The following is a 68,786-nucleotide window of genomic DNA, read 5'->3' on the forward strand; positions in this document are numbered from 1 at the left end:
GCCAGACTTCAATTAGCCAGGTCTGGTTCCTTCCAGAGAGCCGACAGGCCAGGGCCTTGGTTAACATGCCCCCTTAGCCTCTCCCCGTCTTCTGATGGAAGTCCCACACTTTTCTGCCCAATCCTTCACACCTTTACTCAAGCCAGGCCTCCCTCCAGGAATGCGTTCCTCCTCCCCCACCCACAGGCTTACCTCCTCCCAAGGCCTTCCCTGGCAGTGTCAGCCCTTCCCCACCCCTTATACTTTGCCACATCTGTAATATGGGGAGAGTGACAGACCAAACTCAGAGGGTGTTTGAGGAATAAATGAGGTGACTCATGTCACCTTGTTACTGAGTCCAAGCTCACTCTGCTGGCCGCATGACAGGCCAATAAGTTGGGAGATGAGGTGTTGAGACAAGGAAGAGCTACTTTATTCAGAAAGCCGGGTGTCCAAGAAGATGGCAGACTAGCATCCTAGAGTACCATCTTATGGGGTCTGGATGCTAATTTCTTTTATAGAGCAGAGGGGGGAGGAGGTGAGGAAGTAAAGTAAAAAGGCCATAAGTCTTGCAAAATATCTTCTGGTTTTGGCCAGCCTCGGGGGAGGGGATGTGTTAAGTTCTTCTTTTCTTCCATTCACAGGTGGGCAGGGTCAGGGTGTTTCCCTGTGAGCTGAACAAAGGCACTTTAGTTTAACATTCAGGCAGAGGGGCAGGGTTCCCTGAGGCAGGCCATTATGTATGCCTATAGCTACAGACAGAACAAAAGTAATGGAAAGCAAAGGTCAAAGTAAAAGAAGCAGATCCAACATGGAGTCAGATTTTGTTCTTCCCTGTTACAACCTGCTTGGAGCAGTACCGGGCACACAGGAAGCGTTCAATGAACATAAGCTGTGACCATTAATACCTGCTCAGCATGGAATTCACATGCCGTCGTGTGCCTTTTCACATTTGCTACTCACATCTTTCCAGCTAAATGATGAAAGAAGCCTGGATGTGGACACTGGCAGACCTGGGTCTGAATTCCATCTCTCCCACATTTTACCCTGGTGAAGTCATACAACCTCTCTTGGCCTCTGTCTCTGCATCTGTGAAATGGAGCTAATGGTTCCTACTTCTCAGGGCTGTGACAAGGATCAAATGAAGCAATGTCTGCAAAAGCTCTAAGTAAACTGGGAAGAAATGTTGTAAGAATGACCAGTTTCTGGAGGAGGAAATTCCAGACCAGCCACCATACTGCTGGAGACAAGAGCGTGTGGTTCTGTCTTTGAGTAGACCTAGAACATTCTTTTGTTGAAAGTTCAACACATAGTTCTTGAGCAGCTACTCTGGGCCAGACACCATGCAGAGTTGCTGCAAAGATGAAGGCCCAACCCTCAGAGTAAAGGCAGTTAAGTCACCTTAGAGGTGGCCCCACCAGCCCTCTGCTCATTCCCCCTGTCCATGCAGACCCTCACCTGGGACCTGGTATTCCCCACACCTCCTGACTTCCCTTCCCAGACTCTTCCCACTCCTGTCAGTCCTCTCACTGCTGCCAGAATGACCTTCGTGCAACACATTCATTCACTCATTCATACATTACATAAATATTTATTCAGTAGTTACCAGCCTTCTGAAAATAAATCAGACCAGAATCCCTGTGCCTCATGCGTTTTACATTCTAGTAACTCTAGTAACTCATTACCTAATTTCTTTGCTTTAAAAGCTCCACTGGTCTGGGGGCTTCCCTGGTGGTGCAGTGGTTGAGAGCACTCCTGTCAGTCCTCTCACTGCTGCCAGAATGACCTTCGTGCAACACATTCATTCACTCATTCATACATTACATAAATATTTATTCAGTAGTTACCAGCCTTCTGAAAATAAATCAGACCAGAATCCCTGTGCCTCATGCGTTTTACATTCTAGTAACTCTAGTAACTCATTACCTAATTTCTTTGCTTTAAAAGCTCCACTGGTCTGGGGGCTTCCCTGGTGGCGCAGTGGTTGAGAGTCCGCCTGCCGATGCAGGGGACACGGGTTCATGCCCCCGTCTGGGAAGATCCCACATGCCGCGGAGCGGCTGTGCCCATGAGCCATGGCCGCTGAGCCTGCGCATCCAGAGCCTGTGCTCCGCAACGGGAGAGGCCACAACAGGGAGAGGCCCGCGTACCGCAAAAAAAACCAAAAACCAAAAAACAAAAGCTCCACTGGTCTTCAATTACTTATGCTAGAGTCAAGTCTTAAGCTTGGCTTTTGGGACTGCTCACATCCAGCTCCACTGCTTCCAGCACCTTCCCCCTTTCCCAGGAAGTTGCTCCCACTGGCTCCAGGTGGGCCACACCCCTTCAGGCTCAGTTTCCTGAGTTTCCTGGTTGTTTCCTCAGTCTGGGAAATTCTTCTTCCAAGTTAGAGGCAGCTGTATGTTTTCTCTGTAGGGGAACCTGCTCTCAGCCCTGCCCATGAGCTCTGCCATACTTACCTGGGAGTTCGCAAAGGTCATTTTCCTCTTGTATCCCCAGCATCTACAGAGTGGATGCTCAGCCATGGGGATCTATTTGTGTGTATGTGTGTTGAGAAAGAAGCTGGCAATGAACATAAATGGTTTTGTGGATGGCCAGAGAAGAGACGCAGAGAGCACCTTTCAGTGGGGAGGTAACAGAGGGTGTCTCAGGGAGGCTGTCCTTGTTGCCTGGGCCAGGATGTGACCACAGGAAGGAGGATCACCTGTTAGGCAGATGGGTCAGTAGGTGCAGGCACAGTGTGGCCAGGATGGGACAGGCTAAGGAGCCATCCAGCGTTCCATGGGCCAGGAGAAGAAGGTAAGAAAAGGAATGGAGGGAGAAAGAAGGTGGGAGAGAGGAGATGTCTTCTGAGTTGGAAAGGCCTTGAATGTCAAGCTTGGTAATCTGACTTTAGCAGATCAGGGGTCAAAAGCTCAGATGGAACAAGGGCAGGTTAAGGAAATGAATGTGGCCCACGACACCCAGGGGAAGTGCAGACTAGGGCCTTTCTGAAAGGGAGAGTCATTCTTGGCTCCCTGTGATAGAGGCAAAGGTGGAAATCTGGGCTCAGGGCTGCCATAGCTTCACATTTTAAAGAAAGAGAAGCCAGAAATCCACTCTTAATAGTGAAATGTTCTGATGGAAAACACCACCACCACCACCAAACATGTTTATGGGTCTTGAGTTTGCAGCCTCTGGGCAGGGTTTTAGGTGGCAAGATCAGAGATGTGTGTGGGCCCGGTAAACTGGTGACTGGTGTGGAAAATGGCCCAGGGAGGGCCAGAGTAGAAGCAGCTGCAGAGGATTCGAGGGGGCTGCAGTAGTTCAGATGGGCCTGAGTCAGGGGTGGGGATGGAAAGGAGGGGAGAACTGCGGGAAGAGTGTAAGGTTGCCAGACAAAACACTAAAACCCCCAGTTAAATTTCAATTTCAGACAGATTATTTTTTTAGTATTAAAAAGTGGTATAAAAAATAACTCATTGTTTACCTGAATTTCCAATTTGCCTAGGAGTTCTGTGTTTTCATTTGCTAAACCTGGCTGCCTTACAGACAGGTCCCAGGTGGCTCAGGGCAGGGCAGCAGCACCTGGCTGGGGGGCCTGGTGAGGGTGGCTCGGCCCTACGAACCCAGACCCGAGCCACCATTCTGGATCAAAGAGCTGGTAGAATCCCAGACACCTGCACCCCTGCTTCCTTGCTCCAGTCCAGTCTCTGCAGGGTGACCCTCAGGCTGGGCTCATGAACAGTGAGGAGATCTGGGGCCCCTGGAGTTGAGCAAGAACAGCAGGACTCTGTCCTTGCAGGGGCCTCTCCCTTCAGCACAGCAAAGCACGCCCACCACACATCTTACCATCAGGTCAGCTGAGTGGGGCTCCCCGTTACTCTACCTTCCCGACCGACTGCATGACGGGCAGGGCAGCGCGTGCACACCTGGGCCCAGCCAGACCCGGAAGGCAGGCGGGGGTCCGAGCCAGGTTTCCTCCTCCCTCTCTGAGGGTCTCGCTGGCTCCTCATCCTCCTTGACTTGCCTTCACATCTGATAGTCCCACCAGCCTTGACCTTGAGCCCTGTTCTCTCTCCAGAGGATCTGAACCTCACGGCTTCAGTGATATACAGAGGGCGACAGCAGGGCAATTTTTTACCCTGCCTGTTTAAACCCCAAGGGTATTCTGTCCTGCTGTACCCTGCATGCTCTCCCGTCTCCCCAGATCCTCCGTTTCTCCCTCCTCCTCTCTTTCTGCCCCCCTCTGCCCTTTCTCCTCTCTTCCTTCCCTCTCTCCCCATGTCCTGGTATTCCTCAACTATTCTGTTCTCTCACTCTCCATTTCTGTCTTGATCACAAAACTCCTCAAAAATTTCTCCTGGATTCCCTAAGAAACAGAGACAAACTATCACTCTTCCACCGAACACCACCAAATAAAACTGACAACAGCTGAAACTGCACCAGCAAAATGTATGATTGGCTTTAAAATGTTGGAAAAATTCAAATCTTCTTCACATAGCTTAGATCTGCAAAACCTGATCCAGGAGATTGGACTTGATAGACATAACAGTTGCAAAAGGAAATGCTAACTGACTGATGAAGAAATTGATTTTATTTTAAAATTAGATTGAATAAAAAATTGAAAAGCAGTGATACCATGAAAATAATTTTTTGCAAAATAAACTTTAAATGCAAAAAATAAGAAGTCGTTTGACTGTTCTGTATTTAAATTTATTTCATCAAAATAATTTGCCTTAATGCAATTTATTCAAAAAATGCCTTTTTTTTTTTTTTTTTTTTTTTTTTTGCGGTACATGGGCCTCTCACTGCTGTGGCCTCTCTCGTTGCAGAGCACAGGCTCCGGAAGTGCAGGCTCAGCGGCCATGGCTCATGGGCCCAGCCACTCCGCAGCATGTGGGATCTTCCCGGACCGGGGCACGAACCCGTGTCCCCTGCATCGGCAGGCGGACTCTCAACCACTGCGCCACCAGGGAAGCCCCATAAAATGCTTTATTGACCCAAGAAAATATCATCAGTGTTGGCAAAAATTCTAATTAAAATATTTCCATTCAAGAAAACCACAGGGTCAAAGTGCCCCCTTCCTACTGAAGACTCACAATGTTATATATCACTGCCTGAACTCCAGACCCAAATATGTAACTGTCCATGGAACATTCTCTCTTGGACATCCCAAAGCCTCATCAAATATACATACCCAAAGCCAAACTGTTGATCTTCTCTTCCCAAATTGTTCTTCCTCTCAGACACCTGTCTCTGAGACTGGGACTATTACATTCAGTTACTCATGCCAAACACAACCAAAAACCAAGCCCATCATCTCAACATCCAGAGTAGCTCTCAAAATCTGTCCTCTTTCCAGTTCTGCCTCCAATGCCCTCATCCAAGCTTACAGCATCTTCCACATGGATCAACATAACTTGTCTCCCCAAAACCACTCTTGTACTTTCTGATCCACCCTCCACACTGACAGTTTAATAGTTTAAAAGGCAAACCAGGAGGTCCAGTGGTTAGGAGTTGGTGCTTTCACTGCCGGGACCGGGTTCGATCCCTGGTCAGGGAACTAAGATCCTGCAAGCCCTGCAGTGCGGCCAAAAAAAAAAAAGGCAAACCAGGACCTTTCTTCCAGTAAAGGCAGTCTAGATATTTTGGACAAAACCTCCTGCTGAAGACAGCTAAAGGAGCTGGGCAAATGCTCATACAATTCTTACACACACACACTTTTTTTGGTGGGGGGGCCCACAGCACAGCTTGCAGGATCTTAGTTCCCTGACCAGGGATCGAACCTGGGCTCCGGGCAGTGAAAGCCTGGAATCCTAACCACTGGACAGCCAGGGAATTCTCACACACACACACACACACACACACACACACACACACACACACACTCACTTACTCACTCTTAAAAGCATCAAAGAGCTAACAAGATATTGAGGAACTGCTGTGCCGAGGTCCCAGGGAGGACAGGATTCCAAAGAGGTGACCCTGATACTTGATGCTGTGGTTGCCCCCAGAAACTTTTGCCAATTGGAAAGAAGTGGCTGAGAGGTCAAGCTCACCTCTAGTGGCCTTGCATGGCTAGAGACAAAAATCAGAGTCAAGGGCCTGCCAAGGCCGGGGGGTGGGGGGGACTGACAAACCAGCCTGACACTGGATTCTGCCCCAAAGGACTGTACCCCAGAAGGGTTAACTGAAAGCAAACCAGCCCTGCCCTGAATGGCAGTCAAGCACTGACTCATCCAGGTGCCCCAGAAAACATCATGCCCTAAGTATGAACTAACATGATCTCAGTTTGCTAATCCCTCCAGGCACCTGGCAAAAGCAATAGAAAATTCTCCTTGAATAACAAAATCACCCCATTTCAAATTATCTCTACAAATAATTTCACAAACACAATATTCAACATACAAAAATAACCAGACACAGGAGGAAGCAAGATTCCTTGAGCAAAAACCTTTGGAAATAGTAATCAACAGAAATAGAGCTGGAGGAACTCCACACTATAAAACAAATTATACTTACTATGTTTAAGAAATTAAATACTAAAATTAAAAATTTCAGCAGGGAACTGGGAACTCCATGAAATTATATATCATATGCAAAAACAGAATAAATAGAAACTCAAAACTCAAATTATAAACTGAACGGATGGGTTTAACAGCAGATTTGACACGGCTGAAGAATGAATTAGAGAACAGGAAAGCTGCTCAGAAGAAATGAACCAGAAAGAAGTATGGGAAGGCAAAAAGATGGAAAATACAGAAGCTACGGAAGTTACAAGATCTGACATATTTCTAATTGCAGTTCCAGAAGGAAGAAAAAAGAGAGACCAGAACAGAGGCAACATTCAAAAGGTGGGTTGAGGGGACTTCTCTGGCTGCTCAGTGGTTAAGAATCTGCCTGCCAATGCAGGGGACACGGGTTTGATCCTGGGTCTGGGAGGATCCTACATGCTGCAGAGCAACTCAGTCCGTATGCCACAACTACTGAGCCTGTGCTCTAGAGCCTGCGAGCCACAACTACTGAAGCCCACACGCCTAGAGCCCGTGCTCCGCAACAAGAGAAGCCACCTCAATGAGAAGCCCCTGCACCGCAACGAAGAATAGTCCCCACTCACCACAACTAGAGAAAGCCCGTGCACAGCAATGAAGACCCAATGCAGCCAAAAATAAAATAAATAATTTTTTTAAAAAAGATGGGTTGAGAATATTCCAGAACGGATGGAAGATATTAATCTACAGATCTGAGAACTCAAATGGATCCCAACCAGAATAAATAAAAAGAAATCCATGTCTTGACCCAACATAGTGAAAATGTAGAAAATCAAAGACAAATAGAAAAATGGTAAAAGCATTCAGAGGAAAACAGGTAATAATGCTGGTCATTTACCTCTCGTCTCTCAGGTCTCAGCCCACCCTTCCGTAACCTTTTCTGTGATGTTGGGGCGAGGGTCTGAAAACCATATTTCCCAGGCCCTCTTACCAGCTGACTTTCTGTTCCATTTGGCCAATGGGAGGCACTAAAGGGAGATTAACAGGTGGGAGAAGGGGATTCCTTCCTGTAGCTTCGCTTCAGCAGCCCCAGCTCCTTTCAACGCTCCCAGCATCAGCCACACCAAACCCCCTCCCAGGTAATAGCCCAAGCCAGCAGGGCCCTTCTTATGGTCAGAGTCCCAGCTGCAGGCCCTCCTCCAAGCCCGTAGGTCCTGCTAACCCTGCCTCTTCCCTTTTATCCTCCCAGGCCAAGGGGTGGCAGCTGCTTCCTGTAATTACTAATATCTGGGTAAACTCAGCATCCTCTTTTGCTCTTGCAGCCTTCAAAAATCTGTGTAAACAATCCATCTTATGTATTATATCCCCTTTGTTTGAATAAACAAACATAGTTTATATTTTCCTGGGTGTACCCTAAGTGCTACAGAACTCTTCAAAGAAGCCACAGTGTGGTAGATAGCATTACTGTCCCCAATTACAGTCATTTCTCAGTATCCACAGGGGATTGGTTCTAAGATGCTCAAGTCCCTTATATAAAATGGTGTAGAATTTGCATATAACCTACACACATCCTCCCATATACTTTAAATCATCTTTAGATTACTTATAGTACTTAATACAATGTAAATGCTAAGTAAATAGTAGGCAGGCACAGAGCAAATTCAAGTTTTACTTGTGGAAGTTCCTGGAGTTTTTTCCAAATATTTTTGATCTATGGTTGGTTGAATCCACAGATGCAAAACCCCTGGATATGGAAGGTCAACTGTATTTGCTACCAATCCCCATGGGAGGCTAGTATTTTTCCACCCTGCTGAAGTCAGGCATTGGCCAATAACATGTGTGGATAAACGACACCTGCCACCACTTCTCAGCAAAAGCTTTACAAACCATCACATGATTTTGCCATGGTTCTTTTCCCTCTGCTAGGAGACTAGCATGTCCCAGGTAGGAGCTGCAGCCAACACTTGCAGGACATGGAAATGAAGCTAGAAACAAACCTCTGTTGTTGCAAACCAAGGAGATTCAGGGGCTGTTTGTTACTGCATCATACTCTAGCAAAACCTGACTGATTGACAATATTCGACTATATCTGGCTCCTCAACAGCAAAAATGGAAGCCAGCAGATGGCTGAACAATAGCTTCAATTTACTAAAAAGAAAACTAGTGCCAACTTAGAATTCTATACACAGAGACACTATCCTTTAAGAAGAAACATTAAATAAACACATTGTCATAAAAACCTGAGAGAGTATGCCACCAGGAGACCATTATACATTGAAGGAATCCTAAAGGCTGTTCTGCAGAGAGAAGGAAAATTATCTGAGATGGCATATCATGGATGCAGGAAGGAATGAAGGACAAAGACCATGGTAAATACGTGGGTCAATCGAACTGAAGATTGGCTGAGTGAAAGAACAATAATAAAGTCTGTGGAGGGACTTCCCTGATGGTCCAGTGGGTAAGACTCAATGCTCCCAATGCAGGGGGCCCGGGTTTGATCCCTGATCGGGGAACTAGATCCCACATGCATGCTGCAACTAAGAAATCCATGTGCTGCACCTAAGACCCGGCGCAGCCAAAATAAATAAATAAATAAATATTAAAAAAAAAAAAAAAAAAGCCTGCAGAGTTATACAGAGAACAGTAGCTCGGAAATCAAAGGGTAGTAACTGGAATTTAAGTGTTCTAAGGTCTTCGCACAGTCACCAGTAAGGAGATACACTGATATTTTATAGCCCCTGATACGTGCTGAGAAGGCACACATCTCTGTGGTACCCTTCCCCATGCTGCTCAGCCTCAGATAAACACAAGCTGAGGATATTCTACAACACACCTGGCCAGTGCTCTTCAAAAAGTGAGGTCACAAAAGATGAGGAAGGATTAAGGAAACGTCAGAGCCTGGAGGAGACTAAGAAGACATGACAACTAAACGCCTTGTGGGGTGCTGGGCTGGATCCTGAACCAGAAAGGGGGCATTAGTAGAAAAACTGGTTGAATGCAAATGAAGTCCACAATTTACAGTACCAAACTGCTGTTAACTTCTCAGTTGTCAACACTGTACCTGGTTATGTTTGACATTAACATGAGTGGAGGCTGAGTCAAGGGTATAAGCAAACTCCACTATTTTTGTAACTTTTCTCTAAGACCAAAACTATTTCAAAATTAAATCTAAAAACAAATCACCCAGAAACACTGACTGTTAACATTTCTGGCGTATTTTCTGCCTGTCCCTTATCTTGCACGGGGTGATGTTCTATGCTCCACGTAAGTAAGATCATGTCAGACACGTGGTTTTATTCTAAAGCAGGCTTTCGGAGATGTTACCATGTTTAAATCTTACAACAGGCATCATCACCCTCATTTTACAAATAAGGAAATTAGGTCTAGAGCAGGTTAAAGGTCATACAGTTAATAAAGGCCCATACTCAAAGTGAGTGCAGGTCCCCTGATGCTAAATTCCAGAATCGCACTAACCCAATTTTTGAAGAGTAAGTTCATCCACTTGTTCACGTATGCACTCGACCATACCCCACACCTGCTGGGGTGAGACAGTCTAGGAGACCATGATCCCACCATTAACCTGCTTCCATGCTAACGGTTTTATACTGCAGCCCAGGGCCCCCAGCCACACAGCCTGCCTGGTGTGACTGGGTAGGACAAGGTGATGTGCCCCTGCAAGAAAGGACTCATTGCCCAGCTGCAAGGAGTGTGGCTGGATGACAGTGCCCAGCTAACTGCATATTCTGGGTCCATCTCAGCTTTCAGATGGAGGTCACACTCTTCTCTGGTCACACTTCACTCTTCTCTGGAAGTCAGCAAGGCAGTAGTATAAGGACCTTATACCTATTCGATGAGGGATCCTCCAACAGGCAGTTAGATCTGGAGCCCCTCGCTGGGCACAGTTGTTGGGGTCTGTATCTGCTGGTGGTGCCCTCTGCCCAATCCTGCTCCCTTCCCTTTTCTTTCATAGATGTTCCCCCAATAAACTCTCCCTTTCCTAACTCCATCTCAGCATCTGCTGCCCAGAGGATGGACCTGCAACAAACTGCTCAGTAGATTTGCGGACCTTCCCACTGGCTCCTGTGGGTAAACTAACCCAGGGACGATGGGTGGGGTGGTCTTTGTCCCTGTCAGCCTGGTAAGCCCCCTGAGGCTAAAAGCTGTGTTCAGAGTAAGAGACTGGTCCAGGGCCTGACCTCCCTGATGTCCACACCACACACACAATTCTGTGCCCATCCTGCCATCAGACCTACCAAAGCTATGGACCAACTCCTGCTTGGAGGACCTTGAGGACCACGTGAGGACCTGTGTGTGGCCAGGATGTCAGAGGAGGTGGAGCAGTGGGAGGGGGAACGGCTGCCCGAGGAGGTTTGGTCAGAGGGTGGGGTGGGGGCATGCCAGGCAGGTGAGGGTATGTGCCAGCCTGTCTGGCTCTCCTGGGTAGGGCCAAATGAATGTCTGCATACAGGCCGCAGCCGTCACGTCTCTTAGTCTGAGTTGAGCCTCTGTGGGTTGGGGATGGAAGCCAGATAGGCAGTCTGCGTCAGGCATATCTACTCAGTGGGCTAAGGAAGGGGAACAAAGCAGGGGCCTGGGGAAACCTCTGCCTGGGCAGAAGACACAGGGGAGAGGGCTGATTTGCAGACTTCCAAGGTCTGTGGTGTTTCATGTATTAGGGCCCAGGGCAGGGCATGGATAAATGGAAGGGCAGATGAGGTGCCTGCTGGGTGGACATGTGAGTAAGGGGGTGCATGGGTGGCCAAGTAGCTGAGATCCCCAAGACCACGACCTAACTGGTCAGGCCGTGGCTCCCACCCACCGTGGGAAGCATTCCTGTCTTGGCACTGAAGCCTGCACTTCAGCACATCAGCAATCTTTTCCACACATACAGGAGTCCTACAGGTGACCCCAAGGTCATTCCTCCTGGCCCTCCCTTGAAGGCAAGAGAGAGGAAGGAGCTTCCTTGTTCCCTCTCAGGAGAGCAGTGACCCTGGTGCACCAGGTGGAGGGCAAAGCAGAGACCACCAGGTGGCCCTACCTGGCAGACCCTGAGGAGTCTGAACCCTTCTTACCTATGAAATCACCTGGCCTAAAATAAATGCATATTACAATTTAAAATGCTTGTCTACACTGAAATATTGATGGATGAAATATCATAATGTCTGGTCTTTGCTTTAAAATAACCCGGAGTGGACTTCCCTGGCAGTCCAATGGTTAAGACCCCGTGCTTCCAATGTGGGGGGCGCAGGTTCAATCCCTGGTCAGGGAACTAAGATCCCACATGCTGAGCGGTGTGCCCAAAAATAAATAAAATAAAGTAACCTGGAGTGGCGGAGGGGCTGGGGGCATGGGGGAGGGTTTATATGGAGATGAATAAAATCAGATGATGGGGTGATGGATACCTGGAGGTATTTTATTCTCTTCTCTTTACCTTTGTGCATGTTTGGAAATGTCCATAATTGAGCTTTAAAAGTAATCTAGGTAAAGTCTTTGTTAAAAAAAATGCTCTAGGGCTTCCCTGGTGGCGTAGTGGTTGAGAGTCCACTTGCTGATGCAGGGGACACGGGTTCGTGCCCCGGTCCGGGAAGATCCCACATGCCGCGGAGCAGCTGGGCCCGTGAGCCATGGCCGCTGAGCCTGCGCGTCCGGAGCCTGTGCTCTGCAACGAGAGAGGCCACAGCAGTGAGAGGCCCGCGTATCAGAAAAAAAAAAATAAAAATAAAAAAAAAAGCAGCTCTACTAATAGCACCTTTCAGTGAACACTGGAATATGAAAATCTAAGTTCACTTCAGTGTAGTTTTTTTCTTTAAAAAAATTCTAATTGTGGTAAAATACATGTCACACAATTTACCATCTTAACTATCTTCAAGTGTGCAGTTCAGTATTAGATACGTTTATATTGGGCCACTGATCTCCACAACGCTTTCATCTTGCCATGGACTTCCCCAGACTTCTCTCAATTCTTCCCCCTCCCTCCCATACTTCTCCACTGCCTGCCACCCAAGGGTCTGGAGCCCAGGTGTCACAAGTTCCAGGGCAAGATTCCCTGCTACCACCCTGGGTGGCAGCTGGGCCTGGGCCTGGCTGTGGGGCCAGTGGGCTGGCCAGGCAGCCTGGACTTCCGGGCAGCTTTCACACTGCAGTCCTGCTGGCTCCTGCAGATCTGAACTCTCTGCCCCAGGGCAGGTACCTGAGCAAGTCCAGGCAGCTCTCAGCTTCCACCTCCACCTGTTGGCCTGAGGCTGCCCCAGGTCACCAGGGGAAGGTGGGCAGGGAGGGCAAGAGAGGTGAACTCAGGCTCCTCCCCAGCACGAGTGACTCAAGGAGGGGAGTCCAGGTCCCAGGAGTCCACTTTCAGCCCAGGGCATGGGGTGCAGGCAGGTGAGCAGGGTCCTACTCCCTCCACCCCTACAGCCACAATGCCCCGGTCATGACACAGCTCTCAGGTTTAGAACAATCTTGGACCTGGCAGAAGCTACAGCGGGCACCAGGAATTACCTGTTAGCCTGCTCTTGCCGTGGTCTGAAATCCTCAGTTGCTGCCTCTCCAGGAACAGCCAGCTCTCCTCCCTCCTTCCTCCTCCCTCGGGCTAGGGCCTGGCCCCAGGGGAAAAGAGAGGACAAAGGAGGGCAAGGAGTGAAGAGCGGGTGGGCAGGGGACACACAGCTGTGAAGCCTCTGTAAGTGCCAGTTCTTTCCCATGGGTTAAGCCATTTCATTTATGACCTGGTTCTGCCTGTTTACAAGTGAAGAAACTGAGGCTCAGAGAGGTCACCAGGAAGTTACAGACTCAGGATTAGAGCCAGGGCCGCCTTGCTTCATCCTCCTCCTCCTGGTTAGAAAGCAGTCATGAAGTGGCTTTTCTGCAGATGGTGGGTTGGAGCTGAGCATGGTCAACCGTCAGGTTTGAGGAGGCACTGGGGGACATGGACTGGAGGCCCAGAACTCACTGTCTCCTGGGGGTGACAGCCAGATGACCCACAAGTGCCGATGCACTGCATCAAGCACTGCCCCAATGACGGAGGATGGGGGAGTGGTTTTGCCTTGGCGGTGGGAGGAGGGGCCTTGGGCACAGTGGATGCCCTTAATGGATTTTCCCAACAACAAGCACTTACAGATGAGGACACTGAGGCAGTCCCCAGCACAGAGGTCCGTGAGGCAGGGGCCAGAGCTCGTCCTGAAGGAGCTGTGGGACCAGTCCTGAAGATGGGATGCCACCTCTCAAGCAGAGGAGAGTGGAGACATAGTGCATAGGCTGGAAAATGTCCTCCAGGGCAGAGTGGGGAAAGGCCAAGAGCAGGCAGTAGGGAGCCCAGGCAGGCTGCTGCAAAAATCAAGGAGAAAGGTGATGAGGCCAGAGGTGGCAGCCAGAGAGAAGGGGAAAATTCCAAGCCTCCATGGGTGGCTCCAGGGTTTTACAGTCTTGGCCACTCACAAGTAGCATGGATGCACATACTACCCAGCCCAGGGAAACTGACCCAACACAACGTAAGTGCATGCTGGGTGGGGGTTAACAGCCTTCCCAGCCACTTTAAGTCAGGCTCTGTGGCAACATTCTGAACTTCTGATCAACCTTCCCCATAAGGAGGAAAACGACAAACTGACATTTACAGATGCCTACTATCTGCCAAGATACTGTGCTGTGCATGTGCTTCACAGATGATACTTCATTTAATCCTCCCAGCCAAATTATGATCCCCTTTTTGAGATGAGAAAACCAAGGTGCAGAGAAAGAAATGAAGTTGTCCAAGCCCAGCCGATTCAGGAAGTGGGTGCACCCAGGGAGCTTCTTTCCCTTCCCCGGCCCCAGGTCTTGCCCCTTGACATCTGGGCAGTGTGGCTCCTGAGCCAACTCCACAGGGAGGTCAAGTCTGGGGGCAGGTGGCCCAAGCAGAGGTATCTGCCCTGTGAGCCCAGGAAGGTGAGCAAAGTTCACTGCATACAACCCCCACCCCCGCCCACTCTGGCCTCTCCCACGCTGTCCAGGCAAGCATGTAGAGGGGGACAGAGGCCTGGTTCCTGCCCAGCCCACCTTCTTTTTTGTTTTATGTTTCACTGAGGCTGCTGGCATTTATTTTTGCTGGCATTTATTATTTATTGTTGTAACCACATCAACTCTGTGGTTACCCATTAACCTTGGGTAAATGTCTCCACACCTCTGGGAGTACTGTTTTGCTCAGCCTTCAAAAGGGAATAATACTGCTTACCTAAGAGGAGGCGGCGAGAATCAAGGAGGTGATGGACGGAACGCGCCTCTTCCGAAGCTGTCGGGTTCTGGAAACCGAGACGGGCGGGCGAGGCAGGAGGAGAGGAGACGGCGGCGGAGGAGCGGGACGGGCTGGGCGCCCTCTGGGAGCATCGGCCACGCTTCGGGCTGCGGACTGGCCCGGGTCCGAGCTGGCGCACACCTGGCGGCTGCGGCGCAGAGCGCAACCTGCAGAGAGCTCAGGCGCCACCGCCGCGCGACATCTCGGCGGGCTGGGTTAGGCTGGAGCCGAGAGCCCGGGCGGGGCTCAGGTTGACACGCAGTGGGCGGGGGTGGCCCCTGTCCCCGCCCCCCACATCCGGGGGCCTGGGCCCGGCTGTGGGCCGGCCGCGCGCCAGTGAGTCAGGCCGGGTTTTCCCTCTGCCTCTGGGGCAGGCTAGGGAGCGCTGCCGAAAGAATTGGCGTCCCTCCCTCGCCAATCCGGCTTCGGCGCCCGCCCGCCCGCGTTTTTCCGGCGCCTGCCGCCTGGCCGCTCCAGCCTGGTTCGCACCGGCGCCCTGGAGGGAGGGTTCAAATCAGCGCAAGGGAGCTGCAGCGCGCGAGGGGTGCGGAGCGGAGCCGGCATGGTGAGTGGGGCGCGCAGCGGCCTGGGGCCGGACTCGGGGGGGTGGGGCCGACCGCCGAGGTCTAGCTTACCCGGCGACCTTGGCCAAGCCGGAGCCCTACGCCGGCCGAGGTTCACGTCTAAGAAGTGAGCGAGGGTGGCAAGGTGCGGTGTGCGCCCAGGTACCCCTTGCTTCCAGATACCGAAGCACCGAGGTGCGGGATCGGGGACCGTCCGCGAGCAGGGACGCTCTGCTGGGAGGGCGGGCGGCAGGTTACGCTGCAAACGCGCTTTCCTTGGGGCAGCTCTTGGGACCCCTGCACCACCGCTGGGGTGGGGCAGGTGCCCTTGGCGCTGGAGTCTGACCTCGGCTTCCGCGCCCCCAGCCTATCCGCTCGGGGCAAGCCTTAGAGAGGAGCCTGGAAGAGACATCCCCTTCTGCCCCTCAGGTAGCTGGAGGACCTCCCGCAGTTCTGGGGGAGCCCTCGCCTCGGCCACAGCCTTCCCCGGGGAAATTCCATGGAGATGCCAACCTCGTCTGCCCCTCCACCTTACCCACGAGACCCCTCTCCTGCCCTCTCCCGCCCCCTCCGGGATAACCCTTTCCTCCACTAACCCCTTACCCTGTACGAGCGGCAGCTGCCAGCCTGCTGCCAGGGGTCCCATGAATAAGGGACGCTCCCAGGTCTTGAGCACCATCCCAGCCTGGCCACAACCTTTGGCCAAAGTGAGGGCCCGCCTGGGGCCGGGCGGAAATCGGGGCCCTGACTGCGTCCAGAAAAAGGACTGGGACCTGTCATCTCCCACCCAGCAATCTCCCCGCCTCCACGAGCAGATCGGGGCTCTCCTCGCTTGCACCAGGAGCTCAGCCTGTCCCTCGGCCTCGGTGCTCCCTGCCCGGCCTAGGGAGGGAGAGAGGCAGGAGGCTATCCTGGGCCCGGTGATCGGCCTCCTCCCAGAGCCCTCTTAGGCAGGGCTTCTCTCTCTACTGGCTGGCTGTGTGTGGGTGTGTATGTGCGAGACTGAATGAATGCAGCCAGCCTGCTCCCGCCATCGCCTATAGAGCTAGCAGCTTCCAGGGCTCAGAGTCCAAATGCAGCCGTGCTTCCACTATTTCTTCCTGACCCAGGGGCAAGCAGGGGGGATTCCAGGCTGAGGAGACTGGGATCCAAACCAACTTGGCTGCAGGTGCCCTTGCAAGTGTGGGGAGCTGAGCAGATATAATACACAGCAATGTGTGCCCATGGAGGGCAGCTGGTAACCCCTGGCTGGGACAGCCTGGAGCAGAAGAGAGGGCCTTGCCTGGGGAGTTGGGATTGCTCGTCGTGTGGGATCTTAGGCAGCTCACCTCTTTCTGGGCCTCAGTTTCCCTAGCTGTAAGATGGGGTAAGGGTAACTACTGTCTTCCCCGCCTCCATGAAGCTGTCGTGGAGATGAGATGATGAAACGAAAGGGCTGATAAAAACTGTAGAGTGCCGTGCAACTGTAAGTGACCATATAGTGATACCAAGAATCACTCTTGCAGCATTTAGACACTGGATTCTGCCTTTTCACAGGTCAAAGTGGGACTAGGGAATGCCAGCCTCTCCCATTTCCTCCTTGGGCCCCTCTTACTGACTGCCCCCTCTTTTGGAGCTGGGACATTCCAGTCCCATTCCTCAGGGGCAGCTGCAGTCATGCCCCTCAGCAAAGCTGATCCTGCAGCAGGTGGTGGGACCCTCCCTTGGGGCCAGGGCTCAAGAGGGGCTAAAGGCAGCCAAGGCCAGACTGGGAGCTTCCTACCCGAGTACTCTGGGTGCACCCCAGAGGAGATGCACAGTGGGGTCAGGGCAGGCTTCGAAACGTGGGGAGCCTGTGTACTTTTTCCTATGCAGCTGAACATGACCTTAGGCATGTTTTACCTCCTGGGCCTCAGTTTTCTCTTCTGAAGTGGGGGATGACAATATTCCCTTCCCATGTGTGTTGTGAGCATGTGGTAGGTCCAGCATCAGGCTGACTCAACAAGGCACCCACCAAGGGACACTGGGATGCCTCCCTGAGTATCCTCTCTTTTTCTGCTTCATGGCCAGGGTGGTCCCCCAGCCCTGTTCTCCTGTCTCCACCAAGGGTTGGTCCAAAGGAGATGCTCCCAGTGTCCATGCTTTCCGTATTTCTGGCTAATCTTGGAGCGGGTGGAGGGGGAGGTGGAAGCAGGAGTAAAGGGGCCCTGTTGGGGCCAACCGGGACCTGTGCAGAATGGGACCTATGTGGCCCAGCCGAAACCTTGCTGGCAGGGCAGTGGGTTGGTAGTGGTGAGGTTCAGCTCTGTGCAGAGCTCTGGGCCCCAGGCACGTAATGAGTTCTGGGCGGGGAAGCCCAGGCACTTGGAGGAGGAGGCCCTGTTTTTCGCTCTGGCGGTCCCAGTGAGGCTGCAAGGCACTTGCTGTCTCTCCCTCCCTCCTCCCCCGCCACATCCTCTCCTGCACAGCTGCCCTGGCCTGAGTGGACCAGTCCCTGGGCTTCCAAGCAATGGGAAGGAATGTGTGTATTGGGGGTGTGGGGGAGGCAGGGGAGGTGGATGGACTCCTTTAGGAAAAAGGACTGTCCCCAGACTGAGACCTGGGCAGGGTGGAGCCTCCCAAAAGCCAGGGGCCTTGGCCCTACTGGAGGAGCTAATATTATAGCCAGAGAAGTTATTTAGGAGGGGTGGAGGGTGGAGGGTGGAGGGTGGGGGCCTTAGGGAAAGACAAAGGGAAAGGGCTGTTTTTGCCCCTCCATCTAGCTCCGTAGTTATTTCAAATTGCTCAACTCACTTGTGGAGAAAAGCCGGTCTGGAAGGTGATCAGTGGATGACCTTGAGCGTGACTGTGTCTGCTGTTGGATCCTCTCTGTGTCCTCTAACGGAGGAACTTCTGTGCCGCTGGTGGCACTGACTGGACTGCCGTATGTGTGTGGTGTATGTGCTGTTTTGGCCCATGGCTGCCTCTCTCCTGGACCTGATACTCTTCGTGGGGATTATGGAGTGTCGGTTACTGCTCCCTGAGATAGGAATTGAGGCTCTGGCCAGCAGAACGTGAGGCACTGTGTGTTTGGGATAAAGTGGGCGTATTTGGCACCACTGCCACCATCCCAGCCCCCATGCTCTCACCAGGCTTGCAGTTCACAAGCCCTTTCACCTCCTCATCTCTCTGACTGTCACAGCAACCCTATAAGGATGGCAGGGCAGGTAGAGTCTTTCCCACTTTGGAGAAAGGTGGGGAAACTGAGGCATGGCGAAGGGAGGTGCCCCGTGGAGAGATGATGTGAGAGTGCGCTGGAGACCAGATTCTCTGCTGTCTACCTCCCCAAGAAGCAGTGACAGGAGTTCAGTGGGCTCTCCGACACAGCGGTGTCTGTTGCTGGGTGGGCTTGTCATGGTGAGGGGGTGTCAGATTGGGGGGCAAGATGCTTCAATTCCAACTCTTGGGCTGTGGGTGACATCCTGGGTCCCCACTAGACATTTGGCAGTCGTGGTACTAGAATCACAGGCATCCTTACTCTGACCAGCTCTGTGACCTTGGGCAAGCCACTTCACCTTTCGGAGCCCCCAGTGCCCTTACCTAAAAAACCAGATAGTTAACCATGTGCCAGGACTCCGTGAGACCCCTACGCAGGGCCATGTCACTGTAGGTGCCCAGCACCTGTCATTCCTTATCTGGATGACTCCCTTAACCCTGTGTGGCTTGTGACACCCCCAGAGGGGTTGAGCTGTCTGGGGGCTGGTAGCGGAGTGTTGGGAAGGTTGCTTTTGCCCTGGGTGAGATTGAGGGCCACAGGGTGTGGGGGCAGGGCCGTGCCCTTCCACCGCCCTCCCTCCTTCCCACTCCCTGTGAGTTTTGTGTTCTACAAACACAAAACCTGGAAATGGTTGAGGAAGATGGAACCTCCTAACCATTGTTTGGAGCGGGAGTCAGTGTCCTGGAAGCATATTGGTTTGCGGTGCAGGGGTGGGGGGGTGGACTGGCAGCTGCATTGTGCCAGTGGGGGGATGTCTGTCTGTGAATGGGAACAGCTGGGTGGGAGGCAGAGAAGGTGGCATTCGTTCATTTGACAAGTCCTTTCTGAGCACCTACTGTGTGCCAGGTGCTGGGCTGGACACAGGGGATCCAGCGGGGCACTAGGGACAGGCCCTGCCCTCCACAGTGTGGTCCCAGCACAGGTGGGAGACCTGGTCGCTCGGGAACCTGTTGGTGGCGTTCACGTGTCTACCAGCTAAGCTCAGCTTCAGCCAGCCTCTGTTGATCCTGGCTGTAGGCCAGGCCCTGGACTGGGCGTTTTGTCCTCTAATCTTAGGCAGTCCTCCCAGCATCCCTGAGTGATAAGAGTTGTCATGGCCATTGTCCAGATGAGGAAGCCAGGGCCCACACACTGATTGGTTCCACACATTGGGTCAGGATTTGGGCTCTGCTGCCTGGTGGTGGGCTTCGGAGGGGCAGCATATACAGGGGCTGGCAGGGGCTCTGGCTGCCCCTTCCCCCTGCCTCGTGCCACTGCCCCAACATGGACACCTGTTCCGGAACTTGTGGCCATTGTTCCCACCATCCTTCTTCCCCTCGGGCCCTTCCTGTTTGTATCCCTCCTACGGTAGGCCCCAACCCCACCCATGCCAGGTGCTTCCCTTGAGAAAACTCTGACCCTTTGCAGGAAGAGGGGTTGCATGGGGTTTTCCCCCTCCCAAAGGAAGAAGGAATGGAAATTCTGAGGCCACCAGCCCTGGTTCCCTGGTGCCCTCTGCGTACCCACCACATTGGGTGCCTGGCAGGGGAATGAACAAAGTTAGAGTCAGACAGTGATGGAGTCCTCAGCTGGCCCAGTCCTGGGAGGGGCCCCTATCCTGCTGCTTCAGGTCCCGGTCCCCCATGACCCCAGTCACACACTGGCCCCTAGTCGGAGCTGGAGCACTAGACAGGTGGCCTTGGGACCTCTACTCCTTTCTCTAGGAATCCTGTCCTGGATTCTCTCTGGAACCCACATCTGCCACTCCTGGGTGGGCCAGGTGGGGAGCTGACACAGAGAGCAAGCACCTGGTTTTAGGGCATCAGGGGAGTTGGGCAGCAAGCACCTACCTGCTCTGATGGAGCCTCCCAACCCCCAGAAGCAGCCTCCTGTGCCCTGGTGAAACTTCATGGCCACGGCCCCAGGCCCTGCTGGCATTGCCATGGGCAACGTGGGCAGCCTGTTGGAACGGCAGGACTTTTCCCCTGAAGAGCTACGGGCAGCACTCGCAGGGTCTCGGGGCTCCCGCCAGCCTGATGGGCTGTTCCGGAAAGGTTTGGGCCAGCGTGAGCTCTTCAGCTACCTGCACCTCCCCAAGAAGGACAGCAAGACCACCAAGCGGGCCCCTCGGAACGAGCCTGCCGACTATGCCACCCTCTACTACCGGGAACATCCTCGGGCTAGTGACTTCAGCAAGACTTCGCTGCCTGAGCGGGGTCGTTTTGACAAGGTGTGCCTCTGTCGTGCCCCTCCCTACTGTGGTAGTGTGGGGATGGGGGCTTCCTTGGAGACCCTGATACTGGGATGGGATGTGAAAGTCTTTTTTTTTTTTTTTTTAATAACATGTGGAAATTTTTTTTTTTAATATTTAATTTATTTATTTGGTTGCACTGGGTCTTAGTTGTGGCAAGCGGGCTCCTTAGTTGCGGCACATGGGCTCCTTAGTTATGGCAGGTGGCCTCCTTAGTTGCAGCACGTGAACTCTTAGTTGCAGCATGCATGTGGGATCTAGTTCCCTGACCAGGGATTGAACTAGGGCCCCTTGCATCGGAGCGTGGAGTCTTAACCACTGCGCCACCAGGGAAGTCCCATGAAAGTGTTGCTATGGGCTGGCTTGAGACTTGGTCACAGCCTCCTGGCGACATGTCCCCCATGTTCTCAAAGAGGATTCCCAGGGGCTGTGGGAGGGAGCATCAGAGGGCAGAGCAGAGCAGTCAGCCCAGAGTCTCATTCCTGCCCTCTCTTCCTGGCAGTGCCACATTCGCCCATCAGTATTCAAGCCGGCAGTGGGCACCGGGAAAGGCTTCCTGTCCATGCAGAGCCTGGCGGCCCACAAGGGTCAGAAGCTGTGGCGCAGCAATGGCAGCCTGCACACGCTGGCCTGCCACCCGCCCCTGAGCCCAGGGCCCCGGGCCAGCCAGGCCGAGGCCCGTGCCCAGCTGTTGCATGCCCTCAGCCTGGATCAGGGTGGCCCCGAGCCTGAGCCCAGTCTGTCCGACTCCTCCAGCGGAGGCAGCTTTGGCCGCAGTCCCAGCACCGGCCCCGGCCCCTTTTGCTCCTCCCTGGGCCACATTAACCACCTCGGGGGCTCCCTGGACCGGGCCTCACGGGGTCCCAAGGAGGCTGTGCTGAGCTGCCTGCCCGAACCACCACCCCCCTACGAGTTCTCCTGCCCCACTGCCGAGGACATGGTGGCCATGCTGCCCGACACCTGCGAGGAGCTCAAGAGGGGCCTCAGTGATGAGGATGGCGCCAACCCCTTCACACAGGTGAGAGCAGCCCCTGCCTTGGTGTGCTGTTCTGTCCCTTGGCATTAGAGTACAGGGCAGACAGAGGATCACCAGCCAGCTCTCCCACATGGCTCTGGGCACAAGAGAATAAGGAAGAGAGAGGTGATTTGGCTCCTCTCCCCAAGCCCCACGTGCTGGGGATGTCATGGCATTGGTGGTCCTTGCTGGGAGTTGGGTGGGAGGGAGACTCCCTGGGAGGGCCATGTGTTGAGGACACTTCATCTCTGGAGGACATTGTGGTTTAGGGCACATGTGTGGCCAGAGCATTGGACCCTGGACCCTATGGTGATGAGGCACAGGACGTTAGAAGCAGCTGGAGTGTTGGATCTGTGGACCAGCCATGGGAGTGCAGGCAGTCGGTGTCTGGGGCGCAGGGCCGTGTGTGGATATCGGGGCATGGCAGATGCCTCTTCCTCTTGGCAGGTGCTGGAGGAGCGCCAGCGGCTGTGGCTGTCTGAGCTGAAGCGCCTGTACGTGGAGCAGTTGCACGAGGTGACCCAGAAGGCTGAGCGTAGTGAGCGCAACCTCCAGCTCCAGCTGTTCATGGCCCAGCAGGAGCAGCGGCGCCTACGCAGGGAGCTGCGGGCACAGCAGGGCCTGGGCCCAGAGGCCGACCCCAGTGCCCGACCAGAGGAAGAATCCCCATGGGAGGTGAGAGACTAGGCATTCAGAAACTCCTGCCCTCATTACTGTCATCCCATCCTCTAGCTGCCTTCCAACTGGTCTCCCCTTACTCTGCTTTGCTTGGCTCTTGCCCATCCCTGTCCCCCTTCAGGTGTGCCAGAAGACAGCAGAGATTAGCCTCCTGAAGCAGCAGCTGCGGGAGGCCCAGGCTGAGCTGGCACAGAAGCTTGCTGAGATCTTCAGCCTGAAGACACAACTTCGGGGCAGCCGGGTGCAAGCCCAGGCCCAGGACGCAGAGCTGGCCCAGCTGCGAGAGGCTGTGCAGAGCCTGCAGGAGCAGGCCCCTCGGGAGGAGGCCCCAGGCAGCTGTGAGACCGATGACTGCAAGAGCAGGGGGCTGCTGGGGGAGGCAGGAGGCAGCGAGGCCGGAGATGGTGCCGAGCAGCTGCGGGCTGAGCTGCTGAAGGAGCGGCTCCGGGGCCAGGAGCAGGCGCTGCGCTTTGAGCAGGAGCGGCGGATATGGCAGGAGGAGAAGGAGCGGGTGCTGCGCTACCAGCGGGAGATCCAGGGGGGCTACATGGACATGTACCGCCGCAACCAGGCGCTGGAACAGGAGCTGCGGGCACTGCAGGAGCCCCTCGCGCCCTGGAGCCCTCGGCTTGAGTCCTCCAAGATCTGAGGCCAGCTGAGTGAGCTGACAGCAGAAGCACTGTCAGAAGATGGCTTGGACAAGCCCACTCTGAGACAGCCAGCTCCTTCCTTAACATTGGTCTGGGGCAGAATCTGCTGTGACCAGCCAAAGATGGAGAGGCTCGCTGAGAGGAGGGATCCAGTGGGGCTGTGGGCTGGATGGGGTGCCAGCAGCAGGAGCCAGGGCAAGGCCCTAGTGGCTGAGGAATACCCAGGCAGAGCCCAGCCCTGCTCCCTGAAGTAGATGTGGCCCAGGAAAGGAGGTTTGGGAGTGAAGAGCCCTGTGATGCAAAAGGGCCAGTGTGAGGGAGGGAGGCTGGGGTGGGAACATTGGCCTCCCCAGAATAAAATCACATTTTCTACGAGGAGGCACCAGGTGATGATGTTGGGCCTGTCCCTGACCTGAGTCCAGAGGATCGTGGATGGTCAGGGTTAGGGCTGTTGTCCCGGGCTGTAGCTCCACCATGTTCATGGTCAGTGGGGAGGGTATGCCTTGTGCCTCTGTGTGCAGCTGCTGGACATGCCGTTGGGGACTGGAGGAATCCTTGTCCTGGCACCACAGAGTTCCTTAGCTGCCATGTGGGATGAAATTCCTTTCTTTAGCATCAGTGGGACTTTTCAGAAGGCAAGTCAGCCAAGGTATTGCTATAACATGAAACGACGTCCTCTTTTTGGAAAGTCTGGGCCCCAGGTTCCCAGACCCGGCTGGATGTGGGGCCGGCCTAAGACAGCTTTTGCTGGAGAACCTTAAGCCTCCAGGAGGGGCCCTGCCCCTCCCAGAACATACCTCCCACCTTACTCTCTGGCTTGTGCACCCCTCCCTCCATTGGGATGAGGGCCCTGGGAAGGTGCGGGAGATGAGGCAGAGAAAGCTTGGTAAAGGGCCAGAACCACAGCCCTTTACCATAGAACCACAGAACTACAGGGAATGTGGACATTTCCCTGTAGGCATGGGGGGCCATTGGGGTATTCTTGAGCAGGAGTGAGATATGATCTGATTTGTATTCTGGAAAATTCTTTCCTGGGAGGAAGCACCCCCATCCCTGGCCCTGCATTAGGCTCCCTGACCCTTGCTCTTAGCCAAGGCTGGTCCTTGGCCCCTAAAACCCACTCCCATCCTTGCCCTCTCAGACATCTGGCTTCCCCTCTGGCCCCTTGCTCCCTCCTGGGTGGGTGATCTGGAGCACAGAACCAGTCTGGCTGTGCAGGAGGCATCTCCCTAGCCCTTGCTCTGAAGTTTGGTATCCTTACAGATGCATCCGTGTAACTGCTGCCATGCATGGAGCGCTTCCTGCCTGCCTGGTGCTGTGTTAGGCTTTCAGGGCATGGGGGGTCAGGGTTGAATTAGATGTGCTTCCTGCCACAGGCGAGCCAGCACACAGACATCTCCCTCCCAGGCCCTGTCATGGTGGGGCAGTGGCCACCTCTGAGATCTCTGCAGAGACCCTCAGTTTGTTCCCTATGGCTGTGATTAGCTCCTTCCCTGGCCACGCCTGGCGGCCCCCTCAGGCCCCAACAGGTGGGTCCTGGTGGTGGAGTGGAGTCGCTGTGCAAGGGTTTGGATGCAGCTGTGGAGTGTGAGCCAGTGTACCCCACCTTTTTAGGGCAGAGAGCAGTGTGTGTGTTGTCTGCCATGGGGGTGGTGTGTTTATGTCTGTGTGAGTGTCAGGTGTGTATAGTAGAGATGTGCTGTGGGTGGTGGGTGTGTCTAAGGGGGTGTGTTTGGGATTCCTGGGTTGGAGGCCTGGAGGGCTGCTTCCTGGTCCCTCCCTCTGCTGCATTCTTTCCCACCAGTCTCAGCCTCTTTTAGCACTGGCCAGGCTTGGCTAGAGCCTGTGGCCAGGGCAGAACCCTGGGCCTAGCTGAGACCCATCTGGGCTCACGCCTGAGCCCAGGTCCTCTGCCTGGGGAGGGAAAGCAGGGACACGGGTTAGGCTGGCCTGTCCATGACAGGCCTTGATACCCATTTCACACACCCTAATTGAGGTTTGTGGGTCAATGCTTCCTCCAAAGGGCCCTCCAGAGCTCAGTGCTAGCCTGAAGCCTGGGTCACCCCCAGGGCCTGGAGCTGGTCAGGCTGGGTGCCCACGTGCCCCACAGTGGCTGGGTCCACCTTTTGGTGTCCCAGCTCTGCAGAACAGCTCCCCACCCAGCAATTAGGGAGCTGGGCTGGCCAGTATAGCCAGCGGGGAGTGGGTGGGCGGTACCAAAACTTGGCATCTGTGCCAGAAACCAAAGCCAGGCCCAGATGTAGGGGGAGGGCACGAGAGAGCCGAAGCTGGGGTGGCTCAGAGGGAGCCAGATCCCTGTGAGCTCATCCCTGCTGGGAAAACCAGTTCCCTGTCCCCAAGCCGGCTGGGCGGCTCTGGGGCCAGCCAATCACAGGTGCCACTGTAGTGGCTACTGCTTGGGGCAGCCCCTCTGTCCTGCCCCTGGTGGACCCCTCAGTGCCCCAGCTGTCCTCAGACCCCCTCCCCCAGCAGACTAGGCCCAAGAGCTAATTCTTTCCAGACTGAGACTAGCTCCCTACACTGGGCTCCCTGCCCTTGGTCCCTCTTGTTCTCAGCTCAGATAGCTTCACACCCTCCAGTGGCTCCCTGGGCCCCTTAACCTGTCACTTGAGGCCTCTGACAGTCTCCCTCCAGGGTCACTGATAGTGGTGCCTCTCCTGATGCCAGCAGCCCTCTGGGCCCTCATTCTCCAGATGCCCCCTCACGGTGCTCAGATCTTGCCTCCTTAGGAAAGACTTCCCTGCACTGACACCCTGCGTAGGCAATTCCTCACTCCCTATGTCCGCAGCCCCTCCGTCTCTCCATCAGCTTTTTCTGTGCTGTTGGAATTGTCAGTTTGCCTCGGTTTCCACTGGGCTGTGGGCATGGTTGGGGCAGGGCCGGCTCTTCTGTTTTCATCCCCAGAGCCTGCTCTGGTTCCAGCCCAGCAGGCACTGGGGGGCTTTGGAGTCAAGAGAGACCACACCTCTCCCCTGACTAGTATATGGGTTCAAGCTGGTGGGGTGGGGGGAGGATGGCAAAGGCTCCAGCTCCGAGCGTTCATTCACCTTTCGTGCCACCTGGTCTGAACCAGGTCTGTGCCAAGCACTGCCATTCACTGCACAGTGATGTACTGAGTGCCTCCCTCGGGGAGGAAGCCAAGGTGGTCAAAGCCTCTGCCCCCATGGTCCTTCCCGGAGGGTGGGGGAGAGAGACAACACACACACAGGTCCACAGTAGTGACTGGGCCAGAAGAGTGCAAACATACAGAGGTGGGGACAACAGAGGCACCTCCACAGTGGTGAGCAAGTCAGCAGGTTACGGAGAAGGCAGAGAGGGCCCGTCTGGGGGATTGAGAGTAAATTTCTTTGAGACTGGGGGAGCTGCAGGTATTAGGGAAACTTTTTCCAAAGAGGGTGCAGGTGACAATTCAGATTGCATAACCCACACCCTAGTAGGTGGGGGCTTTAGCCCTCTGCATTGGATTCAGGAAAGAAAAAGAATGTGCTCTTTCTTGAAACAAAAACAAAAGTGGAATAGGTCATGAGAGGTGAAGTTTGAGTGCCATGGGAGTTCAGAGGAGAGCTGGCTCACTTATCACTCCAGGTCATAGGGGGGCGGGGGGACGGATGTTGACCAAACTTTGGTCGGCCACTTCCGAGCTTTCTTTTTGACTGTGCCTTCCCGTGTCCTTCCTTGTGCAGTCCAGTTCTAGTGAGAATCCTCCTAAGTTAGGTTAGACAGAGTTCTCCCATCCTCCATATCTGATCACCTTCCATATCTAATCTGGTTCCTCACTCTCCACCATCTCCCAGGTTATGTCTGGTCACTCTGGCCTGCCTTCATTGAGAATCCTCTGAGGTCATTTAGCCAGTTCCCCCTGCACCTTGAGGTTTCCTCTTAGTAATTTTCCATCTGCTGATCTCCACCCTGCTCCTTGGCTATGAATTCAACGTTTCCTGGTTATATTTGGAGTTGAGGCTGCTCTCTGGCCCCTACCACAAAACCCCATTCCAGTAGCCCCCCTTGAATAAAGTCTTCCTTCCCATTCTTTAACACGTGTCATGAGTAATTTTTTTCTTTAACAGGGGTAATCTTCTTAGAGGAGGGGAAGTTGGGGGGTATTTCCTCTGGAGTAGGGTGAGATGAAGGCATTCCAGGATGGGCCTGGATTTGGTCACAGGGAAGCGTGGGGCGGGTCTATGGGAGGGTCTTGTCTGGAAAGGGGTGAAAGGAGGCAAGCTGGACAGCCTGGCAAGCTGGCACAGAAGGACTTCACCTCCTGTGACTGTGGGTGGGTCCCTCAGGCAGCCAAGGGGAAGGGCCAGAACCAGGACCGGCTTTGTGTGTGTGTGACCTGTGTAGTCACCAAGGGCCCCACACTCAGAAGGGCCTTAGATTTGGTGCAATGCTCTGCTGTCATCATCCGGAAGTTAATGATGTTTGAACAAGGGGCCTCGCATTTTCATTTTGCTCTGGGGCCTGCAAATGACCAAATGATGTAGCTGCTCCTGGCTTGAACCAAAGCTTTGCAAGGAGTGGCAGGGGTAGGGAGAAACAGGAGACTGGTTGGGAGCCACCTGGAGGGTAGAAGGAAGAGCAGAGCCTGCGCCAGCAACTTGAACTGATGTTGAGCCCTGATGCTCCCAGGTTCTGCAGAAGGCAGGTGGTGGCTGTATTACCCGCTGTTGCCCCCCATCCCCCCAGCTATCAGGGGAGGTTCATCTTTTCCTAGCCTGGCCTTCCTGGACACACTCTGGGAGGCAAGGAAGGCTGTTTTTCAGGAGAGCACTCCAGGGCTTGTCCTCTATCAAGAACCTTTCTTTCTTCCCTCCCTCCCTCCCTCCCTTCCTTCCTTCTTTGTTATCTAGTATGCTCTTTGTGTACTGGCCTTCCTGCCCCCTGCCATTTTAAAGGTATAATTTACATACAGGAAAATTCACTGCTTTGATAGTACAGAGAATTGTACAACCAGCCATACAGAATAGCCAAGATACAGAATAGTTCCATCATCCCCCCCAAATCCCCGTGTACCTCTGTAGTCAGCCATTCTACCCCACCCTCAGGCAACCAGTGATCTGCTTTCTCAATAACCTAGTGTTTGTTTTTCTTTTTTGCCTTTTTTGTGAGCAGTGTTTAATCCCACCACATATTAGAACATATTACAAAGTAGTGAGTAAAACAATATGACATTCGTATAAAAATAAAACTGTACCTCAGTGGGAAGAATGAAGAGAAAGAAATAGATTTCATTTTGTACAAAAATCTTAATATTATGGTAACAGGCTTCCAAATGAGAGGGTAACGAAGATTATTTTTTAAGCAGTTCTGGGATAACTGGACAAAAATATGGGAAAAAATAAGTCATATTTTGCACCACGCCCTGCAAAATAAAATGGACATGCATTGGGAATTAAATTTTAAAAATCAAATCCTAGGAAACTAGCAAAAGGTAAAAAGACTGTTACTGAGTTAGTGGAGAACAGCTAAGTTTTTCTGCTTTGAAGCAGCCACCCTCCAACAAAATAAAACGAAACCAAACCACACAATCCCAACAAGGAAAGATTGACAAAATCAGCCATGTAAGAAAACATGGTGCAACCTGAAAAGTAACTAAACCATGATGTAAGAAGAGCCACATACTGGGGAAAACAATGACAGACAGAGGTGAAGGAGCCTGACGTTATGAGTTGGGCATTCTAAGTTCTGGCAGAAGCTAGGCTTTGCTCACACCCAGTGTAGCTTCCCCAGAGGAAGTGGGGAAGCCTAGGGCGTTCGCGAAACCCTGTGAGGTCCTGCTGGCTTGGACGCAGCCTCAGCCTCGGACTGTGGCCCCAGGCAAGGTTCACTCAACCCTCCGACCCCCACAACTCCCGCCTGGGCCAGGACCACCCAGGCTCACGGCGCACGGACAGGCCTCTTCGCCCCCGCGGGCTGCTGGACTGGCTGTGGACCGCCCTCTTCCTTGCGTGTTTCATCAGGTTTGAAACCGGGGTTTCCCCATTCATAAACGGAGGATATCGGCTACTTCAGACTATTTCTGCGCAGCTCCTGTGTTCCAAGCACATAGTGTTGGGGACACAGCAGCGGTGAGTACAAACTCCTGGCCCCAATGGAGCTTTTATCCTAAAAGGTGGGGGGAGAGGGGGAGGTTAGGGGCAGGAAGACTGAATAAACAAATAAACGCTCAAGATAATTTAAAGTCAAATATTATAAGGAAAACAGGGCTGGATTGTGCAAGGGTGTTTTGGGGGGGTGGGGAGGAGGTATGGAGGGTTGGAGGGTAAGATGCCCTGGAATGAGACTGCCCCTAAAAGGAAGCTGAAGTCAGGGAAAAAGAGACCGTCTTTTTTCTTGGGCTGTTTCTAGTCCAAGTCCCTGAAGCCTGAGGAGGGGGCGGGAGGCTTCTCGGCCCCTTCCCTGCAGAGCAAGGGGGCCTTGGAGGGTCGTGAACTCAGCCCTGGCCTGGGCTTGGGGTCACCATCTCCTCTCACCTCCTTCCTAACTCTTACCCTTCCTCCTTAGGGCGGTTGCGCAACCCCTGTCTCCCCTCCATTCTGGAAGGAGAGCGACCAGTTTAGGGCAGCAGGGCAGGGCTGAGTCCCTCGCAGCAGAATTTAATTGTCCAGTGTGTTAAGTACGGGCTTAGGGGAGCAGCAGGGCTGGGGCAGAAAAAGGGGACTTCTCTTTTAAACATCATTTGATGTTTCAAAAAGAGCATCAAGGAGCCATCGCGGGAAAGCCTAACTGTTGGACCTTACATGCATTGTGTTGTGACTTTACTTTGAATGAGGGTGGGAGGGCGCGGACCGGGGGAGGCACAGTTATTTCTGGTCTAGGGTTTCTGAATGCGGACCGCCGCGCGCACCCCCGCTGGCCAGCGAGTGGGTCGCTCCGATTCCTTCCATCAGACGTGCAGAGTCGGGGCCGGGCCGGCGGCCTCGGGCTCCCGGGGGAGCCCCGGAGCAGCCCCCCGACGGTCGGGGGTGCGGTTTCCAGCTGCCGCTCTGACCCTGCGGGCGACTCCACTAGTGCGCGGGAGGGGGAGTCTCGGCCACCCCTCCGCGGAGCCGCGAGTGGGCGAATCCGGAGCCTCGGAGCAACTGTCGCAGGTTCCGGTTCCGTTGACAGCGGCGCCGGAAACTACGGCCCGGGCTGCGGGAACAGGTGAGAGCCGGCTGGCTTCCCTTCTGGGAGGTGCGGAGCGCGGTGGGCGGCTGCTCGGCTACGCAGGCTCCCAGGCCCCGGGTTTTCTGCAAAGCCTCGGGACTAAGCCCTCTCGCCAGTCCGCCCTTGGGTTTGTTTTCTCCTCAGACGTCGGCCAGGGCCGGGAGTTGGACCCCCACATTCTCAGAGGCCCTTCGGGGAGCCGCCCCTACCTGGGGAGTAGCTCGAACTCACACGTCCCATCCTATTGCGACCCTGCGGAGCCGGAGGTAACCCGTTGCGGACGTGGGAGCCAGGCAGGGCATTCGACTGAGGCCTTTTGAAGGATGAGTAGGAGTTTGCCAGTAATTTGCATGCTAATGCAGGTGAAACTTCCAGCAGGGGCTGTAGTCCAAGAAGACTGGTGGGCTTTTTCCTCCTTCCAGGTTTGATTAATGACAGAAGAAAATTTGAAACTTGAAATAAAGATGTGCAATGAAGAAAAGGAACAGGGTGGGGCAGAGGGGGCAGCATTAGATACTGTGGTCTAGGAGAGCATCTCTGAAGAAATGCGTTTGAAACCCTAATAAGGACCCAGTCATAGGGAGATCTGAAAGAGTGTTCCAGGCAGAGGGAAAAAGCCCTGAGGTAGAAATAAACTGATGTTCAAGAAATAGAAAGAAAACTAGTGTGGCTGGAACATGCCCATTGAGGAAGAGAGTGGTAGGAGACGAAGTTGGAGAGGTGGTTGGGAGTTGACTCACATAGAGCCTTGTAGACCCATCTCCCATACTTATTCTGAGTATGTGGAAATCTATTGGATTTTAAGCAGAGGAGTGATGTGTAAGGTGAAGACTGGATAGAGATGGGGGGTGAAAAGTGTTGGGTCGGTGGAGGCTGTCCAGTTCTGTGTCAGGCAAAGGGGACCTTTCTGTGATTTGCGCAAACTTCCCTTCTTCTCCCCTGGCCCCAGGAGGGGCCCTCTTGTGTTAGGATGCTGAAGACTGGGGACAAAACCCCTATGCATGTCTTGGTGGGGATTTCAGTATTTCATGCATGTCTCTTCCTGCCCAACCGTGACAAGTTTGAGCTCAAGGCCCCCTAGTTAGGAAATGGATGTACTCCCTGTGGACCAGGCCCTGGGCTGGGCACTGAGGGGACAGAGGATGAGATTGGACTCCAGCCCTGAGCAGCTCAGTCTAGTGCGGGGAGACAGACGTGTGAATAGGCAGTTTACTGTGCCGCAGTGCTGAGAACTCAGATGTGTGTGGTATAGGCACCCTTGACAGAGGTTTGGTTTGTGAAACAGAGGAGGAGGCAGGGAGATTTCATTGAGAGCTTCATGCGCTTCATGATTAAACGGCATCTTGTGTTCTCCGTGCAGAGAAGCATGGAGGGCACTCTAGACACAGGAATAGCTTGTGCAAAGGAAGTGAATGTACAATTGCAAAGGGCATGTATGTCAAACCATGGCAGTGATGCGTAAAGGGGTGACAGGATCTGATGTGTTGTATTGGGGTGATCACCCTGGTAGATAATTTCTGTCCATGTGAGACCTTGGGGAGGAGGGCTTAGGATAATGGAAATGAAATTCCCTGGATTAATCCTGAAGACAGGCTCACCCTCATCCATCCTTGTGCCTGGTAAAGATGACCGGCTGTGATTAAGGGAGAGTGGCTAACCCTGGACAGGCCGAATTGGCCTCTTGGGCTTTTCGGATGGAATACCTGCAAGCAGTTCTGTTTTCCCATCTCGTTTATTTTATAAAACAAAATTTTATTGAGGTAATCACATTTATCAGTTCAGTGTACATTTAACTGGTCCACACAGGCCCTTTTTCTCCTTTGCATTTATTTACATATTCCCTTTTATCCCCATTCTCCGCATTCCCTCCCCACCCCACCCAACCGCAGCAAACCACTCTGATGTGTTTGGTACATATCCTTTTATTTGTGTGTGTCCTTGGTTGTATGCATATATTTTTAAAAAACATAAGTGGTATTGTGCCTGGACTTCATTTTGTTTCTTTTTTTCCCCTTCAGTACCATGTTTTGGGATCTTACTGATGTTGCTGTGGGTATATCCGGAACGTGGTTTCTCAGTGCTACCCAGTTTTCCATAGATGCAATCTCCCACATTTTACTTGACTTATCACTTCCTGTAGGCCCCTGGGTTGTCTCAAACTCCCTGCCACAACACAGCACTGGGATGAAAATTCTTGTACCCATCTCCTCCCTCAGCTTTTTAATACAATTTCAAGATGCTGACTTGGGCTTCCCTTTGATAATCCTAGTATTAGTTGATGTCTGACAAGGCCATACTGTTTGACCTTGGTGAGGTTGTAACCTTTCTTGAGCTGTGTTTATTTTCAGTAAATTGTGATTCTGCTTCCTACTCTTGGCAAACATTCTTTTGTACTGCCATCTTTCCTAGTTGATCATCTCACAGGCTCTGTGGTTACTTTCCTGTTTCTTGTCATCATTAATCATTGCTGTACACTCATTCCAACAACAAATATTGGCTGCTTTCCTTTCCTGGTGAGATGGTGGTCTGTTAAGCTGGTCCAGAGAGGACTGTGCTTCAGAGAAGGGCTTTGGAGCCTGGAGCCAGACTGCCCAGCTTCGGTTCCAGGTCCTCTACTTCCGAGCTATGTGACCTTGAGCAATTTATTTAATCTGAGTTTCATTTTCTCATCCGTAAAGTAGGTCTAATAGTTGTACCTACCTTATAGTGCTTTTGTAGGAATTAGTGAATTAGTTAATGCCTGCCAAGTCATTAGAACAGCGCCTGTCACATAATAAGCCCCTATGAAATATTAACTATTCATAGCAATAATTATTATTATATTATTTCCAACAGGTGTCCCTGTTATATTTTGCCTGTAATGGTTCATATTCCAGTTATAGGGTATTTCCTCAGGGGGCATGAAGAGGGGGGCATGTCTTCTAGACACCATGATTAACAAATTCTAGAGTGATAGTGTCAGCCATAAGGAGGGAGGGCATAAATACATCTCAAGGCCCTGGGTACCATTTCTCCATCACTCATCCCCTGTCTGATAAGGAGATAGTGGCTACAGGTTGGGCCAAGATGATGGGGCCAGCGCTAACAGTACAGGTGGGAATGGGAAGAGAGTCTGGTGAGACTGGGAGAATCCCAATGGTCACTTTGGACACAATTCTCTTTGTGATGTTACTCTGTACCCTTCTTTGAGAGAATGAACAACTGGCTAGATTTGAACGTTTGAGAGGTGCATTTGACAGAGCTCTCTCACTTCAAATCCCATAGATGGAAAGATGGGGAGCGAAATCAACTCTATCACCAACATTTTAAGGATCGTTCCATGTGTTCAGTGTCAAAGGCTGCTCTGAAATGGAGGGGAGCAGTGGCCCACTGTTGAAGGGACTTAGGAGTGGGACTTAGTGGTAGGAAAGGTGGGACAAGAAAAGTCAACTTTCTTCAATGGTACCATGAGGAGGAAGAGTTTTACAAGAGATGTTCTAGTCTAGTGAGGGAGGCAAGCCCTGAAACAGATCGTTACCCAGTGATCAAAACTGAAATAGAAGGATGCCAAGTGAGAGTGGAGGGAGCCAGGTGAGAGCAGGCTAGGGACAGCTGCAGAAGGAGATGACCTCTGAGCTGCCTTGGAAAGGATGGGCCAGCTTCTCAAGTAGTCGAGGAACTGAGGGGTGATGGAGAGCATACCAAGATATGGAGCTGTGAGGGAACAAGGGAATATGAGCTGCCTGTCTGTGGGCAAGCGGCAGGGAGGCTGAGGTAGGAGTGGTGGGCAAGGCCTCTCAGGCCGTTGTGGTCAGCATTTGTTCCATAGGCTGTGCTTTCAAGCATCAGCCATTCAAGGACTGCCTTCATGGCTTCTATCACTATAGTACATGGAAAACCAAGTCCACTAAATGAAGAGGTGGCCATAATGAACATATGAAAATACATGAAACATTAGAATATGCGATGTATGTATGGATTTCTACTTAGATAGCATAGATAGTATGGCCTGCTGAGGGCTCTGCAAGGCCTGCTCTCTTTTCCGATTAAAAAAGAGATGAGGGGAATTTCCTGGTGGTCCAGTGGTTAAGACTCCGCAATCCCACTGCAGGGGTCACAGGTTCGATCCCTGGTCGGGGAACTAAGATCCCCGCATGCTGCAGCGCAGCCAAAAAAAAAAAATAAAAAAGAGATGAGCAAGGATTCTAATGAAAAGAGTTGAAAACAGAGTAATTTTCTCACCATGATTCAGAAAACCCGTCCTCACGCCTACCTGCACCTCCAGTGGGCACCCTGGCTGGGGGTGATGGAAGCTGTGTACAGATATGTTAAGCTGGGTATTTCTAAGCATTGATATATGATCTGGGAATGGTGAGGTGGGATCTGGGAGCCCTCCTCACTGTGCCCCTCTGGCCCAGGTGGGGCCTGACACAGTGGCTGCCATGGAGCAGTGTGCGAGTGTGGAGAGAGAGGTGGACAAGGTCCTGCAGAAGTTCCTGACCTATGGGCAGCACTGTGAGCAGAGCCTGGAGGAGCTGCTGCACTACGTGGGCCAGCTGCGGGCTGAGCTGGCCAGCGCAGGTGGGTGTCCCCCCACTAGAGCCCCACACCTGCCTCCCTTGGGGCCTAGGAGACCCCAAGGCTGCTTGATAATAGGGTTCTGGAAGGATGATGGTTAGGGCATTGATACATGGATCCCTAGACCTCTTCGAAGGGGAATAATGGAAGTCTCTGAGCTATTTCAAAAAGCCCAACAGAAATTATTAATTTACCTGAGATTATTTTCATTTACGTTTTGTTTTCAATTTGCTTTTCTATTTTGAATGTTTAAGACACTTTAAGATAATTTCAAGTTTACAGAAAAGTCCTAAGAACAGTATAAAGAGGTCATATATACCCTTCACCAAGATTCACCAACTGCTAGTATGTTGCCATATTTGCTTTATCAGTTTTCTTGCATATTCTTCTTTTAAAACCATTAGAAAGTAAGCTGCAGATATCATACACCTAAGCCTTTGGTGTGTATGTCCTAAGATCAAGGGCATTCTCTTACGTAAGTACAGTATAATTATTAAAATCAAAAAGTTAGACATTAATATTATGACCTAATGAATATAGCTCATATTTCAATTTGCCACTACCCAATATTTTTCGTAAAACATTATAATTTTATTTTCCAATCCAGGATCCGATCTAAGATCAAGCATTGCACTTAGTTTCTTGTGTCTAATCTTTAGTTTTTTAAATCTGGGACATTTCCTCCACCTGCCTTTGCCTTTCATGACATTGACATTTTGGAAACATTAAAGCCAGTGATTTTGCAGAACGTCTCTCGATTTAGATTTGTTTGCTGTTTCCTCATTATTATTTTGCATTTTGGGCAAGAGTACTTCAGAACTGATGTGTTTCTCAGTGCATCACATCAGGAGGTACAAGGTATCAGCTTGTTCCATTATGGGTGATGTTAACTTTGATCAAGATCTTTGGTTAAGATGGTGTCTGTCAGGTTCCTACACCCTAAGGTGAATATTTCTTTCTTTAGAGTTAATCAATAAGTAATTTGTGGGGAGGTACTTTGAGACTATATAAATTTCCTGTGCTTTATCAGACTCTGCCCACTGGTTTTAGCATTCATTCATGATTCTTGCATGAACCAATCATTACAAAGTTAGTTGCAACATGGGTGATTTTTCCTGGTCTATCATTCCCTATACACTTATTAGTTGGCATTTAACTATAAGAAAGGAGCTTTCCCTTCCTTCTTTCTTCCTTCCTTCCTCCCTTCCTTCCTTCCTTCCAAGTTCATACTCATAAATTCTTATATTATTCAATGGGTTATAATCCATTACTGTTATTATTTATTTTGATGATCAAATTGTCTTAGATTTGACCAGAGGTAACCCCTAGTTCTATTTTTTTTTTGATTGAGCTATAATTCACATTAAAATTCACCCTTTTAAAGTATACAGTTTAGTGGGTTTTTAGTATATTTCCAGAATTGTACAGTCTTTACCACTATCTAATTACAGAACATTTTCATCTCTCTAAAAAGAATCCCCCACCCATTAATAATCACTCCATTTCTCCTTCTCCCCCAGCCCCTGGCAACCACTAATCTACCTTCTCTCTGTGGACTTACCTATTCTGGACAGTTCATATAAATGGAATCATATAATATGTGGCCTTTTATATTCTTTCACTTAGCGTGTTTTCAAGGTTCATCCCTATTGTACCATGTACTTCATTCTTTTTTTATGTGCTGGGTCGTATGGTATCTCTGTTCAAATTTTTGAAGAAAATGTTGGCACACTGTTTGGCACACTGTTTTCCAAAGTAGCTGCAACATTGTATATTCCCACCAGCAATGTATGAGGGTTCCAATTTCCCCACATCCTCACCAACACTTGTTATCACCTGTCTTTTTGGTTATAGCCATCCTAGTAAGAGTAGGCCCAGCCACCACCTCCTGTTTGTATTTGTCAGGAATCATTCAGTTACAGGTGACAGAAACCTAGTTCAGACTAGCTTAAACAAACAAAGGGGGTATGGTTGCTGGATTTATAGATTCAGGTAACTGAAAGGTCCAGCCCAGTTGGAGCTAAGTGCTCATGTGATACCTTCAATCTACACTGGCTTCATTCTCAGAGCAGTGCTCCCCTGAGGTGGCCATGGTGCTCCAGCAACTCCAGTTCACTTTTGTTTGTTTAGCAACCTGGAAGAATGCTTCTCTCTTCCAGGGCTTCTGGTCTTGGAGCTTGAGACGCTCCCTGGCCCTCTTGGGTCACGTTCCCTTCCCTGGGTTGTGTTTTTTTCCATGAACCGAGGTGCTGCCATCTAAAGAAGGGACGTAGATGCTGGGCTGGAAGAAGGGACGTGTGCCCTGTCTGCCTTTCTCTATTCCAAGCCCCACGTGCTCTTGGTAGTTCGTGTGGCTCATCCAGCCATGGGGGGTGGAGACCACTGTAAACCTGGCATCCTGAGCCAGAAATGTCCTTGTGCTTCCCTGGAGGACCCTGGCCTGCCTGGTGTCCTCTGGGTTAATTAGAGGCATTAATATGGGGACAATACTTTATGGTTCAAGGCCTTCCTACAGGGTATCTCTCTCAAGATGATAAGGAGCCATCTGGTGTGGTGGTGAGGAGCCTGGGCTTCAGATCACTGCTGTGACACCTGGCAAGTTACTGCCTCAGCTTCCTCAGCTGTAGTACAAGATACTAACAGTGCCCACTACATAGAATGGTGGTGAGGATTAAATGAGCTAAAACCAAGTACTTGCCCACAGTAAGTGCCAAATCATCTTCATTTCAAAGCAACCTACAAGGCCAGTGCTATCACCCCCCATTTTGCAGATGAGGAAATGAAGACTCTTGAGATATGAACCGGCTTGTTCCACTTGACCAATTCCAAGTCATGTAGTTAAAAAGTGGCAGGACCTGTAGTAGAAGCTTTCACTTTGGAGTTCAGGGCTGCTTCCCAGCCTCCATGCTGGCATTTAGAATAAGGAGGCTGGGACAAGCTCTGCTCCTCTGTGTCCTGACTCATTGCCAGTGTTTCTCTGCAGCCCTCCAGGGGACCTCTCTCTCAGCCACCCTCTCCCTGGTGATGTCTCAGTGCTGCCGGAAGATAAAAGACACCGTGCAGAAACTGGCTTCAGACCACAAGGACATTCACAGCAGTGTCTCCCGAGTGGGCAAAGCCATTGACAGGGTGAGCATGTGGGTGGCCCTGGACTGGGGGCGGGAACACCTGCTGCTAGTGTGTAGCAGGGCTTCTCCTGAAGCCATTGTGAGAAGTAAGACCCTGAGTCACAGGGCCCTGTCTCTCATCCTCGTCAGAACTTTGACTCTGAGATTTGCGGTGTAGTCTCCGACGCAGTGTGGGACTCTCGGGAGAAGCAGCAGCAGATCCTGCAAATGGCCATCTTGGAGCACCTGTACCAGCAGGGCATGCTCAGTGTTGCTGAGGAGCTGTGCCAGGTAACGAGCCCGCTGGGAAGGCACTGGTACCTGCCTCTTCTGCTTTCTACTTGGTAGTTTTCTTTATTTTAGGACCCCGTTATTATTTCTTTCTTGTATCCAGACAGGTCAGTTTATTTACATGACTCAAATATGTATGTCATCAGCTCTGATTGTCTGATAGGGATACCTGTTCCCAGAGACCTGTTTCCAATGGCCAGTTGGCCTGGCAGGGCATCCACCCCTCTGGACTGCACATGGGAAGCCCAACGTTTCCTCCAAGATCGCCCCTTAACTTTGCTTCCATTGTAGACCAGCTCCTTTTTGTTGATGCATTCTTTCCTTAAACGGGTTAATAGCTATTTTAAAAATTGTATTTAATTTATGAAAATGAAAAAAAAAACAAAAACAGTTCACCCATTTCTCCCACACCCTACCCTGCACCTCTGGTAACCACCAATCTGTTCTCTGTATTTATGAGCTTGGTTTTCTTAAAAAAACTTTTTTAGATTCCACATATGAGTTCATATGGTATTTGTCTTTCTTTCTTTGACATATTTCATTTAGCATAATGGTCCATCCATGTTATCACAAATGACAGGATTTTCCTCCTTTTTTAATGGCTGAATAATATTTCATTTTACACACACACACACACACACACGCGCGCACACACACACACCATCTTCTTTATCCATTCATTGATGGACACTTACGTTGTTTCCTTATCTTGGCTATTGTAAATAATGCTGCAATGAATATGGGGGTGCAGATATCTTTTCAAGTTAGTGTTTTCATTTTCTTTGGATAAGTACCCAGAAGTGGAATTGCTGGATCATATGGTAGCTCTATTTTTAATCTTTTGAGGAACTTCTATACTGTTATCCATAGTGGCTGCACCAATCTACATTCCTACCAAAGGTGCACGAGGGTTCCTTATTCTCCACATCCTCGCCAACGCTTGTTATTTCTTATCTTTTTGATAATAACCATTCTAATAAGTGCAAGGTGATGGCTCACTGTGGTGTTGATTTGCATTGCCCTGCCCTGATGATTGAGGTAGAGAATCTTTTCATGTGCCTGTTGGCCATTTTGATGTCTCCTTTGGAAAAATGTCTATTCAGATCTTCTCTCCATTTTTTAAGTTCGTTTTTTTTTTGCTATTGAGTTATATGAGTTTTTATATATTTTGGATATTAGCCCCTTATCAGATACACGATTTGCAAATATTTTCTCCCGTTTGGTAGGTTGCCTTTTCATTTTGTTGATGGTTTCCTTTGCTGTGCAGAAGCTTTTAATTTAGTTTGATGTAGTCCTGCTTTTTATTTTTTGCTTTTGTTGCTTCTTTAAATAAATTTTAGAAATTAGTGCCCCTGATATAAAAAGAGAGTAGCTATAAAAATGTATACAATGGGAGCTTCCCTGGTGGCGCAGTGGTTAAAAATCCACCTGCCAATGCAGGGGACACGGGTTCAAGCCCTGGTCCGGGAAGATCCCACATGCTGCAGAGCAACTAAGCCCGTGCGCCACAACTACTGAGCCTGTGCTCTAGAGTCTGCGAGGCACAACTACTGAGCCTGCATGCCACAGCTACTGAAGCCCGTGCACCTAGAGCCTGTGCTCCGCAACAGGAGAAGCTGCAATGAGAAGCCCGTGCACCACAACCAAGAGTAGCCCCTGCTCGCCTCAAGTAGAGAAAAGCCCGTGCGCAGCAACAAAGACCCAACGCAGCCACAAATAAAATAAATAAAATAAAGTAAATTTTAAAAGATAAAAAATATATATATACAATGAAAAGTGAAGTTATTAATTTCTAGCTAGAGTTGGTTGCCAGCCAGAGGTCTGAGTGCCTGGTAATCCCTTTCTTAGGAAGATTAGTAAAATGACGAAGTAGCACTTGTTAGGTGTTAAAGACACACTAGAAGTGAAAGTAAAGGATACTTTCCCTTAATGTAATTAGGGGGATTGAAAAGGAATAATTTTCTCTCCATGCTACTCAGTGTGGGTCTCCAGTACCCCAGCAGGTAGGGTGGGGTTTGCAGTCTGCTCTCTGGGAGGTCAGCATGTAGCACGCAGCCTCCCAGAACTGAACTGGGAATAAGAGAGGTCCAGGTGGCTGGCAAGAGACCATGGCTCCTCATGCAAAACCTGGCCCTCTTCTAGCTTGTCTTTGGTGGATGAGGTTTTATTAGGTGTAGAGCAGAGAATTTTGGAAACACTGTCCTCCAGTGGTGAATTGTTCTCTCTCCCTCTAGGAATCAACACTGAATGTGGATTTGGATTTCAAGCAGCCTTTCCTGGAGTTGAATCGAATCCTGGAAGCTCTGCATGAACAAGACCTGGGGCCAGCATTGGAGTACGTTGGCCCTTGGGTGGGCCCGCGGGGGACAGGGCTTGTCTGTGCTCTTCACCTCACTCAGCGTACTTGACACGTCTCCAGCTCTGTCTCACGGGCCTCACGTAGGCTCTTGGAGGCTCTGCCAGGGCCCCTTCTCTCGCCCCACCAGCTCCACACTCAGCTGGCCCCTTTCTTCCCAGATGGGCCGTCTCTCACAGGCAGCGCCTGCTCGAGCTCAACAGCTCCCTGGAGTTCAAGCTGCACCGACTGCACTTCATCCGCCTCCTGGCAGGTGGCCCTGAGAAGCAGCTGGAGGCCCTCAGCTACGCCCGGCACTTCCAGCCCTTTGCCCGGCTTCACCAGCGGGGTACGTGCCCCGAGTGCCAGGGTGGGCACTGCTGGGCTCTGGCGGACATCAGCACGTCTGGGATTGCCCGTCCCTGCCCCACGTGGGGCTGCGTGTTACCAGAACCCCTCCCCCACTGTCGCCCAGGTGAACTCCAAACTCAAGGCCCTTCCTCACCGCCTCTGCCATACCCTCCTAGCTTCATTTCACACCACCTCTGGTCCCCAGCCACGTGCCACACCCCCACCCAGAGCTCACCAGGCCTGCCCACGACACGCATGCCCTCACGCTGCTCTGCCTCACAGTAGGAATTCCAAAGCTCCGTTGTTTGAGCCTCACCTTCCAGATGTTCACAGTTAGTAACCACCCGATTACTAGTAACTTTTTTCTTTAGCTCCACTCACATTTATTACTTCACATTTTATTTAGAGATACACAACATGAAAACCCAGCCATGTTATGAAATCTTAGCTAGATACTGCTGCCTCCTGAAAGCTTTTTAAAAAGGGAGATTAGGGAATTCCCTTGGAGTCCAGTGGTTAGGACTTCACACTTTCATTGCATGGGGCATGGGTTTGATCCCTGGTCAGGGAACTAAGATCCCGCATGCCACAAGGCATGGCCAAAAAAAAAAAAGTCGGGGGGGATTAGCTAGTGTTGGAGAATAGAGACATGTGCGCTGCCCTGAGCTCTCTCCTTGATGCAGCTGAAGGGATGGGAAGGAAACTGAAACTCCTCCCTCCCTCATGCTGTGGGGTCATGATTGCCACAGAAGCAGGCCTGAGACCCCACTTCCTCACTGGATTTTAGGGAAAACTGGCTTTTGCTAGAGGGCATTTTAACCCTCATTTGGTCAGGTCTTGGGCCTGGGAGCCATGGGGCTCAGCCTGCTCCTCATAACTGCCTCTGCAGCCCTGCCACCGCAGGGCTGGACGCAGAGTCCTGGGAAAAGGCTGCCTCCTTGTACCCTGATTCCCCCTTGCCTTGTAGAGATCCAGGTGATGATGGGCAGTCTGGTATACCTGCGGCTGGGCTTGGAGAAGTCACCCTACTGCCACCTCCTGGACAACAGCCATTGGGCCGAGATCTGTGAGACCTTTACGCGTGATGCTTGTTCCCTGTTGGGCCTTTCTGTGGAGTCACCCCTCAGTGTCAGGTACAGCCAGCCCTGTGGGGGCAGCACAAGTGGGAGGGTTGAGGGAAACCCAATTTGCCAAGGTCCTGCCACGTCCAGGGATGGTGCTTGGTGCCTTCACAGACCTAAACTGGCTGTCTTAGTCATTCTTCCAGATAGGAATTACCTTTCTTTCTACAGTTGGAGAAACAGATTTAGAAAGAGTTGTGGCCTGGGATCACCACAAGGTCAATGGCAGGGTCAAGGTTCCCATTTTGTAAGGTCTCTTGAGTGAGGTCTTTGTCTCCTGCACCTCACCCCTGGATTATCACAGGACCCTGACAGCCTGGCCTTCTTGCCACCTCATCTCTCAAACACGACTTCCCTTCAGGGAGACTTGAGTGGCTGAGTCACACGTGCTGAGAGCTTTCACTCAGAAGACTCTTTTACAGTTAATATTCTTCTCATGGCTTCACAACAAACCAAGGAGTTAGAGGTACTGTTATCCTAATTTTACATGAGAAAACAGGCTCCTAGGGCCTCACAGGGAATAAAGGTCACCTGGACCTGACCTCGCCACATACTGTACCACAGTGGTGTATTTTATTTAGGCTGGCTGTGGAATCTCATGCCTTGCCCCATTGTGATAGGCTCCACCCTCCAATTCGTTACCACAGACTCTGGTTATAGAACAGTCTTTCCCAGTGGGAATACCAGTGCCTTAGGACGGTTCTATTGCGCACAACTGCCCTGCGTGTTGTAGGCGTTTGGTACCCAAGGCTCCAGCCAGTCGGCTCCCCACCCCCCGCCCAATCCTCGTGAGAACTGAATCTGCTTTTTCCCATATCTAAGTGCCCTGGTTGATTGCAGTTACAGAGGTGCACTGTGACAACGGAATGGGGTAGACAGGCAGGATGGGGCCCTTCCAAACGTCACTGTCCCTGTCACACCAAGGACTTATCAGTGCTTGGGATAAACATTATCTGTACCCTGGATGTTCCTTTTGTGTTTATTATAGGTTCTCAGATTTGGGGGTGCATTAGAATGACTCTTTAGAGTTGGATGCATAACTACATGTGTGGCTTTATGCGTGACCTGAGAGATTTTTAAGGACCGGTTTGATCAAGTGCCACTTTGAAACCTTGTCCCAAGTCACATTCCAACAATGTGCTGGTCCTTCTGTCTGTCTGCTGGGTTCTTGGTCAGGGTCACTCCAGCCCCTGCTCTTTGTTCTGCAGCTTTGCCTCTGGCTGTGTGGCGCTGCCAGTGCTGATGAACATTAAAGCTGTGATCGAGCAGAGGCAGTGCACTGGGGTCTGGAGTCACAAGGATGAGTTACCGGTGAGGCCTGGCAGGGGGAGGTACAGCAGGAGGCGCTGGGGAGGACAGCCGCCATGGGAAGGGGGACTCACCCCTCTGTCGGCCTCCCCAGATTGAGATCGAACTAGGTATGAAGTGCTGGTACCACTCAGTGTTCGCGTGCCCCATCCTCCGGCAGCAGACGTCGGATTCCAACCCTCCCATCAAGCTCATTTGTGGCCATGTCATCTCCCGCGATGCACTCAACAAGCTCATTAACGGAGGAAAGTAAGTTCCATGTGGTCTGCTCCACCTTGGCTTGATCCTTCTGCTGGCTGGCCCCCTGATACATTCTTGGTTCTCCTCCCTTTGTAGGCTGAAGTGTCCCTACTGTCCCATGGAGCAGAACCCAGCAGATGGGAAACGCATCATATTCTGATTCCTGCCTGGGAGGAACTTTGCTGAAAGAGGTTTTTCACCTGTGAGCCTTGGTCTGTCTCTGTGGGGGTGGTTGGCTTCTGTGGACTGTGGTTCATTTCAGAGCAACTGGCTGAGGAGTGCCACCACAGGCAGGGGCTGGAGTGGCCCTCTGGCAGAGGCCAAGGAGGGAGATGAAGCAGCCTACATCCAGCAGCTGGCTCCTTGGCTCTAAGGGCAGGGAGACTCTGGCCTCTGTACTCCTGCTCTGTCTCCCCTTCATTATATTTGCTGTTGATTTAGTAGCAACTGACAGAGAAGCAGAGGACTCGGCGGGCACAGCAGATGTCTTCCATCCTGCCCTCAGCTGGGTCTCTTGCTGCCACACCAAGGCTTGTGTCTACTCCTCCCACTGTACAGCCTCACAACTGTATGCATCAATTTCCCACTGTAAATAGTCTGGGATAGAACTGAATGCCGTTGTTTTATAACTTTGAGCAAATATATTCACAGGCCTTCTCCTTACTTTGCCCACCTTTAGCTTCACTGGCAAGGAATTACCATGTGCCCACTGCGCACAGGTACTGGGCATGGCCTAACCATTGCTGCTGGTTGGGAGCATGGCAGCCACAGAGCCCAGCTGAAAGAACCCAACCTGCATCTGATTGGGAGAAAAAGCTAGGTGATGGCAGACCCTGGGCAAGGTGCTTTTACATATACACATATAAAATCGTATTACCTCCATATTAGAAATGAGTGTGAAGGGATGTAGGAAGATGAAATGACTTGCCCCAAAAGGCTCACAGCTTATCAAGAAGAGAGCTTGGAGTTTAAACCAGATCCAACCCTCAAGCCCAAGGTCCTTCCAGTTTATTCCAGGGTGCCTGAAGCTTGGCTGCTGTGTGTACTGAGTCCTGTGCTGGGGCTTTGAAAACCGGAAGGCACCATAAGTCTAAAATGTTTGAAGGGATTAGGTTATGGGGCCATTATGCCAAGCAGGAGAGATGGCCTGGGGTTCTGCAATTAACTTCATATACCTATTTAAAATTTACTGTGTGGGTGGGTACATTGCTTCTGTCAGCTTCCCAGTGGCATTTAAGGCTCTTGGGGAAAAAGAAAAGAGGAATGGGGGTGTCCCCGACATAGGAGCTACAGGCTTAGATGAAGTGGGGCCTGGGCTCAGCTGGCTCACCCTGCAGCTCCCACCGACTCTGGAAGTGGGAGTGGAAAGCTCAGGGTGGGCAGTAGGGTCCTTTCTCAGCTTGAGTCTAGCACTGGCTCTGGTGGCCAAGCATTAGCACTGAACATTCTTGAAGTCCTCGGGTCCTCTGAGGAGAAAGGCTGCTTCTGCTCTTTCCTCCCTACCAACTCCTCAGCCCCACCAGTAGCTGCTGCTTAAAAAAACACCCACAGACTCAGCACATTTTAGTTTTAGCATTTACTTCTCCCACGTCATCTTCATTGAAGCTCAGCAGAAAATAGCACTGATGGAGAAGATGCTGGCTTTGCTGCCGTGAAGTAGCTGTTGGAGCCACCTGGGAAGAACACGTGCCTCAGGGTACCACAGAGATGCCGTGAATGTGGGCAGCAGGAGGGCAGCCAGCTGGTGCGCCGCCAATCCAACAGCTTCTGGAGCAGGTGCCCAGGTTGCTGCCTAAGTCCTTCACATGGGCGGGGGCAGGGCCTGTACCTCCTCCAGGCACTCGTCATAGGCCTCCTGGTATTCCTCGTGGGGCTTGACCATTATCACACAGGTGGGGCGCTTAGAGCCGGCGGCTGCACCCAGGTCCTGCAGAGAAGGAAAAAGGGCAGTTTGGAAAGAAGGCCGCACAACCTGTATACCAGGGAGTCACAAACTGATGATCCACCAGCCTAATCCAGCCCACAGACTAGTGCTAGTGTCAATGTTAAGACATGTGCTAGTCAGTCAATATTAACATTTTGAATTGGTTGCCACCATTTAAACTCAGCAAACTTTCGAGTTGTGGTCAGCAACAACTGGGCCTACAGTTCCACACGGCAACTGTGAAAGGGCTCCAGCCCAGCAGGGGCTTTCCCCTTGGGCAGCGCCTATGCTTTCCAGGTCCCTGCCATCCTCCACTCCCTGGACCCCAGACCTGGCCTCTGCTGTGTAAGGGTAAGGACAGCTTCAGGTCCCTAGAACATCCTCTCTGAAACTATACCCACCTAATAGGACTTACATATCCAAGTTCACCTTCTGTTTCATTCCCATAGTCCATGGAGAAAGGGATTCCCATTTTACAGAAAGAAATGGAAGTGCAGAGGGGTAACTTATCTGCAGTCCCTCGTCTAGAAAGCAGCAGAGCCAAGAATCCATCCAGCCCTGTCTTAACTCCAAAGCTCACGCTCCTTCCCACTATGGCCTGCTGCCACATACCTGATCCCAGACACCCTCCCTCCTGTGCTGATCAAGATCAGGGGCACATGTGCTTCTTACCGTCTTAGAGGGGATATAGACGTACGGCAAATTCCGGTCTTCACACATTACTGGGAGATGGCAGTATACCTCAATGGGTAATGTGTCTCCTGCCAAAACCATTATCCTGAAATAAGAGAAACCACTGTCATTTCCATCTTGCTTGTTCCCTCTTTCAGTCATAAGTGTTGCCTCTGAGCTGCGCCTTGGGGGTACAGAGATGGGTAAGCTGCCCCCTGACCTCAAAGAGTCCAATTATTAATGTGTGTCTCCCAACCTTTAGAAATTCATGCAGGTTGGTTTGGTGAGTGCATTCCTCTGGGGAGGTAATCTCTATTGCTTGGCAACAAGTAAATGCCACCAAGTGTGACAAAGCATATCGCGCTGGGACAGATGAGGTATAGAGAGTTGCCAAGGAGTAAGAGCTCAGCTCTCCTTGGAAGATCAAAAAATGAATCAGGAAGTGACACTTGAGAGGAAAGCTGAATGATGAACATGTCAGGCAGCCTGTGGAGGGGCTGGAGGCAGGGAAAGCATTTAAGGTCGAGAGAATCAGAAGGACACCAGATACACAGGGGCTGGCTATTGCTGGGGAGCCAGGGATGGCTTTGGAGTCCAGGATGGGGATGGGGCAGACAAGATGGCTAGAAAAACTGACATTTAAGAGCCTTGAGTGCTTCCAGGATCATTCTCAAGAGTGACAGGGAACCAATGAAAGCTTGCCAGAGAATCCTCAGCTAGGGCTCTTGCTGGCAAGGTGTTGGGGTTCTGGGACAAGGGCCTCAGCAGCCCTGATGACACAGAGGGGAAGAGTCTGTTCCCTAGGGCAGTGAGAGGAAAACAAGGAAAGAGCTCTTGGTTCAAAGCACTGCATCCACACTCCTAGTTTTCCTTTTGCCTCATATACTCTCCTCCTCTGCAGGCTCCTCTTCCTTTGAGTAGCCCTTATTTTATTTTATTGGCCGTGCCGCACGGCTTGTGGGATCTTAGTTCCCCAACCAGGGATCGAACCCTGGGCCCCCTGCAGTGGAAGCACGAAGTCCTAACTGCTGGACCGCCAGGGAATTCCTCAGTAGCCTTTAAATGCTGGTGTTCCCACAGCCTGGTCCTTCGCTGCCCTGTCAGTACTTTCTCCCCAGCTGACCCCATCCATAACCAAGGCTTCAAGCGCCAACTATGTGTTGACAACTCCCAAATATATTCTCTCCAGCCTGACCCTCTCCCAAACTGCAAACCCTTATAGCCACTTGCCTGTTTGACATTTCTGCTAGGGAGAGGGTTCATATGTCTAAAAGGCACCTCAAAAACTTGTCTAAAACCAAACTTATGATCTTCCCATACAAACCCGGCTCCCTCCACTATTCACTATTTCAGTGAGTGCACCCTCTGTCCATTCGCCTGGAACCCACACCTCTTCACTCCATGTCGGTAAGTCCTCTCATCCATCCACTTTAATTCTTTCCATCTCGCCATCACTAACCCAATCAAAAATTGCCCTCGCCTCTTCTATACCACAGTAGCCTCCTATCTCAATTTCCCCATCTATTCTTCCACCTCTGATCCTTTCCAGAGTTGCCAGAAAAATCTTCTTAAGGTGTAAACATAATTATGTCACTCCCTGGCTTTAACCCTCAGTGGCCTCCAAAGCTCTGAGTACAAAAACTAAACTTACCATGGCTTACAAAAACCCCATGTGAAGGTAGCACTTCTGCCCACTACTACCCTCTCCTGCCCTGAAATCCACTTTCTGTTGGCAGTATGCCTCCCCTCCCCACCAGCCCACAAAATAATTCCTATATCTTCAGACCTCAGCTACCCCACCTAGGTCAGACTCCATAGAGCATCAAATCCCCCCAGCATTATTTATCTCTGGAGCACCTACAATGTACCAGACCCTTCTGAAAATAAAGCAGTGAGAGGCTTTTTCCTGTTCTCAGCTTACTTTCTGGCCCTAGTGGGAGATACAGGGAATAAAAATGCAAATAAGTTTCAGGTTCTGATAAAATGCCAGAAAGAAAAGATGTAGGATAATGAAGTCATTCTCACTGCACCCTGTACTTTTCCTTCATGGTTACCTGTGACACTTGTAATTTTGTGTATTTGATTACTGTCATTGTCTCCCCATAGTATAGTGCCTGAAAAAGAGTAGACAGTAAATAGTCGCTGAATGAATGAAGCTGGGATCTACCCTAAGTGAGCTGGCTTATACGATTCGCTTCCCCTGGAATTCACTTTCCCCATGGTGTCCCTTTGCGCTCGTGTAAGTGATGTATCAGCATCTGTACGGAAGGGAATTTACCTTCTGCACATGAGAGGGAGTCATAGCTCTTTTACCGACTACCTACTAAGTAGCAGGGATACTTTCGTCATCGTTTAGAAATGCAAAATCCGGCGGGAGGGGGGTTCTTACCCTTTCTCGCCTTTGTTGATAAATTTCTGAACTTCCTTCACCCCGCGCCGAATCTGCTTCTGCTTCACGGCTGCAACGACAGAAGTATGAGTCGAGGGGACCTCCGCCCGTCACCCGCGTCCCATCGCGGCTCATTCCGGCGTCCACCCGCACTTTTTTTTTTTTTTTTTTTTTTTGCGACGCCACGCGGCCTGCGGACCTTCCCCACCTAGGGGTCGAACCCATGCCCCCTCCACTGGAAGCGCAGAGTCTTATCCATTGGACCACCAGGAAAGTTCCGCTGCACCTTTCTTGATGCATTTGTAGAGCTTCCGCGTGAGGCGGCGAGAAGCCAGAGGCTGCGCGATGGGGTTTAGATTCACCAGCAGCTCATGGTAAGTGCGCTCTCCGCAGCACGCGTCCGCCTGAGCCTCCGGCCCGTCTGGATCTGCCTTTATTTTGGTCATGGCAGCGACCGCGGCAACCGAGTGCCAAAGGTGCTAATCCACGCGGCCGGCGCTTCCGGAATCACTTCCGGGTCATGCCGCTCTGCGGGAAGCGGGCAGTACATCATAACCAATTAGGAACTCAGGTCTCCGACTCTGACCAATCCTTAACGCTCAGCTCCTTAAATATAGAGCACGGAGGGGCGGGGTCCCGGCCGTAGGGGCGGGGCCACTCCATAACTGAGGCGGGGCGGGGCGGAGCGGATTAGGGCCGGAGTCGGAGAATTCTGGAGGCTAGGGGCGGAGCTCTGAGGGATTCGGGGCCTGGAGGAGGTGAGGAGGCACTAGGACCCAGGCTTGGGCTCTTCTGAGAGTTCGGCGTCACAGAATAGGCGGCGGGAGGAAGAGGAGGAGGAAGAGGCTGTACCTGTAGGGTCGTGACCACATCTAAGGCGACAGGATCCTTGCCTAAAGCGCGGGGTCTGCGACCGGACTGGAAGAATGGGAAGTCTGCTTGGTGTGATTCCAAACCTCCTTACAATCTGATCCCTTAGTTAGGCAGTGCCTAGCCCGGTCAGGTCCCCGGTCCTGAACTGGTCCTGGCTGGTGTACTCTAGGTGCCAAGGTTAAGGTAAAGCCTGACACTTCTAACGATTCCTTCGTTCCAGCACGATTTTTCACACTCTGCTTTCTCTTTCCTGGCAAGGGATGGACCCACTCACTCACTGATTGCCTCGGTGTAGACCGCTGTTCCCCAGAGAGCCGGTGGCTCGCTCCCACCCTTCCCGCAGGAATCTGCTCAGATGTTTACCACGGGAGAAGTTCTCCTGACCAAAGTATCTAAAATTGCAGTTCCCGCAGACCTCCCAACGGCATCCCCTAACCCTCTGTTTTCCTTGTAGTTCCTACCGCCGCCTGGCATCACGCCCACGCAAGGCATGGCGGAGACAGCTGGCCAGAGCTGAGAGGGAAGACAGCGTGAACACTGGGGTTGAGACTTCGGGGTGTGGTGGGGGAGAGCTCTGAGTAGGCGCCCGGTTTGCAGTTAACTCTAGAGGATTAATGGACTGTAATGCTGGGGAGGCGAGCAGGCCTAGACTGGGGTGGATCTTGTACCTCTGACTTACTTCATGTACCCTGTCTTGGAACACTGGATGAATATTAATTAGTTCATTGTTACAAATTAGTTGCCTTTGATTATAGGATTGACAAAGGCAACTAATTTGTCCATTAGGCCTGTCATTTTTGTGGTGGCCAAACAGGCCAGAAAGTGGAACTTTAGAAGTCTGCACGTGGCCTTGCCAGCACAAGGCAGTTAACCCAGCTGAAAACTGACCTTTTAACCCTGTAACCAAGTGCAGTCGTTACATAAAAAACAAGTAGCTTTTTAAAACTTAGTATTTTAATAAGAAAAAGTAGGATGCAATCCATATAACCTTAGACCCCAAATAATTTCACAAATAGAAAAATATATCAGTTGAACAATGAGAATAGTTATATAAGCAACAAAAAATAATTTGAAAATAAGCAAAGTTTGTATGCACAATGTAACAAAAAATTGACCTTTTAAATGTTTGCACTTTGGAATTTCTTGAGAAAAGATGGTCCCTCCTGAGCTTTAGGACTGGTGGCTACTGTCAGCTTTGCCTTACTGTCTACCACTTTGCTGTACCATTTCTCACCCCAAACCCTCCCCCACCTTCTCTCTACCCCTAGGTCCTGCAGTAGAAATTCTGGCCCTCCCTGGGGAGCCCTCCCCAAGTGGCACATGAGGCTGTGAGAGCAGAGCTCCTCTGCGCACACAGCTGGCAGGGCTCTGCAGGGTGGTTTTCTTTTCTTTTCCAATCTTAGTATTTTTTTTGTTTCATTGGAGTATAATTGCTTTACAATGTTGTGTTAGTTTCTGCTGTACAATGTATACATATATCCCCTCCCTCTTGGACCTCCCTCCCACCCCCCCATCCCACCCATCTAGGTTGTCACAGGGCACTGAGCTGAGCTCCCTGTGCTATACAGCAGGTTCCCACTAGCTATCTGTTTTACACACGGTAGTGTATATATGTCAATCCTAATCTCCCAATTCATCCCACCCTCCCCTTCCCCGACTGTGTCCACATGTCCATTCTCTATGCCTGCGTCTCTATTCCTGCCCTGGAAATAGGTTCATCTGTACCATTTTTCTAGATTCCACATATATGCATTAATATACGATATTTGTTTTTCTCTTTCTGACTTACTTCCCTCTGTGTGACAGACTCTAGGTACCTCCACATCTCTACAAATGACCCAATTTCATTCCTTTTTATGGCTGAGTAATATTCCATCGTATATATTTACCACATCCTTATCCATTCATCTGTCGTTGGGTATTTAGATTGTTCCATGTCCTGGCTACTGTAAATAGTGCTGCAATGAACTTTGGGGTACATGTGTCATTTTGAATTATGGTTTCCTCAGGGTGTATGTCCAGTAGTGGGATTGCTGGGTCATATGGTATTTCTATTTTTAGTTTTTTAAGGAACCTCCATAAATCCTAATCTCCCAATTCATCCCACCCTCCCCTTCCCCGACTGTGTCCACATGTCCATTCTCTATGCCTGCGTCTCTATTCCTGCCCTGGAAATAGGTTCATCTGTACCATTTTTCTAGATTCCACATATATGCATTAATATACGATATTTGTTTTTCTCTTTCTGACTTACTTCCCTCTGTGTGACAGACTCTAGGTACCTCCACATCTCTACAAATGACCCAATTTCATTCCTTTTTATGGCTGAGTAATATTCCATCGTATATATTTACCACATCCTTATCCATTCATCTGTCGTTGGGTATTTAGATTGTTCCATGTCCTGGCTACTGTAAATAGTGCTGCAATGAACTTTGGGGTACATGTGTCATTTTGAATTATGGTTTCCTCAGGGTGTATGTCCAGTAGTGGGATTGCTGGGTCATATGGTATTTCTATTTTTAGTTTTTTAAGGGACCTCCATACTGTTCTCCACAGTGGCTGTATCAATTTACATTCCTACTAATAGTGTAAGAGTGTGCAGGGTGGTTTTCTATTCCTCCTTTAGCCTTGTTGGTTGGGTGACAATGTGTCAGGGTTGCAAAGGGGAAAGGTGCTCCCAGATGTGTGCACTGGGCATGATGAACTTCGCAGAGAATTATCATCCCCAATTCAAGCAAATGTGCTTGACTGACCTCACCAGGGTCTCAGTTATGAAGACCTCTCAGTTCTCAAATGGAAGGAGGAAGGAATTAACATTTATATGCCAAGCACATTACATGTGATATCTCATCCAGTGCTCACAAAGAATACCTTTATTATTCACAGTTTCCTGAGGCTCATAAAGGTAATAGCTTCATGCAGCTCACACAAAGCTGAATTTGAATCCTGGTCCGCTAGTGTCCAAGCTCACGCTCTGCTCATCTCCTGTGACTCGGTATTCAACTTTAGCTCAAAGTTTATGAAATGTGGCTGGATAGTGAAAGTGTGGGAATCTTGGCTTGGCCAGGTCACAAGTGTCAGTTTTTTGAGCCATAAGACAATGAAGTGCCAAGAACAAATCTGTCCTCAGTAAACCACACCGTGTATTTCTAACACCAGTCTCAGAGATCTGTGCCAGATCCAAGGTGGTTTGTGTGACTTCACTGATTTTGTGTGAATGGCCACTCCTGCTCACTTGAAGCAGGGTAGAATGGGTAAGAATGTAATGGCTAATGGGTAGTCGATCAGGGTTCTAAATGACAAATGACTTTGGGCAAGTCATTTAACCTCTCTGGGCTTCAGTGCCTCATCTATAAAATGAGAAAGTTAGACCTAGATGGACTAAGGTCCCTTCTTTTAGAAAACTGGGGTAGATGATTTTTTTAAATTGAGATATATTTCCCATATCATACAAATTGCCCGTTTAAAGTATATGATTCATTGATTTTAGTGTATTCACCGAGTTGTGCATCCATCACCACAGTCAATTTTAGGACATTTTCATCACTTCAGAGAGAGCCCCTGCACCCTTTAGCTATCACCTCTGACCCCCTCATCCTCCCTAGACCTACGTAACCACTAATCTCCTTTTTGTCTCTATAGATGTCCCTGTACTGGACATTTCACAGAAATGGAATCATATAGTATGTGGCCTCTTGTGTCTGACTCCTTTCGCTTAACATGTTTTCAAGGTTTGTCCATGTTGTAGTATGTGTCAGTGCTCCATTACTACATAACATTCCATTGTATGGGCATACTATATTTTATCTATTTATCAGTTGATGGACTGGGTTGTTTCCACCTTTTGGAAACTGTGAACATTCATGTACTGCTGTGAACATTCATGTACAAGTTTTCATGTGGGCATATGTGGTTTTTAAAAATTAATTAATTAATTTTGGGGGGCAGCATTGGGTCTTCTAAAAAAAGTCCCTGTCTTTTTTTTTTTTTTTTTTTTTTTTTTTGGTACGCGGGCGCGGGGCACAGGCTCCGGACGCACAGGCTCAGCAGCCATGGCTCACGGGCCCAGCCGCTCCGCGGCATGTGGGATCTTCCCGGACTGGGGCACGAACCTGTGTCTCCTGCATTGGCAGGCGGATTCTCAACCACTGCGCCACCAGGGAAGCCCCCTGTCTTTTTTTATAAATAAAGTTTATTAGAAACTCCACACCCATTTGTTTACATACTGCCCATGCTGCTTTCATACTGTAACAGCAGAGTTGAATAGTTGTAACAGAGATTGTGTAGCCCAGAGAGCCTAGAATATTGACTATCTGGTCCTTAACAGAAAACGTTTGCTGACTCCTCATCTAAATCAAATGGACTCTGACACCCAAGTTCTCCCTATCAAGCTCCAAACACTCTCAACCCAGTTTCCTCCCCAGTCTGCTCCACTCCAGCTTGTGTGCCTTCCTCTCTGTCCCTCTTGAAGAAAGAGAAAAATAGATTCCTCCTTCCATGTGTAGAAAAGGAAGGCCCAGACGAAACCGAGTATGGTCAGGTTTCTGTTCCTCCTCAGCAGTAGGGGGGCTGTGGAGGAGGAGCACAGGACTAGGAAGGGGACCACCAGTTGCTCCCTGAATCCCACCCCTCTCCATCCCCAGCTAAAGACTGACTGCGGGAGAGGGGAGCCTGGTCCCTGGTTTGCTCTGTGGTCTGGGAGAAGTCCCTGCCTCTCCAAGCCTCATCATTCCCCTCCTGTTACCAGAGGAGAGGGAATAGACAGATCCCAAAGATGCTTCCAGTTCTCACATTCTTGGAGTAGGACCATGACCTCCATGTCCCTCTCCAAAGGCAAAGCAAGAAACCAGCTGTCAACAGAGCACGGTGCTGGCCACAATCAATCCTGGTAATTCCTCACTTCTCCAGAGGGTAGGCATACACTCAAAGCAGAGGAGATGTGAGCCTGGTCAGAGAGGGCTGGGACCAGCCCACTTGACAGACCCCAGGCCCAGGGGGTACAGCAGAGCTTGGGCAGTGGCAATGTCACCTGCTTTCTTCATCCTATCACATCCCGTGGAATCAACAGCTATGGGATAGGCTCAGTGTCTGGAGGCAGCGGCCCTTCTGCAGTGACTCCCAGATCTCCACCTACATCTGGGACCCAGGTCTTCCCACAGTTCCAGCCACACCCACAGTGGCCAACTTTTATCCAGCATTTACTTTCTATGCATTTGATCCTCTCCACAACCTGATGAGGTGGGGATGCTTATCATCGACTCCAATTCCTCCTGGGTGTCTTTTCTCAGCTAGCCTGTCCTGACCTGCCCCTCTACCTGTGTTTTCAGTTCAGTGAATGAGTCCAGCAATTGGTGTGTTCACTTTCTATTGTTGTAATATATGACCACTTAGTGCCTTAAAACAATATCCTTTTATTCTCTCCCAGGTTTGCAGGTTAGAAGTCCAGGATGGCATGGCTGGGTTCCTTGATCAGTGCTTACAAAGGTAAAAATCAAAGTTTCCAACTGCTGTGATCTCATCTGGCACTTGGGATCCTCTTCCAAGCTCATTCCTGCTGTTGGCATGTTTCAGTTCCTTGTGGTTGTAGGATTGGGATCCTAGCTTCCTGTTGGCCAGGGATCCTTCTCAGCTTCTTACAGCTGCTCTTTGGTCCTTGTAGGTGGCCTCCTCCATCTTCAGGTGCTAGGTTCAAATCTGATTCCCCTTCAGCGAACAGCAGAGGAAGCTCCTCAGGCATACTGTCCATTCCCCTGTTTTCCCACAATTGCCTGAATGATCTTCCAAAAGTATAAAACTAACCAGGTTAACCTGAACTTAAACTCCTGCTCCCCAGTAGCCTCAAGATCTAAACAAAACTCTGTGAAGTTCATTCATTCAAATGTTTTCTGAGCACTGACTCCCTGCCAGGTACCAGTTCCACAGACAGACTCTGCTCTCCTGGAGCTTTCTGTGTTGTGAGGCAGAGGGACCCCAACAATGAACATGACTGCGGTAAGTGCTGAGAGTGGCCATTCTTTTGGGCCCTGCCACCAGGCTGTCTTCAGCCCTGCCCTCCCCCTTCCTCACCTCCAGGCTTTCCCAGCACCCCCTCCCCCCAACCATTCCACAAATCTCAGTAGGAAGCAACTTTCTCCCAGATCCCTTCTTAGGTTCCAGTTCTTAGAGTTCCTGATGCTTCCCAGTCATGGAACACAGCAGCAGAGTTCATATGGAACCCCTGGGGAGGCAAGGACTTTCTCTAGCTCCCTCTGATGGCTGGCACGGTGTTTGACACATACTAGATGCTCAGTACATTTTTTGGAATGAATGGAGAGTCCGATAGGCAATGGTGGAGACGCAGACTTCCTCAGCATCTTCTCTACTCCTGATGGTCTGCGAACTCCACAGAAAATGCTGGCAGCAAAAACTCCAGCCGCTCAGAGTTCTAGCCCATGGGTGCCTACGCTGGCATCCTCTGCCCTGGCCTTAGCTGTAAATTGCAGCTGGAGCTCCAGGATGTTGCTGCTTGGGGATCAGCTATTTAAGGACCAGAGCTCACTCCATGGCACAAAGTCTGGCAGGCATGCCAGTGTCAAGTCCAAGGAGAGCAAGGGAGAAGGATGAGATTTTCTGGGCACAAGAATAGAAAATGTCGGCTTCCCTGGTGGCGCAGTGGTTGAGAGTCCGCCTGCCGATGCAGGGGACACGGGTTCGTGCCCCGGTCCGGGAAGATCCCACATGCCGCGGAGCGGCTGGGCCCGTGAGCCGTGGCCGCTGAGCCTGCGCGTTCGGAGCCTGTGCCCCGCAACGGGAGAGGCCACGGCGGTGAGAGGCCCGCGTACTGCAAAAAAAAAAAAAAGGAACAGAAAATGTGCCCATCAAGCACTATGCTCAAGAATCCCGTTAAGCAGTGGGAGGCAGCTGGCACTGTGGAGACAGGGCAGGTTTTGCATGCACACATACACACACACACATACACACTCACATCAACACATGACCAACTTCTACCAAAACAGCAAAGAAAACAGGAGAGTCTCCAACAGAGGAGAGATTTCCCTGATTTTTGAGAGCATGCAAAGCCAATGGAAGAGGGTAATAGATGAAGCGGGTTGGCAGAGCTGCAGCTCAGGAGAGGCTTCAGGGGTGGCGGGGGCACTGCAGAGGGAACTCGCCTTGCGTGGCACCCACAGGCCCCGGGACTGTGTGAGTGGGAGTCAGAACTGAAACAGTGGCAGCACCGGCCCGCACCGCCTCCTCCTCCCTCCAGGCAGCCCCAGACAAAAAACCCATCTGGGAAAAGCACGGGCTTTCAGTAGGTGTTGGTGGCCCAAAGTAGAGTCTGCCTCAGGCTTCGATTGGGGATCCAGGGCTGACAACAGACTCAATGGCCACCCTCCCCCTCTCCCCACCACCAACTGGAGCCACAGTCCATGGCCCATGGCAGCTGCCTCAGCACAAAGTGCCCAACCATAACACAGAGTGTCTCGTGGAACTGTCTCAGCTTCCCATCTGTTAAATGTCTGGATTAGGTGGTCCCTAGGGTCCCTTGGACTTCTAAAAATATCATCCTCCCCACTAATTTTATCCCTGCCAGAAATCAAATCCACATGCCACTGGCCGCCCCAGGTCACTGGCTGGGAAAGTGGGAAGGAGGGAGAGCCAGTGCTGATGCCCTACATTAACCCTAACCCTAACCCTCCTAAGGGCCAGCATTCCCAGTGTCAAATTGTGTCCCCCCAAACGATCTGTTCAAGTGCTAATCCTTGGTACCTGTGCACATGACCTTATTTGGAAGTAGGGTTTTGTAGATGTAATCAAGTAAAGATGAGCTCATTAGGGTGGACCCTAATACAATATGACTGGTGTCCTTATAAGAAGGGGAAAAATGCCATGTGACAGTGGAGGCAGAGATTAGAGAGATGTGTCTACAAGCCAAGGAGCACCAGGGATAGCAGCGACACCAGAAGCTAAGAGAAAGGCATAGAACAGATTCTCCCCTAGAACCTGCAGAGAAAGCACAGCCCTGCGGATACTTTGATTTTGGACTTCTAGCCTCTAGAATTATGAGACAACAAATTTGTATTGTTTTAAGCCAACCAGTTGTGGTACTTTATTAGTGCAGCCCTAGGAGACTAACACACCAAGCCAGTCCCCAGGATATGCTTATTGAACAAATGAATACCTCTCCTCCCCACCCTAATCTATCATCATGAGGGAATAGAAAAGGAAGCAGGCCCACCCCAGAGATTGGAAGGGTTCAGGGCAAGAGCATAGATGGAGTCCTGTTCCATCCTCCTCTATTTCCACCTATCCGTCCCACCCTGTTCTGTACAGTGAGGGACCCACACTCTGTCCACGAACCCCCCCACACACACACACACCTTGGCCTCCCTTCAGGGACAGCTGTCTCTCTGAATAGCAGATTGAGGGAGAGGGCTGGGCAGGCAGTAGTAATGGACTCAGGGCTGACTGGGCAGGGAATTCCTGCACCTGGAGGATTGGGGATGGGGGGACACACCCCCTTGGTCTTGCAAATGCCTCACCCCAGCCCACTAAACTCAGGCCCAGAAGTGAACAGCCACATATCCAGCATGCACCTAACAGCAGCAGGGAGCGCTTTCCTGGTAGCATCTCACTCAATACTCATTCTATTTTAAAGGCGAAAAAACTGAAGCACAGTAAAGTTGAAGAATCTGTCCAGGGCTAAAAAGCTGATAAACTATATATCTGGGATCAAATCCTGATCTGTTTGACTCCCAGACACTTCCTTTCTCCATATAACATGCTTTTCCCTAGACCTGGTTTAACTGGTAAACTGCCAAAACCTTATAAAATAGTTTAAAAACAAACAAACAATTTTTAAAAAAAACAAGCCATCAGGGCTTCCCTGGTGGCGCGGTGGTTGGGAGCCCGCTTGCCGATGCGGGGGACACGGGTTCGTGCCCTGGTCCGGGAGGATCCCACGTGTCGCGGAGCGGCTGGGCCCGTGAGCAATGGCCGCTGGGCCTGCGCTCCAGAGCCTGTGCTCCGCAACGGGAGAGGCCACGGCAGTGAGAGGCCACGGCAGTGAGAGGCCCGCGTACTGCAAAAAACAAACAAACAAAAAAAACAAGCCATCAAAGTAACTTAGTACTAGAGAAAGAATGGAGAGGCTGGAAATAGACCCAAATACATATTAGAATCTAGTGTATCACAAAGGCATTTTAAATGAATGGATGGAAAGGGAAAGAATTCAATAAATGGCATCAGGACAATGGCAAGCCATCTGGAAGAAAGCAAAGCTGGAGCTCTGCCTTGTTCCTCACACTCGCCAGTAAAACTGATGATCAAAATTTTTCATATAAACAATAAAACCACAAAAGCACTAGAAAATTTTCCTTAAAATACAAAAAGCTTTTCTAAAGCACTAAGAGACAACTCTATAGAAAAACTGGACAAAAGCAGAACAGAAAGTTCACAGAAAAAGAAACATAAATGACCTATAAAAATATGAAATGTCAGCCTCCTTCTGAACTAAAGAAATGTAAATGAAAACAGGCACAACAACCGCTCCTCCCCCTGAAAAAAGGTTGCTAAAACCCAGTCTTCAAAAGCGATGGAGAGACACTGTTAGAACAACTGTAAACTGCACCTCTTTAGAGGACAATTGGACCATACTGCATCCATCAAAACATAAATGTTAGGGATTTATCCCCAGAGAGACTCACAAAAGTACCAAAGATACCGCACAAGATTCACTGCAAACTTGCTCAAAATAGCAAAAATACTAAAACTAAAATCCTTCAGTAGGGGCTGGTTAAATACATTATAGAAATCCGTACAACATGATATGACAACACATTAAAAGAATAAGATTTATCTCTATCTATGGTGAAAGTAGAAAAATTTCCCAGCTAGATTGATAAGTGGAAACAAGTTGCCAGAACAATATGTTATTTAATGTACAAAAACAAACAAATATATATGTATATATATTTGCATATATACATGAAAACTTAATAGTGAATATCTCTGGAGAGCTTAAATCAGGGAAGAGGTGTTAGGGAAGAAGGACGTTTAACTTTTGCTTTATACTCTTGTGTACTATCTGAAAATGTTTTTTTGTTTGTTTGTTTTGTTTTGTTTTTTTTTGTGGTATGCGGGCCTTCCTCTGTTGTGGCCTCTCCGGTTGCGGAGCACAGGCTCCGGACGCGCAGGCTCAGCGGCCATGGCTCACGGGCCCAGCCGCTCCGCGGCATGTGGGATCCTCCCATACCGGGGCGCGAACCGGGTTCCCCTGCATCGGCAGGTGGACGCGCAACCACTGCGCCACCAGGGAAGCCCTGAAAATGTTTTTAACATAAATATTATCACCTTTAAAATAATTTTAAATTCCAAAGCCAAAATCCTGACGCTATAGAAACCCAACTTTCTGAAGAGCCAAGCTGACTTTTCTAAGCTCTCAGCTTTACACAGTAAGGTTTCTCCCAAGCAGTTGTGTTTGAGGAAGCTTCCATCCTCTGGAATCCCACTTGATGATCCCTCTTTCCTTAGCCTCTGTTCTGAAATCTCAGGCTTCACTTCTGGGGAGATACCAACTGCCGCTAAGGCAACTGAACTTCTATTTGAACTTCAGCTCCTAGAGTAAGCATCTAGCTTGATAAATAAAAAGTCAATTAAAAACTCATCCTTAATTTAAAAATGGGCAAGTAAATGGGCGTCCCTGGTGGCGCAGTGGTTGCGCGTCCGCCTGCCGATGCAGGGGAACCGGGTTCGCGCCCCGGTCTGGGAGGATCCCACATGCCGCGGAGCGGCTGGGCCCGTGAGCCATGGCTGCTGAGCCTGCGCGTCCGGAGCCTGTGCTCCGCAACGGAAGAGGCCACAACAGAGGGAGGCCCGCATACCACAAAAAATAAAAAATAAAAAAAAATGGGCAAGTAAACATTTCTCCTAAGGTATGCAAACAGCCATTAAGCACATGAAAAGTTGCTCAGCATCATTAGCCATCAGGCAAATGCAAATCAAAACCACAGTGAGATACTACTTCACACCCACTAGGATAACTATAATGAAAAAGTCAGATAACAGCCAGTATTGATGAGAATGAGGAGAAATTGGAAGACTTGTACGCTGCTGGTAGGAATGTGAAATGATTCAGCCATTTTGGAAAAGAGCCTGGCAGTTCCCCCAAAAGCTTAAGAGTTACCACGGACCCAGCAATTCTATTCTAGGTACATACCCAGAGACGAATCAAAAACATATGCCCGTATACCCTGAGAAAACCATAATTCAAAAAGAGTCATGTACCACAATGTTCATTGCAGCACTATTTACAATAGCCAGGACATGGAAGCAACCTAAGTGTCCATTGACACATGAATGGATAAAGAAGATGTGGTACATATATACAATGGAATATTACTCAGCCATAAAAAGAAACGAAATGGAGTTATTTGTAGTGAGGTGGATGGACCTAGAGACTGTCATAGGAGTGAAGTAAGTCAGAAAGATAAAAACAAATACCGTATGCTAACACATATATATGGAATCAAAAAAAAAAAAGGTTCTGAGGAACCTTGGGGCAGGACACAAATAAAGACACAGACATAGAGAATGGACTTGAGAACATGGGGAGGGGAAGGGTAAGCTGGGATGAAGTGAGAGAGTGGCATGGACATACATAAACTACCAAATGTAAAATAAATAGCTAGTGGGAAGCAGCTGCATAACACAGGGAGATCAGCTTGGTGCTTTGTGACCACCTAGAGGGGTGGGATAGGGAGGGTGGGAGGGTGACGCAAGAGGGAAGGGATATGGGGACATATGTATACGTATAGCTGATTCACTTTGTGATATAGCAGAAACTGACACACCATTGTAAAGCAATTATACTCCAATAAAGATGTTAAAAAAAAAACAAAAACATATGCTCTGGGACTTCCCTGGTGGTACAGTGGTTAAGAATCTGCCTGCTAATGCATGGGACATGGGTTCGACCCCTGGTTGGGGAAGATCCCACATGCTGTGGAGCAGCTAAGCCCATGCCCCACAACTGCTGAGCCTGTGCTCTAGAGCCTGCGAGCCACAACTACTGAAGCCCGGGAGCCACAGCTACATGGGACATGGGTTCGACCCCTGGTTGGGGAAGATCCCACATGCTGTGGAGCAGCTAAGCCCATGCCCCACAACTGCTGAGCCTGTGCTCTAGAGCCTGCGAGCCACAACTACTGAAGCCCGCGAGCCACAGCTACTGAAGCCCGCATGCCTAGAGCCTGTGCTCCGCAACAAGAGAAGCCACCGCAGTGAGAAACCTGCGCACCGCAACGAAGAGCAGCCCCCGCTCGCCACAACTAGAGAAAGCCCATGCGCAGCAACGAAGACCCAACGCAGCCAGAAAAAAGTTATTAAAAAAAAAAAAAGCGGGCTAGATTTGGTGCATAGGCTGTATGTAGCTCACTGTAGTTCCTTGATTGGATGGTGGTGGTGGTGCTGGTGGTGGCAGCAGCAGCTTCCCCTATCCTCACCTCCCTTTTATCATCAATACCATTATTTGGAGCCAAGTTATGGAAGGTTTTAGATACCTAAATCACTTGCTGGCAACACAGAGCCATTAAAATATTTTTAAAAATTAGAAATATGATTGTTTTCAGTTTTAAAAATATTTGAATAAGTAATATATTCACATGGTTCAAAATTATACCAATAAGTTATACAATGAGAAGTGTCCCTCCCACCCCTATTTCAGTTACCCATTTTACTAACCAGAAGCAACCAATGAGACCCATTTCCTACTTCACCTTCTATACATAGTCCATATCTTGTCTATATACAACTGCTTTTCCCATTTTTATAGAAAAAGTAGCATGCTATGCATAATATTCTGCACCTTGCTTTCTTCAGTAGGAGAGTGTTCCTGTTAAATTTTTGGTGTTTCTATTAAGATGGCATTAACAAATTATTTTATCACTGTTTACGAGAGGTTTGACATCTTCCTAATGTTGAATCTTCCTATTTGCTCAGATCTTTTATGTGCTCAATATTTCAAATTTTCTTCATCTTTATCTTGATAAGTATATTCCTAGGTGTTTTAGGTCCTTCTTTTATATCTTCTGATTGTCGTTGGCATATACAAAAGCCACCATACTGACTTCTTTTATAGTTTAGAATAGTGTTTTGGGCTTTGAGTTTTCCATGTTTATAATCATATTATCTGCAAATGATGATGGTTTTATCTACTCTTTTCCTGTTTTTATACCTCTAGTTTCTTTCTCTTGTCCAATTGCATCAGTTGTACCTCCAGAAAAGGTTAAATAATGATGGAAGAAGACAACTTTGTGTTGTTTCTTACTTTAATGAAAGTGCTTCTGGAAGATGATGTTTGGGTTGTTTTTATAAATGTTTACCTTATTCTATTTTATCAAGAATGTTTACTAAAAATATGTGTTGGGTTTTATCAATTGCCCTGTTAATATATATTGATAGGACTTTTTTCCTCATTTTCTCTATTAATATGGTGCTTTATCTTATCAGAGTTCCTAATATTAAACCATCCTTGTCTTTTTGGAATAAGCCTTCCTTGTTGATTTAAAATTATTATTAATGTGCTGTTAGATTGTGTTTGCTTACACTTAATAGCATTCTTCCATCACTACCCATAACTGAACTCAGACTGGTTCTCTTGTATTGGTTGTGTCAAAAGCCTGACGCCTGAGATGGCCAAGTGGAGGGAGATGTGGAAGACGTTGTGGGACCTGTGTGTCTGGAGCTCATGGGAAAGGGCCGGACAGAGAGATAGATTTGTGAGTCATTGCATATAGGCAGTATTTTGTGTCAAGAGACTGGATGAGATCACCCAGGAACTGAGTAGATAGAGACGAAGAGGGGAGGAGGACTGAGCCTTGGGGTGCTTCAACATTTTGAGATTCAGCCTCTGACAGGGAACTAGCAAAAGAAGTGGAAAATTATTTGTCAATAAAGAGAAATGAGGTACTGATACACACTATAATATGGATAAACATTGAAAAGATTATGCTAAGTGAAAGAGGCCAGACACAAAAAGCCACATTTTATATGATTCCATTTATATAAAATGTCCAGGCAAATCTATAGAGACAAAAGCAGGTTAGTGGTTGTGGGAGCTGGAGGGAGGGTTGGGATAGGAATGGCCGGGTTAGGAGTTTCTTTTTACGTGATGAAAGTGTTCCAAACTGAGATTATGGTGACCAACTCTGTGAATATGCTAAAACCATTGAATTGTACACTGTAAGTGGGCAGGTTTTATGATATGCCAGTTATAGCTCAACAGAAAATATGGGAGAAAAAAAGAAACTGAGAAGTGGCTAGAGTGTAGAAGGAAAATCTGGTGACTGGCTTGAGGAAGCTGATCCCACCATGGGTCAGGGCTCAAAGCACCACCAGTGGGAGGCTAGTTCTCACCTTTTTGGCAAAATGCAGGAACATTAATTGGGGACAAGAGTACTTGTTGGCAACATGTTCAATTCCAGGACATCGGTCTTCATTGCTGGAAGTAGTTCTGACCTAACAGCCAAAGGGAGGGTCAATTTTAGAAGAAACACTTCCCCAGGAGGAAGAGATTTACTGGCAGGATGTGACAAGGGAAAATAGGTGGGCCCTGGGCTAGAGACTAGACTAGCCTAACATAAGCCGGTGACCAGACCGACCTTGGCTGGTGAGAGAGCATGAATGGAGTTGGTTCTGGAAAAGCAGAGCCGTTAGGACTGGGCCAGATGGGTAGGGGTGTCCCTGGGAGGAGGCACCGCTGAAACAGGGAGACGTCAGTATTAAGATGTCGGATGTCAGAATTGATGAGATTTGAGAATTGATGGAGCTCGAGGGGGAAGGAAGGATGTGGTCCTGGAAAGCTGGCCCAAGCCTCACTAGGCCAGTCTGACGTATTTGTTGAGCCCTTGCGTGTGCAAAGGGCTACTGGGGCTGGGCCCGTCACAGGTCCTCACCTGGAGGGACCAGAGCTGTGCGCATGCCCATATCACCTCTCGGGCGTGCCGGAAATGCTGCTGTCAGGCCCGCAGAGGAGCAGAGCTGCGAGCCAAAGGGCACTGCTGGCTGTGCGGGGGTGTCATCTTGGAGGAGACAGAATTTGGTGAGGAAGACGGGAGGCTATTCCAGGCAGAAGGAGGTTTGTGCTGCCAAAGTGATTCAGAAGTCACTGATATGGGGCTCCTGCCAGTGGAGGTAGAGATTGCTGAGGATGCTGGGAGAAGGCGACTGGCGCAGGCGTCACCTGGACGAGGTACTGAGTGAGGTGAGGGGGACTCGGTGGACAGGTGTTGCAGCCGGAGATGTGAAGACTGGAAACTGGAATGAGACTGGAGGACTGGAAACGAGTGAATGAGTGACCAGCTCTTTGGTTGGCGCTGGGTTTTCACCCTCTTTACACCCACTTGAGTGCTGACCCGACTTTCAAATGAAGAAAAATGAGGCTCAAAAAGGGGAAGTGACTTGTTCTAAACCCCAGAATTGGGACACAGGGGAGCTGGGGTTTGAGCTGGCCTTTTGATTCCAAAGCCAAATCTGGAGCTCCTGTATTGGAGTCTAGGGGGCAGGTGAATGGTCTAGAATAGAGCTGGGCAAACTTTCCCTGTACAGGATCAGATAATAAATATTTCCCGCTATATGGGCCAAGAGGAAAAATTTAGAGGGTATTAGGAGATAAGTAAAAATATAAGAAGAGATGAAACATATTTCCATACATCTTTATTGACAGAATTTAAAACATTACTTATGGACACTAACTTTTGGGTTTCATAGAATTTGTGTCATGAAATACTATTCTTTTGATTTTTTTCAATCGTTAAAAATATGTAAAAATCACTCTTGGGAATTCCCTGGTGGTCCAGTGTTTAGGACTCCGAGCTTCCACTGCAGGGGACTAAGATTCCTCAAGACTCGTGGTGTGGTGCCCCCAACCCCCCCAAAAAAGTCACTCTTTGTTCAGGAGTCATACAAAATCAGACAGCAGGCCAGCTGGATCTGGGCTGTGGGCCATGGTTTGCCAACCCCTCGTCTAGATCTGTGCTGCCCAGTATAGTGGCCACTGGCTCCATGTGGCTACTGAACACTCGAAAAGTATGCAGTCTGGACTGAGATGCACTGTAAGTGTAAAATACCCACTGGATTTAAGGCAATCTAAAAAAACAAGCAAAATATCTCAATAATTTTTAATGTTGATTACATGTTGGAATTATAATATTTTGGATAGATTGGTCTAAATTAAATTTTATTAAAATTAATTTCACCTGTTTCTTTTTACCATTTTACTAATTGTCTAATAGTCTTTTAATGTGGCTATTAGAAAATGTTAAATTATCCATGTGTTTGCATTTGTGGCTTGCATCATATTTCTGTTGTACAGTGCTGCTCAAGGAGTGAGACTGGGGACATGGGGTGAGATGGCCCCTCCACTTGTGTTGAGGGAGGTGAGAGGAAGTGCAGCCTGGCATTCAGGAGTGGAGTGTGGGGCCATGTTGGGGACATTGGATTTCATTAAGGAGAGGTGGAAGGGCAGGGTGAGGTGGATACGCAGACCAAGGAGGCTTCTGCAGGACTAGGTTGGAGGTGGTGAGGGGGCTTCAGGGAATAGTGGGGTTGAGCTGTTTGTGGGGCAGCTGTGAGAAGCTGGCGGGCAAGGCGGCTGGCGAGAAGCAAGAGGTTCCTGAGCAGTCAGCCAGGTGAGTGTGGGATGAGGACCCTTCCCTGAGGAGCTTCCAGCTCTCAACCCCCCTGAATCAGGAGACAGTATGAACTTATCTTCCATTCTGAGCCTACTTGGAGAAGTGGTTTGGCTAGTTCACTGGCAGAATGTGGAGACAGAATGATAAGATGCATCATTCGCCGCCCAAATCCTTGCTTTTCACAGCTGGAGAGGGCTCGTGGCTAGAGATCATTCCTCTCTCCTCAGTTATGTGGGCCCCCTCTGCCCAGCATTGGGAGTCCTGCCTACTCTGGCCTCGTGCTGGGAACAAACGTGACTGTCAGAGCCTTCGCTCCTTGCACTTGGTGTTCATGCCCAGGAGCTGGCTTTGCCTTGCCCTCTGGAAGGAGAAAGGGGTGGGAGGTACTAAGGAGATGGTACCTGCCTGTGGATTCCTGTTTCTTGGCTCGTAGGAGAAAGGCAGAGTTTCTGTGTTCATATCTGTGGTCTCTCATACTCAGCACTTGAGGTGCCAGGATGAAACCCTCAGCATGCCTGTTGTCTCTTGTTTCCCAAGTGCCCGGGGCTTGAGGGAGCGCTAGAGGTGCTGAGATGACACGGCACATGGAGGCCTGGCTTCTAGGCCTGGTGCCACTGGACATGTTACTCCTTGCTATAGACTGAATGTTTGTGCTCCTCCTGCAAATTCGTATGTTGAAATCCTACCCCCGCCACAAGGTGATGGTATTAAGAGGTGGGGCCTTTGGGAGGTGATTAGGTCACGAGGGTAGAACCCTCTTGAATAGGATTAGTGCCCTCATAAAAGAGGCCCCACAGAGCTCCCTTACCCCTTTTGCCAGGTGAGAAGAAGTAAGAGGGAGAAGACAGCCATCTGTGAACCAGGAAGTGGGTTTCGCCAGACACCCAGTCTGCTGATGACTTTATCTCGTACTTCCCAGCCTCCAGAGATGTGAGAAATAAATTTCTGTTATTTATAAGCCATGTAGTCTATAGTAATTTGTTATAGCAGCTCGAACAGACTAAGGCACGCTCCCTTCTCTGACCTTTGGTTTTCTTCCCTGGTAATGAGGGGTTTGGACTTCATCTTTGAAATGGATCACCTCTTGATCCTTTTCTAGCCGTTAGGGACTAAAGTACTAGAAGAAATGGACAAAATAAACTGTGCTGCTAGAGGCAGGCATAGGCAGGAAGCGAGGAGGCCGTCACCTGTGGGGGGATGGTGTTCTCCTTGAGAGAGGCAGACAGTGTTTCCCTCTGCCTTCCTTGTCAGGCCTGGCATTCAAGGCCCTCCACCTGGTGGTTCTGGTCCAACTTTCCAGCCTTACTGCCCATCCTGCCCCTATGCATGGAGTCAGGGTTGTAACCACACATGTTCCTTAATGTCTCTCATCACCCCTCTTTTCATGGACCATTGCCATTGCAGTACTCACTGACTTCCTGTTTCCTGTGGATGAATGGAACCCTTTGTCGTGGCATGTAAAGCCCCTGCCCAGTGACACAATCTCAGCTCCTCTCTGTCATGTGGGGCTACTTGCAGTTCTCCAAACAGTCTGTGCTTTCTCAAGTGCTGAGCCTTTACTCAGTCGGTCTCCTCTGCCCACACCCACTTCTCCCCCATCCCTGCCTAGAGAACCCCCATTCAGTCTCCAGGGCACAGCCCAAGCGTCTGCTCCTGTGGGAAGCCTTGTCCTTCCTGCCCACTTCCCTAGCTTACTTCGCGTCTCTCCCATGTGTCCCTGTCCTCCTGTGCTTCCCTGATAACAGCGTTCATGTCACCACGTGGAAAAGTAGACTCCACTCCTGGGGCAGGGGCAGGGGCAGGGGTGGCCTCTGATAGTCGTGGCACTTGGTGACGGTCCCTGAAAGGCAGGTTGACCAAAGGAAAGCTATCCTCTAGAGTCTCCCTTCGCTGTCATTAACATGCAGTTGTTGAAGCCTATTGTGAAAACTGGGCACCCAGTCTGTCCTGCCTTTCCTATGCAAGCAGCTCAGCTCGCTTCTCAGAGTCCACTGCAGTAAGGCAAGGCCACCAGAGTTCCAGCCAATGGAAAGTGAGTGAGAGTGACACGTGCCACTTCCAGGCCTGGGCCATCAAGACTCACACCAGCTCCACCCTGTATGTTTCCTTCTGCCAGCTGCGTGCGATGACAAGGCCCGAGGGGCTGGTGGAGCCATAAGATGGAAGGGGCCTGGGTCCCTAAATGACCCCATGGAGGAGAGCTGCTTCTCTAGCCTGAACACCACCCAGGACTGTTATCTGTAAGAAACAATCTTCCGTGGCTTTTAGGTATATTTGGTACACAGTGTAGCCGTCCCTGACTGATATTCCTGTAGTGCAAACCTGAGTGCAGGTAACAGTAATAAAGGTACATTCAGGCCTAGGTGATGGATTGGATAGGGGAGGAGTGAGGAGAGGGGTGTCAAGGCTGACCCAGTCAGGTTCCTGGCCTGCACAGTTAGGGTGGTAGAGGCATTCTCTGTGGCCAAGAACACTGGCAGAGGGTCTGGGCTCAGGGGAATGTAATGTGTTCTCTTTTAGACATGCTGAGATTGAGGTGCCTTGGGGACAGTTCAGGAGAGATGTTGAGGAATAGTGACTCGTGTGGGTTTAGAGTTCAAAAAACAGGTCTGTCCTGAGGGTCATGTTGATGGCAGGCGAAGCCCGAGCTGTTAGTAAATGAGTGAATATATGAATTGTCATGTAA

General features: G+C 50.3%; 4 protein-coding genes across 13 annotated transcripts; 2 read left to right on the top strand and 2 right to left on the bottom strand.

Annotated features, from left to right (window-relative positions):
* Positions 1 to 10,845: 10,845 nt before the first annotated feature.
* On the bottom strand, positions 10,846 to 15,960 carry LOC114487527 (uncharacterized). The gene is made up of 5 exons (XM_055091206.1): positions 15,885 to 15,960; positions 14,659 to 14,895; positions 13,567 to 13,775; positions 12,951 to 13,048; positions 10,846 to 12,111 (listed from the first exon to the last, which is right to left on the bottom strand). Exons 1-5 carry the CDS (start codon positions 15,958 to 15,960, stop codon positions 11,946 to 11,948), a joined length of 786 nt encoding a protein of 261 aa, XP_054947181.1. The 3' UTR covers positions 10,846 to 11,945.
* N4BP3 (NEDD4 binding protein 3) lies at positions 15,098 to 27,125 on the top strand. Of its 4 annotated transcripts, none has more exons than XM_007117323.3 (5): positions 15,100 to 15,283; positions 20,220 to 20,725; positions 21,249 to 21,764; positions 22,209 to 22,436; positions 22,561 to 27,125. In XM_007117323.3, the coding sequence occupies exons 2-5, from the start codon at positions 20,405 to 20,407 to the stop codon at positions 23,086 to 23,088; spliced, it is 1,593 nt and encodes a 530-aa protein (XP_007117385.1). In that variant the 5' UTR covers positions 15,100 to 15,283; positions 20,220 to 20,404; the 3' UTR covers positions 23,089 to 27,125. The 4 variants fall into 4 exon arrangements, with proteins under 4 accessions (XP_054936025.1, XP_007117385.1, XP_054936023.1 ...); XM_055080048.1 differs by having other exon boundaries at positions 20,378 to 20,725; XM_007117322.3 differs by having other exon boundaries at positions 15,101 to 15,283; positions 20,375 to 20,725.
* A 2,770-nt stretch (positions 27,126 to 29,895) lies between these two features.
* RMND5B (required for meiotic nuclear division 5 homolog B) lies at positions 29,896 to 48,723 on the top strand. Of its 7 annotated transcripts, none has more exons than XM_055080058.1 (12): positions 29,906 to 30,256; positions 30,404 to 30,525; positions 34,657 to 34,819; positions 37,800 to 37,945; positions 38,074 to 38,214; positions 40,449 to 40,549; positions 40,732 to 40,898; positions 41,868 to 42,033; positions 43,230 to 43,332; positions 43,424 to 43,578; positions 43,666 to 43,771; positions 48,637 to 48,723. In XM_055080058.1, exons 1-11 carry the CDS (start codon positions 29,938 to 29,940, stop codon positions 43,727 to 43,729), a joined length of 1,647 nt encoding a protein of 548 aa, XP_054936033.1. In that variant the 5' UTR covers positions 29,906 to 29,937; the 3' UTR covers positions 43,730 to 43,771; positions 48,637 to 48,723. The 7 variants fall into 7 exon arrangements, 6 of the variants coding, with proteins under 6 accessions (XP_054936033.1, XP_054936035.1, XP_007117388.2 ...); XM_055080060.1 differs by lacking the exon at positions 48,637 to 48,723 and adding an exon at positions 47,519 to 47,543; XR_008615795.1 differs by lacking the exons at positions 43,666 to 43,771; positions 48,637 to 48,723 and adding an exon at positions 42,326 to 42,487 and having other exon boundaries at positions 29,896 to 30,256; positions 43,424 to 43,440.
* On the bottom strand, positions 45,127 to 49,072 carry NHP2 (NHP2 ribonucleoprotein). Its single transcript, XM_007117324.4, has 4 exons — positions 48,841 to 49,072; positions 48,555 to 48,624; positions 46,166 to 46,271; positions 45,127 to 45,496 (listed from the first exon to the last, which is right to left on the bottom strand). The coding sequence occupies exons 1-4, from the start codon at positions 48,998 to 49,000 to the stop codon at positions 45,371 to 45,373; spliced, it is 462 nt and encodes a 153-aa protein (XP_007117386.1). The 5' UTR covers positions 49,001 to 49,072; the 3' UTR covers positions 45,127 to 45,370.
* Positions 49,073 to 68,786: the final 19,714 nt, after the last annotated feature.

The sequence above is a fragment of the Physeter macrocephalus genome, chromosome 2 (assembly GCF_002837175.3).
Source record: "Physeter macrocephalus isolate SW-GA chromosome 2, ASM283717v5, whole genome shotgun sequence".
In the NCBI taxonomy this organism is placed as follows: domain Eukaryota; kingdom Metazoa; phylum Chordata; class Mammalia; order Artiodactyla; family Physeteridae; genus Physeter; species Physeter macrocephalus.

Coding starts and splice junctions, on each gene's coding strand:
- LOC114487527 (XM_055091206.1), bottom strand. CDS start 15,960: ATGGTGCTCAAGACCTGGGAGCGTCCCTTATTCATGGGACCCCTGGCA. Junction 14,896..15,884: donor GCAGCTGCCGCTCGTACAGG/GTAAGGGGTTAG, acceptor GTGGCGCCTGAG/CTCTCTGCAGGTTGCGCTCT. Junction 13,776..14,658: donor TTCTCGCCGCCTCCTCTTAG/GTAAGCAGTATT, acceptor TGATTTTTGCAG/CAGCCTGCCTGGGCTCCCTA.
- N4BP3 (XM_007117323.3), top strand. CDS start 20,405: ATGGCCACGGCCCCAGGCCCTGCTGGCATTGCCATGGGCAACGTGGGC. Junction 20,726..21,248: donor AGCGGGGTCGTTTTGACAAG/GTGTGCCTCTGT, acceptor TCTTCCTGGCAG/TGCCACATTCGCCCATCAGT. Junction 21,765..22,208: donor GCGCCAACCCCTTCACACAG/GTGAGAGCAGCC, acceptor TCCTCTTGGCAG/GTGCTGGAGGAGCGCCAGCG.
- RMND5B (XM_055080058.1), top strand. CDS start 29,938: ATGCGGACCGCCGCGCGCACCCCCGCTGGCCAGCGAGTGGGTCGCTCC. Junction 40,550..40,731: donor GACCTGGGGCCAGCATTGGA/GTACGTTGGCCC, acceptor CTTTCTTCCCAG/ATGGGCCGTCTCTCACAGGC. Junction 42,034..43,229: donor GAGTCACCCCTCAGTGTCAG/GTACAGCCAGCC, acceptor TTTGTTCTGCAG/CTTTGCCTCTGGCTGTGTGG.
- NHP2 (XM_007117324.4), bottom strand. CDS start 49,000: ATGACCAAAATAAAGGCAGATCCAGACGGGCCGGAGGCTCAGGCGGAC. Junction 48,625..48,840: donor CTACAAATGCATCAAGAAAG/GTGCAGCGGAAC, acceptor CTGTCGTTGCAG/CCGTGAAGCAGAAGCAGATT. Junction 46,272..48,554: donor ATCAACAAAGGCGAGAAAGG/GTAAGAACCCCC, acceptor CTCTTATTTCAG/GATAATGGTTTTGGCAGGAG.